Below are 72,089 nucleotides of genomic sequence, written 5' to 3'. Positions count from 1 at the left end.
TATATATCACTTAATGATGGAAAACTTTTCCATTTTCCCTCAGGCGGGGGTCTGTGGCACTATCCAGCCATTAAATAGGTCAGGGATGAATGTGCATAGTTTACTCTCAAGTCAGGAGAGGCGACGGAAAAATCCCTTTGTGTAGATAAAATGGCTCACCTGTGAGGGCGTAATCAATAATGGAAAATAACAGGGCTCAGGCTATCTGCTTTTTGTTTTGTTCCACTCAAAATTTTCTGTATTTCATTAAAAATAAATCAAATATATAACTGTGGCTTTGCAAAAATCAAGACAACTTTAGCATAACAGATGCACATCCTAACAATTGGAATTTCCGAGACCTCAGTGTGGCATTTGATGCTCAGCGTCCCTTTACTGACAAGCACACCCTAAACTTTCAGAAGTTTTCTCACGCTATAAAGAAAATGATCCTCACTGGACTGTATTTTATGAGAGCTAGCCTTCATTTAGGCAGCAATGCTTTAAAATGCCAATAAATATGATGACTAATATGACTATATACAAAATAAGTTTCGATAAAGATCATTAAAACCAAATTGCAGATACAGTTGTTCCTTAAAAAGTATTCATTTAGTACAGCCATTAAATGCCAGTGCCCTGACACAGCTTTAGAATCATTCATGATCTGCTGGTTAAAGTGTAAAGCAACCTGCTGACACAGCAGAATCCACAAAGGACTGCAACAAGAGAGGCTCAGAGTTGGCATTTGTCTTCTTGCATGTGTATTGGCCTGGGCAAATCACTTTCTCAAGTCAAGTCACTGATGACTGTGCAAAGAGGCCATCAAGCCCCAAGTTTTTATTTTATTGCACATTTTTGTTTATGACAAATAAATCATTTTACCATTTAAAAAGGGCTAATGTGGGGAGAAATGCTCAAACTGATCAAATATGCAAATAAACTTGCACATCATCCAGGGGAAATTCATTTATAAAATAATTATAGGATTAAAAGGCACAGCAATATGACGCACGTTGAAACTTCCTGCATAAGTAGTAAATATCTGGGTTGGGAACTGTGTGTCACGTTCTGCACGCTGTGCTCTTATTCTGTCCGTTCTTTGTGCTTTTATTTTGTTAACCCCCTGTAGTTTCCTTTTCCTGTGTCCCATGCAGCTTAATGGCAGCGCAGCTGGAGCTCATCCCGTCATAAACTCTGCTGTGGATATCACCTGACGAGCTCCAGACTGCTGGCTGCTAGATGGTCACTTTGTGTCATTCGGTAAGTCTCCCGCGATTTAATCTTCCTTGTTGTTGCTCCTGAGCTTTCTAGATTTTTGTGCGCTCTTCAATTTCTCTTAAGCCACTTTGTTAGTTCTCTTGTTTTCTCCTCCTTGCTCCTTCTCCCTTTCTTCTGTTCCCGTCTCCCTAAATGTTTAAGTTTGACCGCGTGCGAGTGTTTTAAGCTCACTTCTCATTTGACGTTTGTCTTAATCTTTTTTCCTTCGTGTGAGTTTGAGTGTTTCTCCTCCACGGAGCGCTTTTAGTTGATCTGGACCTCGTGAGTTATCATGCGAGCATTTTTGTGTTCTCCCTAGTTTTGAAGGTTGACTCTAATTCACCTGTCTTTTGTTGCAGATTTTTCCCCAGTCCCTCTGTGTATTTCCCGGTTCGTGTTTTGACTCCTTCAGTTCCTGTCTTCATTGTCTGTGTTTATTGTGAATTTTGTATTGAATTTATTAATTTGATATTGTTGTCCGTGTCTTCTGTCAGCCTGCAATCATCTGCACCTGGGTCACTTCTTCGGCAATTATGACACTGTGTGCTAAATGTTTTAACTCACCATAGTAGGAAATATATAGTCATGTATAATCATGTTTAAATTAATTCAAAATATATTGGAAGGATATTTGGAAAGTATTATTCAGTAATTACCAGTTTGGGATCAATAAAGTCAATCCCGCAGTTGTAATAACAATAATATATCATATATATATAACAAATGATGAAATATTGCTACATGTCCACTTTTAGAGACTCACCAAACAAATACAGGAAAGGGTCACATGTGACCAAGGGCCGCACTGTCTTCATGTCTGCTGTCTCTCAATGAGAGTGTGGCATGTGGTTCTGGAAAGTCCTCCTGTTTTAGAGAATATGTTGTCGGGAAACGTTTTCCAAGTGAGACGTCAAATGGACTGCAGCGGCCTGATCTCCGTGGTGAAAAGATTAATTCAGCATGTGAGCTGCAGGAGGACGGACGCCTGACATATTGAATTAATTACCCCATATTAGAGTGTTTACACGAGGCTCGGTGCTAATGAGCGTAAAGTCCACCCCCCACTCTCATCCCAGGCCTGTGCGTGTGTTGCTCAGGTGCTTTCATGGCAGGTAAACCTTGCTCCTGTTGGATTTCCATCAATGGCTCTGAGGTGTGTGAGGAACAAAGAGCTCCACTCACTGAGTGTTAACATGACTGCCGATTAATAACGCCAATTAGAATTCACTGCGAGGCAACAGGAAAAGCAGATCGAGTGATGATGACAGGAGCTGAAACCAACACATAAAGCAACTGGGCCACGGCCTTCGCCACCAGGTTTTTATCGTCCGGAGTCGGGACGTTAAGTGCTCCACTGGACTGACGATTTAATCCGACGTGTAGTTTTCACAGAAGTGCTTATCCATGTTGACTTTAGTTGGCTGGCACTTTGTCAGCGTGAAGCCACACAAACACACAGCAGAGTCTCGGGAGGTCTTTGGCTGGACAATGATGTATTTAAGCCCCTCCAGAGGTCAGATGGACTCTGTCCAGAACATCACCTGTAATCAATAGTGTTGGTAAACCAGCCACGAGTGAGCGGACGTGGAGTCTTCGAAACACACTGTGAGGCACATGGACCATTGCCCCGCTAAACCTGCAGAAGAATGGCCGAATGCTTAAACACAAGTGAGTCGAGGAAGACCTGTTTGTCTGGCTGCTGCTAAATATGGCTGCAGATATTGCATATCAGCACAGATTGAACTCCAACTGAATGGATGAATGCATTTTAGTGCAACTTACTGCTTTGCCAAAGCTGCATTTAATAACAGTTAACCTCAAAATCAGAATCAGAATCAGAATCAAATGTATTGCCATGGTCAGTGGGGATCCCACCAACTAGAAAAGTGCTTTGGAATAAAGTGCTGTCATAAAATAAAATAAAATAAAATAAAATAACAAACAGTCTGTCAGTTGAGGGGAAGAAGCTGTTCCTGTGACGGGAGGTTCTGGTCTGGATGGACAGTTGCCTCCTGCCAGACGGAAGAGGGACAAACAGTCCATGACCAGGGTGAGAAGGGTCATTTCAAGAGAAGAAAATGTCTCTTGTCTAATGGTCCGAGTCTACTAAAATAACATAAAAAATAAAATTAAACATGGAAATAATATTCATGAAATTGAAAAAGAAACAACCAAGAATAATGCAATATAACAACATATTCATATTTGTCATTTCAAGTTAGCAGGCATTTGTTTTCCTGATTTCCTGGTCTGGTATCTCCAAACCTCACACGGCCCGCTCTGCCTGCGCCGTGCTCATGGGTGATGATTTTGGAATTGATTTGCCACTCTTACAAACGAAGGGCACACAAAAGGCTGAGCAATCAGTCCAAGGCTGGCTGCTCTTGGCCCGGAGAGGGAGAAGAGACGCTCAGCATGGCTGATCTGAATCATGAAGAATAATGTTTAGCCTGGCAGATGATTAGGGATGTTCATTTTTTTCTTCTTTTTTTTGGACAGGGTGGAGGTGCAAAGTGGGCTGGTGATGTCACGTTGGCGATCCCAACAATCTGGCAGGGGCTGATCCTGGCGGAAAAAAAAAAAAAAAAAAAAAAGCTGCTCAATTTGCAGCCGCTCCTGCTCCATTTGCCTGTTAATGAGCACGGTTGTTGGAGGAACCCATGTGTGCCGTGTCACCCGGCTAGCAGGCAACACCTTCACCTGACCACAGAGGAAAATGGCAGCCGCTGCGACAGATGTTTCCGCCGGCCTGGGGAGGGAGCCCCGGGAGTGCGAAGCAGGCGGAGGGTCCTGGAATATTGCAGATGAGCAACATGGCCCCCCTGCACCAGTGCAGACAGTATTATTCATCACAGCCAGTGCAGGGCGGAATATCCTCCTGATGCATCCTGGTACATTCCAACAAGTCAAAAACCTCACGCTGCCATGATCAGAGATCACGTCTTTTGCTTCCAGAAAATCCTTCCTGGCGACAGCTGTGCTTAAGCTACAAAGTAGTTTTAGCCAGCTATGCAGCAGAAATTCATATTACTAAGAAGGAGGTATGACAAAGTATCATACAGCTGCTTGGCAGAACCTCTACCCTACTTCCTTATTCCTCTGACCCTACATTCACATTCCTTCCTTTTTTCTATTCTACGTTATATTCCACCGTCAAGCGCGAAAACACCTATATTTTAAGCATCAAATTGAATAACACAATGTTATTGTCACTTGCATTAGTGCATCCTCTCTGATGAACAAACTGACTCGGACCCACTAGGACCAGAATTGTGTTTTTTATTGAATTGAATAAAAAAGGTTTGCATTAAACTATAAGCTTTAAGGTGTTTCCATTATTTTGTCCAACCCCTGTAGATGCTGAAGCTTGTATGAGGGACAAACAAAGCTAAACAAACAAAACCTCAGTTTGATTTGCAGACACTTCTGAGTGTGATCATGGATGCAGGGTTGATACACAGATGTAAATATGCAGCTCAGACGCCCTCCTCCCTCCATCATCTCCATCTGGCAGACAATAGTTTAAAATTCTTAATCCATGAGCAACCATTGAACATTAGTGAATTGCAAATTACAGATGTTTTACCACAGTGTTTTTCTCTCTGTTTTGATCTGTGCATCCCACTGTCACTCAGCGTCGTGCTCGCACCCCTCGCTCCTCTGCATTCATTAGACGCCCCGCGCCATCGCGGCACCATATGACACTGTCATCATTTGGTAATTAAACCTTTGCTCGTTTAAATATGAAAGCTGGCAAGGGCATGATCAAAACAGTGTTGCACAAACCAGATTTTCTCCACTAAATGAGATTTCTGAGATTGATTTTGTGTGTGTGTGTGTGTGTGTGTGTGTTTCCCTCTCTGACATGGGAAAAAAAAACACTCTTTGGAAATGACTTGCATCTGTGCCAAAGACATTGAAATTCATGTTGAGCAGTTTATTTAAGCCTGCGGCCGGAAGTTTTCCACAGAGCTGATATAGAATGGCTAAGGGTCACCTTCAACAAGACATTCTCATTCATGTTAATATCACCTGGTCTGGCCATATTCACTGCTCATTTAAATAATGTTTGATTTGATTAAGATTTTTTCTACTCTGTACCTAAAAACCAAGCCGTTCTGAAACTTTCAATGGCCGGTCTTGCTTGTATAAGATGGCTTATTAACTTAAAGGACCATTTTTGCTGCCTTTACATACAAAATTGTGCCTGAACAATGTTACTGACACTGATCACATGCTTACGTCTTCTTTGTGTCGCTATTCGTGTTCACCAATATATCCACCAGGGGGAGCAGCCCACAGTCAAAAGTCATGTCAATGACAAACTTGGAAAAAAGCATTGCTGTTAAATATATCATGACTGGAGGACGGAGAATTTCCACTATTGTTATGGTACTGCTGCGTTTGGTCCGTATCCATATGCTTTGTTGAAACGTACAGAAATAAAGACGACATGAACGCAGAGCACGGACAGAAGGCTCCGTCCAAATACGAATGGAATGATGGGCATAAATGGGCCTTTATTTATGGTACTTGCACAGCACAACATGTGATATTGCTACTTTTGGTTTTTATCTTAAGTGACAACAAAATGATACTTGTGATGATTTTTGTGTGTGAAATTGTGAAATGTGAAATTATCTGTTGTGAAATGTTAGCTACATAGGCACAGTCCGGTATAGCGGGGTCTTTAAGAACAGAAATTAGATGTCCTACTGCACGGGCAAAAAATACTTACTCAACCCTCCAAAAAATTCAAAACTGCTATCAAGATTTAATGCCATAAAGTCTTCAGGCCTAGGTTGAGGGTCAGGGTCACAGTTTTTCCACATCAAATGCTTTTCAACATCAAATAACCTCAAATGTTTCATTAATTAGTAAAAATTAAAATATATATATATATATATATTACTTAATAAATTTATATTTCCATTTGTTGATCAGTGGATAAACAATAATAAAAATAGCAGTGGATAATCCATATTAAAAAAATGTATTAATAACAAATACAGCAAAATACATTTCTTTCTTATTCTGCTTTATTACTTATACAGAATACATACAGAATCATGTTGATTCCCTGTCATGTTAAATGTTGAAACATATTCTTGACAATTGTTAAAATATTACAGTGGAATGATTGTGTTTTGTCAGACATACTACAATGTTATAAGCTTGGTTCTGCAATGTCCCAGTCTGGGTTGCTGTGATTTAGTTGCCAAAGAGCTTTGGAATGCTGCAGGACACAGTATCTCGATGATAGGACTTGGAAATGTAGCAACATCCCATGCTGCTGGTGCACCATTAACCAACACTGGTTTTACAGATTGTGGATAAAATGCTGCATCTTTTTTGAGCTGCTGATTTGTGCTTTTTCTTTTAAACAATGACAATAAACCAGATGACAGCATGAACACAGGAGCCATAACATCCAGATGAGTTGGGGATTTTTAGATTCTAACCTCCGATGATAAGTACAGGACATAACATCAGTGCTGCGCTTCTCCATCCTCTAAACAATGTGATGGCTGTGATCAGACCAGACCATAAAACCTCTCTGGCACCCGAGGACAACATCTCCCAGACTCTCATCTACATTCACACAGACCTCCATCACTGAAGATTTAGCCAAATAGCTGCTGAGAGGAGGAAAGCCCGTCCCATTACAACCCAAACTACTGGCTTTTTATTACCACTAAACAATCTTCCTGGGAACCGTCCTCTAGCAAAAGCTCCGTGCCGGCGGAGGGGGGTGAGAAAGTGTGTGGGAGGAGGCCATTCAGTCACATTATGGCTTCTCATAGATCAAGGTCACAATTTTCATGATCATTACACCACTGAAGGTGACAGGAAGCATTTACAGAAGTGATCAGGAGCTGGTGTGGGAGCTGCTCATCCGTAGATTTCTGCAGGGAGGACTACACACACACACACACACACACACACACACACACACACAATCAGCAAATCACAGTGAAGCAGCTGACAGTCATCAAATCACATCACATCATCGCTATGATGGCGCTAACTAGCAAAGACAAAAGAAGAAACCAGCAAGAGCAGGAGAAGAATGGCTGTGTGTGTTTTTACTCACCAACAGGGAAAACAACACCATGAAATGGTCCTGTTCAGAGATGGCCACAGCAGCAGGGTTACATTTCATTTCAACTTATCAGGTTCTGAAGGCTTCAACTCTTGCAGTACATTATGGAACTTTTGATTGTTGTGAGCACCTTTTACCTTTTTACATGCAATATGTAATTTACCATTATGCCCTCAAAAAGTGACCACATCGTGACATCACTTTTACTTCACAGTGCTGACGTCAGATCACCAGTACATCAACAATTCCTTGAATTTAAGTTCACTTTCCCAGCAAGTACAGCAACCATGAAACAGTGCCAACTCATCTCTGATCTTCTGGCTCTACACGTTTCTAGAACCCGAGTACTAACAGTATATCCAATTGATATTTAAATAACTATATGCCTCCGAGGTGCTGAAGAATAAAGCGCTAGCTAGTCCACACTGTGTCTAATTGTGTGGTGCCGGTAACACTGTCTAACTAACTCTAAGTGAGACATGAAGGTATCATTCTGTATGACATTGTAGAACTTACAGTTACTTAACGATTACTGGAAAGTTAGTTGAAGTTCATTGAATTTTTCACTTCTGGGTGATTTAAAAACTATGAGAAACATGCCGAGCAGGATTTCTATCATGCTATATATCATAAAAATCATGATAAAAACATGAAAAACAGCTGGGAGTAGAATTGATTCCTAAAGATCTTTTGCCTAAATGTTTTTGAGTGGAAACCTGGCATTTGATATGGAATCCATAACAAAGTAAATGACATATACACCATTGTGTATTTGTGGTAATGAACATAAAAGCAGTGGAAGTCAAAACAGCCAGTGAGGTGTGCGCTGTTGGGAACAGCAACATTTGTGCAGCCCACCACCAGGAGGTGACTGCTACATTATGCATTCAGACTGCAGCCCACCGGACAGAAGCTCTGGTTCCCATATTGCTGACATGTGATTGGAAGCTGTTGGCTGTCTGGTTGGGACACAGGCAGCTGGCGGGACACCTCTGAGCGGCCTCAGGCTACAACACACGCACACACTGACAGGAGGGAAGCTGCAGACGTGGGATCAGCTCAGAGCCATGGTCCGGAGTCTTATGGTATCCATCGAGAGATGGACTCTTGCAGACGATAAACTGTGTGATCCAGCAGCTATCAAACCATATCACTCACTCAGAGAATGTTTCCAGAATAGAAGGCACATTTACCTAGCCATGTGGAAACTTGGATTCCCAGTACAACAAATGCAACTTTGTGAGAATGACAGGATGGAGCTCTATTTTTACCCCGGCACTCCGGGGCATATTTAACAATTACATGCAAATCTGCATAATGAATGAGGAGCCAGGATGTGTTTTAGGTCGTTTGTCGCTTTATTCCCCAATTCACTCTCTCAAGTCACTGGAGATGGTGAAGTCGTAAAAGATATTCATCTCTTTGTTATGAATCAGTTGAAGGCCATCTTATTTATTAGATTTGATTTGGGTTTATTTCGGCTTTTTAGGTTTTTGAGAATCTGTCTGGTGTTTTATTTATGGATATTCTGGAGTTGCTTTTTCTTATTCTGCTAATATTTCAATATTAGAACATTATTTATACATATTTTGATTTACTGACAGACATTCTTGGGCAGACTTACACTTGTAGATACTCATGTCAGTTTTTATATTGTATCATTTAAGTCTATGTTACTTAACTTACGAAAGGTTATTTTAAAAAGTTAACTGAAAAACATTGATGAAATTTAAATTAAAATGAATAAAGAATTTAAAAAATAGTAAGCATGAAAATGAAATCTGCTTCTCATTATAGTTTTTTAAGTTACATTATTTAACATGGCATATATAAATAATTATAATGAAAATGAGAGACATTGAAAATAATACATAAAATAAAAAAATATATTGTGTAAATGCAAGCAGAAGTTCAATGAGATTTTAAATGAAGTTCTTACTTATAGTTTTGTTTTATTTTGTTTTCAACAAACACCAGCATGCAACCATTTAGTTTATAGCACAATATAACAATAATAATAATAATAATAATAATAATAATAATAATAATAATAATAATAATAATAATAATAATAATAATAATTGTACATAATGATGTAATTGTCACCAAATTCGAATTTGTTTTGTTAAAAAAAACGGTAAATTAAGTATGCATTTTATAGTGGATTATTTGCATCATGTATTCCATATTATCTTAATGTAAAACACTGTGTGGACTATTTGTGTGATTCTAAATAGCTGTTGCTTTAAATAGGAGACATGACGTCATATTAAGACATATGAAGCAAAATGTCGCTTTGCATGAAACCTGCTGAACTAATAATGTAGTATAATCACTTTTTTCCCGCAACTTCATTCAGAATTCAATGCAAATGAGATGTTAATTTTTCTTAATGATTTGCTGAACCTGAGGCGGCCAAGGCCCAGGACTGACTGCTTTTGTGCTCCGGGTACGAAAAGTAATTTCACCAAGTGTTTTCCAATCAGAGGAATGTAACCTGATCTCCCCTCACCACTATTTAGATATTCATACCATGTGGGTGTGCATGTGTGTGTGTTCTATGAGTGAGTACGTATCGTTTCAGTCATGTCCCTGACTGCTGTAAACTTTCACAGTGACCTTTAGTTACCTTTCTTCAAGACTTTTTAATCTGTATTGCTATTCTCAACTTTCGCAGTGTTCATTTAAATGATTTTAACCTTCGGGTGTAAATGTATATAGCATGTTATTTTAATCACAGTATTCTTAACAATATATTGTTCATTGATAATTTTTATTTATTATTATTGTTATTATTACTTAATAATAGTAATAATAATAACACAATTGTTTCAGACTGCAGCACTATGTCCCGTAAGCAATTAAACATGTGTATATAGTGAAGCTTGAAAACGCTTCACACATTTCACAACACATTTCATTTAAATGTACAGTCACTGTTTAACACTGAAAGGGAAAGTGCAGGCTGAAACATCACTGTAATTCATTTTAGATGTAAACCAGCAGATCAATGGAAAACAGTCGTAATGACCCAATTAATTATGAGGAAAATTAAATCAAGTGTAAAATCAATGGTTTGCTGTGTCCAGGGTGGAATCAAATTGATGCTCCATCTGTTCCTGCAGTCGACCAGAAGTCCTGGACCCACAGCACAACACGCAGTTGATGTTATTTTGACATAGATTTTGTCTGAGGTGATCATTTTCCCCTGAATTGTGGCTTCATATATGAATGTAAATCTACTGGGGATTATCTCTGCTTTATTCTTTATTTTCAATGCAACATTATAATATCGTTGGCGGCACAGTTCATAGAGAAAGGTCTCCGGTCTTCGGTTGCCGGGCCGATGCTTCCAGCATCCAGCCCGTCACTGAGTGGAAGTGAGCTCTGCTGCCCGGGCCCTTGCTGCAGCCTCTGCTCCCCCTACACCCCCCCCGCCTACCCGTGCTCCTCTGCAGGAGCCATTAGGAAGCGGGCAAAAGATAAATTACTCTCTGTCAATACGTTTCACCTCTGCTAATGGCTCCGAAAACATTTTCCAAACTCCTGACATGCAGTCTTGAATACTTGTGTCAAAATACACCTCTGCAGTCACTCTTTTCAGAGAATGCAATCTTGATTTTGAATTGAATTCATTTATCCATATTGTATTATATTTCAAATATATGTATATTTTTTCCAATATTTGGGTTCATTTCAACAAATCGAGAATGTTCTGGGTTAATATATATACATATATATGAAAAGGACCGTGGGTTAAATATGGTTTGCTGTGCATATATATATATATATATATATCAAACTCAAGGATCGTGGGCTAAATATGGCCCATGATATACTCGCACATGGTCGGTGGCATCATTTCAAGATAGCCATTCTACTTCTTGGTTAAAAGCACTCTTAAACGGCAAATGCCATCATGCAACACTGCACTGCCGCTCGAGCAAAAACATTGCCATTTTCGGATAATTGTTTAGTGTTGCTCTGTGACTGGGTCTGACTCCTCTGAGCCAGATTGTCTCTATCACCTTGAGCTGTGTCGTTGAATCTTTCATGCTACTACAGGATCAAAAAGTAGCAGCATTACAGGCTCAGAGATAGTCATTAGGACAAGAGCATTAAAGGAATTTATATGTACCGTCATACCTTTTACCTAAAATGCTGCTCGTGCTGAATATTTTTGCTATGTTGCAAAAAGAAGGTCAAGGAGGATTTTGTACCAAGGTCAAGGGTCCTTCCCAAGTCAAGCGTCCGGCCCATCGCATCACATTCACCTCAGTTGGAGTTGAACTCTAACCAGTTGTAAACTTCCCTCGTACAATCAGCTTTAAGTCATTGTCTTTCGTGGGACAAAATGACTTTCATTTGCTAGTTTGTTTGTCCCAGCAAGCCAGGGGAGACTCTTTTGAATAATAAATACTGTGTTCGATGACTGTCATAGCAACTGTAATTTGTCGACTAAATATTCTTTGAGTTGAATTATCTTTTTGATGTGTTTTTCATGAATAATTATTATTTTTATTTTCTTTAGAATTACTGTGTTCCACTTCACTTGTGCTTTACCTGTGGTTTTCCATGCATTGGATGTTCTAATCTGTCAACATTGATTCCACAGTTTGAGCTTGGCTGTTGCTAATCCAACCTGTGGGGAAATGCCTTGTCTACAATGGTGGTCAAGACAAATCTTTCAGAAGACTCAGACTGACAGATTAGAAAATATATAACCTTTAGCTCCACTGTATTCAGTTGCTCAGAGGCCTGTGTTGGGACCTGTGCTGAGCTGAAGCCGCCTGGACTGGTCCATGCTCTGACAGATTGTTGCACATAAATAAAATTGAGTCTCTTTCCAAACAGGACAAGTGCAAACACAATGAATTCTTCCCCTTATATGTGTTCAAACAAAAACAATTCCCTTTGTCTTTCTTCCTGCTTAAGTTTTACAATTGGGAGATCAAATATGGGGGGTTCGGGGTGGGAGGGGTGGGGGGGCAGGAGGGCATGAGAAGTGGAGGGGGTGATTGTGTGTTGATAGTGGTGGTCTTAAAGGGGGGAAAGAGAATGTAGCTTTAAGGGAAATGTGCAATCGAGTGTGAAATTACAGCCTATAGTGCTACATATTGTAGCAGAAGCTCGATCCAAAATCAGTAACAAAAAGAGAAATCATCCCCTAACCTGACCAGGAGGCACAGCCCCCCATCCCCACCGCAGGACGTCCACATTCATGACAAGATTAAAATAAAACACAGGGAATATTAATAAAGCCCACCACTGAACACCACTTCCACCGCAGCTTTTAACAGCCGTATTAGCGACAAGTCGGACCTGCCTGAGGAAACATTATACGCAGGGCATCAATATTAACAAGTAACATGAGCCCAAGGACACCATGAAGACTTCTCTAGTAATAGACACAACGTGAAACATCGAATCTATATTGAATGTATGCATTATTATTATTATTATTATTATTATTATTATTATTATTATTATTATTATTATTATTATTATTATTATTATTATTATTATTATTATAGGGTAATAGCTGATAGCTAGCTTAAATTTAGAAATAAATAATACAAGCCGCATCAGTGTAATATTTTTGGTCATTATCAATAGGCATTTTAATATATTTCAGATTTATAATGAGATGCAAATGCACATACTACAGCCGTCATCCAAATAAGTTAGTGAGTCCTCTCATAACCAAATGGAGTTTAGTGGTCCTGGCATTTTCCCACCCTGCAAGAGAATTAAGCAGCTACTTATTTATTTATAAGTTTAATTGGATCGGAAATAAGTGGAATAGCCGGATGATTAGGATCAAGGCTGAATGAAGCTCATCACGCACTGACTGTTCTGACTGGTGTCGCAGTCTGATACCTGCAGGTGCACAAACTCTTCCCTGCTGTTTAATTCCTCTCTGCGTCTTACATGCATCTCCAGTTTTTACGGTAATTGTTCCAGAAGAAGGGCCTCACTCCCCAGTTTCATCGCAGCCACCCGAGTGGAGCGCAGAGTTTCACTTATTTGGGGATGTAGTTTGAGCCGACTGGAGTCTGGTTGTGAAACTATACAGCGCCATCTACAGAAGGACAGGTGTATTGTCCCGACTCGCCTGCTGCCCACAACTCGCTTGACTTCTGTTGGTTCACGTGTCGACATAAACGTCAACTAAATAATTACGTTTACCAATAAAGCGTTTAGACTATGGAGGCTGAAGCCATGGTGTTTGTTCTCTTGTCTTTTGATAGATCTGATCCCAGCAGTGCCAACTTACATGGCATGGGGGCGTGGTCGTCTGCCCACCGCCTGACTTACGCGATGGCAACCATTAATACCTGTATACCGAGAGTGTAGGGGCTTCATATGCTGAAGGAACTCGCTTTCAAACACATTGCCCGTCACAGTAAATCATACCCACGACCGCAATCATTTTACCATGCAAAACGGAAAAATTATCTTATAATGAGTCAATCTTGTAAGAAATGATATTACAATAATAATATGGAGATGATAAGGATACGTTTTAAGTTCATTTAAGCACTTTACAAATGCGTTCTTTTTCTGTTTGATGATGACAAAGATCTATCATTAATGATAATGAAGATTAGAAGTGAAGAATGTATGAACCAAGTCGCAATAACTTTGTTCAACAACAACAACGATAATAATAATACGTCATTTTTTTTATTATTGTTGCAGTAGTGAAAAAATAACTTAATCATTCAAATGTAAGTGAAATTCCAATTTGAGTCTAGACATATCTTAATAATAGTAATATATGTCTAGTAATAATAAAGGTAGTAATAGTAGTGAAAAGTAAATGTAGTGCAAGAATAACTTGTTTCAAACCATTCAGTCGTTTAAACTCCAATTTGCTGATTCTAAAAAATATTGAATCTGAGATCTGAGGTTTGTTATTATTGTTGTTAATAATAATAATAATAATAATAATAATAATAATAATAATAATAATAATAATAATAATAATAATAATAATAATAGTAATAATAGTAATAATAATAATAGATTGTATTCCTTCTCAGCATTGTGCAGGTTGATGTACGAGGTGGTTGTTATCAACTCTTCACTCAGTCGCTCTCCTCCTGACCTGAAGACCTCCTCGTTTGGACCTCCGGAATCACGACGTGTTGGCATCTACTGCCTTTGTCTGACAAGTCATCCATATAAGCAAAAAGGAAAAAGGGGGGTGGTGGGGTCTGCAGAGGGGAGGAAGGAGGGAGGAAGAAGAGGAGGGGAGGCTTGCAGCTTTTAGTAGCACAGACACACACACAGAGGCTTCACTCGCAGAGCCAAACATCCAGCCTGACGCATCCTCCAGCGTCCCACCGCGCGTTCCTTCACCGGTTGTGACGCGCGCATCTCGGCCGCCAGGACTGAGGAGATACCGGGCCCAGATCTGTGGAGCTCCCGCTGTGAGAATTACCTCTGCTGAGATCCACGACAACAGAAGGTCGCGTTTCTGACCACAGTCATGGTGCGCACCTGTCCGACCTGCGCTGCTGCTGCACCGGACTCTTACTGAAGACTGAAGAAAAGGGCAACTTTTGGAGGAAACGAAGTTGCTGTCCGAGCGGAGGTGGAGCGGAGTCCCTCCATCAGTACGAGAGTCCCACCTTTTTCCTTGCGTTTTTACTGCTGATAGAGAGGCGAAACGGCGACTTCAGTTGATTATTTGTCTTTGCTTTGCTATCCGATGGATATTCACTGCAAGGCGGACCCATTCAGTGCGATGCACCGTAAGTAGTCCAACCCCCGGACTCCAGTGATGCGCCCTTTCTTGTAAACACCAACCAAACGCGTACATTGCCATTTCTAATGTAGCTCAATTTTGCTCTAAAATAACGACGCAGACATTCTATTTACATACACCGAACCGAGAACATGGAGTTCTATTTTTTTACTCACTAAAATGCACGTTTGGATCTAAAATATTCGTGTGTTCTATATAAATGAAACTTCGTAAAACAAAGAGCATGCGAGAGCTCTCATTGCAATTTCCCGCGCTGTTTTATTGTAGCTATAACAAACAACAACACGGCTTAGATAGTCCAATGTAATCTTACCTGTTTGTTGTAATTTGCTGGACGCGTTTTTCAATAATTGATGAGCTCCTCGTTGACAAAAATAATTAGTAATATGAGTGATCAATGCTTGTTTAATTATTTAAAATATGCCGCGCTGCCAAAAATACTCGTAACATGAACCGTGGTTTTAATTTTGGTAAATACGATCGCTTAGTTAAAAACATAACAACTACTCATTAATTTAAGGATCGTAGTGGCTTCATTTAAAATTTAAATAACCCCAATACGATGCTATGCTCTGTATATTATTTTTTTCCCATTCGCGTTAAAGCTGAAGAGGGTTTACTAGTGAAATAGCAAATATTAGTACAAATATTTTTTTAAAACATTTTTTCCCTGTTTGTCTGATGCATTTATCGCATTACAGTAGTAAGGCGGGCATGAAAAAAATACGAAAAAATATTCATGGGAAAAAACATTGATTTTGACAAAAAGTAACTTTTAATTGCGTGAAATTGAAGTACATTAATAAAAAATAAAATCACTGATTTAGCTGAAAAAACACCACACATATCTGTCACATATTTGCTCATTCATCTCCTGACATTGATGATAAAGATTTGCTGTTTATATACATGACTTTTAAAACAAAGCGATGGGAGTTCCTAGATCAACAGAATCATGAGCAAAAAAAAAAAATACTGCTTAAAATAACACACTTTAATGCACAACTTTATGTAATGTTACGCTTGTGTGTGTGTTGTGCTGTTGTATCCCACGTAGGGCATGGAGGTGTGAACCAGCTTGGCGGGGTGTTCGTCAACGGCAGACCCCTTCCGGACGTGGTTCGGCAGCGGATAGTGGAGCTGGCTCATCAGGGGGTGCGACCCTGTGACATCTCGAGACAGCTCCGGGTCAGCCACGGCTGCGTCAGCAAGATCCTGGGCAGGTGAGTCCACCCTCTGACCCCAGGACCGGCACAAGGCTTCAAGGTGGACGGAAATAAATTTATTAAACAAAACAAATTGATACAAATAAAATGTAAAAAAATGAAAATCCTTTTCAATGTAAACTAAATTGCCGCGACAATTAGAGGGATTAAAATATGCCGCAGCGCAACTTTAAAACGCCTTACTGTTGGAGACGTGCAACATTTTGTTTAAATATATATATGTGTCATTAGATGCAAAAATACATTGATAAAATCTTTTCTTGACAGGCTTGATTGCGAAATATCCGTTTTATATTTAATGATGAGCAAAAATATACACATTTATCCCAGGAATATACCTAAAGAGAAGACTGGATTGTTATAATTCAATCAAAATTAAAGTATTTTTCATTTACTGACGCATATGCGGATAAAACCGGAGCCTTTTTATTTGTTTGCTATCCGGTCTCTTCAGTAAGGTGCACCCGTGCTATTTACGAATCTAAACACTGAGGTGCATTTTTATTTCACCGTTTTTAATGCAAATATAGGCATGTACGAATTAAAAGTTACAATTATTGGGTTTAAATTAGGCGCCTCAGTCGTCAGGTGAGTCTGGGACTCAAACTGTCGCCGCCGTTTTTACCGCGAATTGTCATCACATCATTGTAGATTGTCTTTTTGCCACAGGTACTATGAGACTGGCAGCATCAAGCCGGGCGTTATTGGCGGCTCCAAACCCAAAGTGGCGACCCCGAAAGTGGTGGAGAAAATAGCGGACTACAAGAGGCAGAACCCCACCATGTTCGCCTGGGAGATCCGAGACCGGCTGCTGGCGGAAGGCATCTGCGACAACGACACCGTCCCCAGCGTCTCCTCCATTAACCGGTAAACAGAAAAGCTCTGCACTTTATTTTGTGTCTTCTGATTGGAAATCATTGATCAGCGTGCGCGTGCGTGTGTGTATGCGCCGCGCAGCCGCAGTGCAGGCTTGTCTGAGCAACTTTGTGCAGCCACGGTGGTCTCTGAGGGGCAATTCAATCTTTCACTGCAAACTCCCTCAACAATCAGCAGTACATCCAGGACTGAGTGAATCTGTCGAGATGAAAACCGATCAATATTCGGTGACCAGATCCCGTGGCGCTATAAAGCAGGCCAATTTTCCTGAGCACAGCTAATGTGTGATGCTCACTCTCCATCACACACACACACACATCCGTGAGGGGTGTTTGGGTTCCTGTAGCATGAAGAAATAATGCACGTGGTATATAATATAATGCATGTAAATAATGCACAAGTTCAAGCTAGTTTGACCTTAGACTTTTACCTGGCATCATTACAAAACATGAATTCAATTACTATTATTAAGATAAAGGTGAGGCCAGCATTGCTTTAGAAATGAGCTGCTGATGACTGGATGGAGTTCAGTAAGATGGCATTTACGGGTCTTTTAAAAAAGCTTTATTTCATTCCATATTTGATGGTGTGGTTGACCAAATGTGGTGGGAGCTCTCACGCTAGTTTCCTCATTGCCCTTATGATTGATATGGTTGTGCTGAACAAACTCATACAACGTAATGTCAATATTTTTCTTTTCCTTCACCAAAGTTGGTTTGTTTGGCAAAGATTTTGACTGGCAGCTCTAGTCCTGGTTATAAAGCCATAGCATTTGTACTTCAAAACGCATCTGACACAACTCTTTCATCTCTTCTGTTTCTATTGCATCTCTTCCCTGAATGGCTCATATTTAATATAATACTATGTGTGTCGTTTCCCTTCATTTGTTTTCATCATGACAAGAAAAAAAAATCAGCGAAAATTTCACCCTGAAAATGACAGTGAAGCCACTGGGTTAAAGCAAATGCTAATTTGGTCATTAAAAAGTTTTGCATTTTTCAAGTTCAAATTAAGTAAAATCACGAAACTGAAACATGAAATCATGAACTGAAAATGCACAACTCCTTTTGACAAAATTTGCAAGATGATCATTTCTGTCTAGATTTAAACTTCAAAGTGTAAACCTTCCTCCACCTCCCCTTATTTTTCCATCCTTTTTCCATCATTATAATTATTTTAGGTCAAAAAACTGCACTCGGAACTGACAAACAAAACACCCAATTTTGAACTCCAAATTACATTTTCATCAAATGTGTCTAAAAAATGTGAAAAGACATTTGAAGACAAATCCTGACATTGTACATAGAGTACATAATGTGAAATGCGGATCCTCTCAGGTAAAGTGTAGCATTTTAGTAGGAATGGGTTATATTTAAGAAACATTGTGAGCAGATTATGCACATTTAAAAAAAAATGATACTACTGAAGTGGACTTACTCAGTTGAAATTGGCAAATGTCTGCCACAGACCAACCTGGGACACCCCCCACGCCATGCACAGATAGATACACACACACACACACGGCGCACCCCCCAGCAGAGATCCCTGGTGATGAACTTTGGTTAAGAGGCAGTGTTCCATAGAGCCAGCATCAGCATTACATTTTAATGAGCTGAAGGGAGAGCACGGACAGCTCCACACAAGACATCTTTTAAAAGGCTGAGGAAAATTCATTTCATGCTTCGTGGTCGCTTAAAAAGCCCTATTTAAGGAGGCTCAGACACATGTATGTGATAAATTCAGAAAATGTACATTAATATCATTAAAAAGACGCCTATAAAGTTTTTTTTTTTTTTTCAATTCCAATTAAGGCTTCCTATTTTGCTGGAGAGATGTGAGTGTGCGTGTGTCTGTGTGCAAAATTGAATTGAGAATTCAAAGAGCCGTAATTCTATCAACTCAATATGACGCTTCTCTCTGTTCTAAATGGTTTTCCCTTTTTAGTGCTGGAGAAATGTGAGATTTCAATTTTCCCCTGACATAAATGAGAAGCATTTGTTTTGCTTTCTTTCCAGCGTGAGAATATTTTCTGCAGGAGAAACTCCAAAATACAAAATCAATGAAAGTAGATGAAGTGCTTCATGCACAACGCCAGTTTGCGACCAGTTAAGAAGTTTTTCATGAACATTAAAATGAGTTTTGGAGTAAATGATGCCACGGCTGATCGGACAAAGATTTCATGGCTTTGAGTGGCAAAAAATGAATTATTGCCAGTCATTCATTTCTTTGCTGTGCACAACTTACAGACTGACAGATGTCTTTTTTTTTCCAATACAATTTACATTTTAATATGAACTATTTGATTGACTTATTAACGCTTCATTCATTTATTCCTTCAATTCCCTTTTTCTTTTATACAGTTTTTAAGTTGCTTTTCTGTTTTTTAGTTTTTCTCATTGATCATTTCTGGGGGAAAACCAGTTTTCAGTGTGTAATTTCCTGTAGAACTATTCATTTAATTTACAGTTATTCTTAGTTCTGTTTCTTACATTGTTTTGACAAAACATGCTTGAATTTTTGGTTCACTCACCTTTGAGTTTCAACTATTTTTAATTAGTTATTTCATATGTGTTTTAGACTGAAGATTAGAGTTCATAAAGAAAAACAAAGATGAAAAATGCTTAATTGTGATGTAAACAATGACGAAATTACTCTTGCATCAAACTCCCTTGTAATTATTGCGAAAGACTAATATGCATTATACTCTGTACTCTTGAATAACAAAAAATCCGAAAAGCTATTTTGATTTCATTGTGTATTCCACTAAGATCCTAACTTGTGGTCCACTTATAAACCAGAACTGTCTCTCATGTAGTTGCTAGACTGTTCTGTCTGAGGCTGAGACTGGTTGTAAGTAGATACGATGCATTATTTCATATTATTCAGACAATGCACTTAGGTGACACTGATAGATTATTATGAATGGACATTCCACTGGCTGTCACTCCATTTTACCAGGAGCTACTTGAAGAAAGTTACAGCAAGAGAAGAATCATTTCCGGTTGAGTGGTTGTGATCGAGGCCACTGGGTGTTCTTGTCTGACCCCAAGACTGTTGACAAAAGACAGAGCTCCATTTAAACACCCTTCCCTCCCACGCATTATTAAATTGTTCGGAGATCTAGCTGTAAAAAGGCCACCAACAAGTAGTGCTACAGTACGCTACTGGTCAAAGAAAAAAAAAACAAAACTCCTGGACGGAGCTCGATATTATTGATTCAGATCAAAAGCAATTTTAATATTTCTGCAGGGGATTTTCAGCCTGGTCATTAATTCATTCTGCTAAATTGCTTATTCGATATCAAGAACATGGACACAGAATAAAGTCTTTGAATCTATCTAACAACGTGCAAGTCAAGGGGTCAAATAACTGATACAGGGAGAAGCAGAAAAAATAAAAACTTCAATATGCATATTACAAAAATATATATATTGTTCCCGAGCTTCGCCTCCAGGGAAGCATTTGTTATTTTTCGTTTACGTCTTCGATTAATTCCTCAAAGGCATCCGCTGTGGAATCGATATTTGAATCGTTTGACATAATTTCTACATGTAAATAAAGGGAGGATCATTGTAGTGTTCATTTTGTGGGAAAAGAAATGAACTGTGAGCAGATTCATTGTTGAAATACGGGATATCACTCGCCACGTCATTAACTGTTGAAAGTCTGCAAAAAAAAAATTCTATTTGTCTATTTTGATAACAAATAAGACTATAAATTAATCAGGTGAATGAAAAAGTACAACACATCTCATGAGTCATGCGCAGTGACTGTTTATTGCCATAAAAATACCAATTTAAAAAATAATGTCAATAGTATACAGGTACGGAGAACATACTGTAGGGCCCAACACTGTCGGTTCTTCTTCTTGCCTCGCCTGACCAAACCTCAGTTGTGATGGATTAACTTTACCCTTCTGTTGTATTCCTGACACCATATTTTCTAAATGTTCTGCTGTATTCAGCCTCACAGAGAACAACTAAAATCAATTTCTAAAATAATCTTCCTCATCAAATACATATGAGCTGAGTGATATATATTATATTTTTTATTTGTTTGACCAACATTTGATTATAGGGCATTTAGAGCCAACAGCTATGGTAGGTATTGATGTTAAAAAAACAAAAGAAAAAAACCTGACACTGTATCCTACCCTAAATGTCCAGCGTGACATACATGATGAATAGTTTTAAAGTTAACAAATTATTGTGACAGCTCCTTTTTCTCCCCAAGTGCCATTCAGATTAAAGGAATCTAATGCTGGCGTAAGCTTGTGCAAGGCAATAAGGAACTATTGCTTTCCTGTCACATGTAATTTATAGCTTTCTATTTGCATCTGTTTGCCCATGTGACTAATCCCCAACTTTTTCTCCCCGAGCCACGATCAATACAACCTCATCCGCATTGGCACACGGGGGGGTGGGAAGAGGGGGGACCCTATTAAGGCTACAGAGATGTTTGATCCGGGGGAAGTGACGGGGCTGCACCGGAGTCTCCACAGTGAGGGGGGCTGATTAGTGTGGGCCAGGTAGAGCCAGTGAAGCCCATCATTGAGGTGAATTGATGTGATTTCATGCTTTGTTTGGAAGATCGCTCACACCAAAATCGTGATGAAGACTTTTTACCCACATCTCACCTGTGAGCTAGAACTGGCAACCACATCCGCCTCTAGCCAGATAGGGCCTCCTAAAGCGCACACGTTAATCTGACCAATCTCAACAAAGGGTGTGTTGGGCAAGTACCTTGCAGTATTGCTGTCACATCTGGACTGTTGTGCAACACACTTTCTCTTTGACCAGTGATAGGGTAATGTAAAGTCGGTATGTAAAGCTGCGCCTTGCTACAGAAGCGACTCCAACAGTGGTGGGTAATCATACTCTTGAAAGGGCCACATTATATACCGAGGATAGGGCGAGGGGCTGTCTAGTGAAAAGACAGCAGGACAGCAGAAGAAAACACATAATAAAAGTATGTCAAATTTTTTTTACTTTAGTACTAGAATTGAATAGTGTCATCATGGTTTGACATTATACACGTAAAATATTTGATTTGATTTCATATATTTGTTGTTTTATTCATTTTAGTTTACAATTGTCTACATAAATCACAATCATTGGAAGTTACTTTTGAGTGGTGAATCTTGTGGAAAGTATGGATAAAACAATAAGATATATGGGCACTTTTTTACAAGATCATTTTTTTTTCTTTTGAGATACAAAAAAATCTGTTGATATGGGCATCTCCTATTTAAAATGGAGACAAAAACCTAAAAAATTTACAATATTTTTTGTACTTTTGCTCCTTAGAGCACTTCAGTGTTGGGTGATATTTGTATATGTATTTATATTGTGTTTTTAGGGTCAACTACAGACATTTCTCTTTGTGCCCTAAAATACTGTCCTAATGAGTAACCCTTTTAAAATTTGTTGAAGCATGACTTTAGTCCCAGTCATTCTATAAACCTGAGCACTGGCCACAGTATACTGTACACTGTGATACTGGCAAGATATGACCCTCGATATACTGTACAGTCATTAAAAGCACTTTTGTCACAATTTGTTTTGGGCAACGCAACAAGGCTTGAGACGCAATGCTTAAACACCACCATGCAAATCTCGATCACGCCGCTAGACATAGCTCATGACTTGATACTTACTTTGAGACTTTGCCTACAGATCCGAAGCATACTTCCAAGCATTGGTCCAAATTTTTACACTCAACTACCATTATGTGATGTGATGTTATGTTAGTTGAATATACAGTATATTTCTACATGCAGTGCATGCTCTCATCTCTAAACGTGTCATACACTTTAATTCTTTCTATCCCATTTCCGAACATTAAGACAAAAAGTGAACCTCTCTCATTATAATCTTGATGAACGAAAGAAGTTTCAGGATTTGGAAGTTGGAATTTGAATAAGCTTCCTTTTTGTCCGTGTTCCTCTTGTGTTTCAAAACATCCAAGTGAAACCACCTCTCTTTTGTCGCACAGGATTATCCGTACAAAAGTCCAGCAACCGTTTCATCCATCTCCTGATGGCTCGTCGCTATCGGCACCAGGCCACACCATAGGTAACACTACCATCTGACCAAAGCTCACTTCCCAAGCTGCTTTTTCACAGCTTGGTCTCCTTTCTTTTCAGTACCAAGCACAGTGTCTCCGCCAGTAACCAGCGCCTCCAATGACCCTGCGGGTTCTTATTCCATCAATGGAATTCTCGGTATTCCCAGATCCAATGGGGAAAAGCGGAAAAGAGATGACGGTAAGATTGATTCTTTTTTTTCTCCCCTTTTTGTGTGGGGTGGGTATAAAATGGCTTAAAAAAGGATAAAAAGTAGGCAGCTGTCTTTGCTGAGCTTGCAGCCTAAAAACTGGCTGCTGTTCTGCTAGATGACCCTTATAAAACACCTGAACTCTGCTACACCGCTGTGTCAATCTGCCAAGGAGTCTTTTTGATTTGAAGACACGACCTCCACTGTTGTCTCCTGCAATTAATCTTTATGGAAGTGATTAAAGGGCTTTAGATAATTACATGTCAAGATGATGTAGCCGACCACCCGGGTCAGTCAAGAAAGCAGCAGTAGCGCTGTGGAGTGGTGCTGGCGGAACAAAAGTGCCTCCACTTGTGCGGCTGAAGTGGCCGGTTAGTGGATATCAGGGAGCCTGAGGCGATATAGATTATTGGTTCTGTAAGCAATAGGCTTCCTTAATGTCACTACATAAGTAGCTGATGAGAATAGCTAAACAGTGTGCTGCGAGGCGAGCGTGGGGATGATGTGGCTGCTGAAAAAAGGGCAGTTATCTCAAACTGGGTGGGGAATGAGTCCCTTATTTCTGCCGGAATGAGAGCTAATCAGAGCTCGACTGCAGTTTACATAGCATCCTCTTTGTTCTGTTTGTTGAGACGCACCAGCTTTTTTTTTTTTTTTTTTTAGCGGGATATTGAGTGGAATTGATGTTTTATGTGCAGGCGGGGAGGGAAGGGATGACTAATGACCTGTCAGAGGTAGATTTCCTGGCAAAGATATAAAAACCAGCATGACGTGGACATGGCAAATGACATAATCAAGTCTTTCCCTGTAAGAGATGCAATCGCGGCGGCATAATGCAAACGTCTGGCATTTTCAAGGGTTCATTTCCAGCCGTTGGAGGACCCTCTCATATTAGCCGGCGTGTAATGTCTAGTCACCGGATGATAGAATGCACACATTTTTATGCAGATTGCTGCTGAAGGGCAAAGGGATATTAAAGGGCAGGAGGAGGAGGAATAAGGTGTGTGTGTGTGTGTGTGTGTGGGAGGGAGAGACAGAGAAGAAGAGAGCCTCTGTTCTGTCGAGGTCTCTCAGGTGACGTGTTTGGAGGGATACTTAGTCTCAATGATGGCGCTCATGCGCTGCCATTCCTGTGATGGAGCTGCTTGGACACCAGTGAGAGATGAGGAAAATAGTGTGTGGCGCTTTTTGTCGATGTCACTATTGAAGATGGATAAAATAAGAAAAGTAGTTAAGGAGATAAAATATCTGAACATCCCCCCCAAAAAATCAAAACTCATACTTTAGTTAGCTTTTATGAATTTAAATTTACCAGTCTTCAAGCTGGTGGATTTAATAATATATTTGGAGTTATTTGTGGATTCACTTTGTTCTTGCGTATTTGTTTGCACACTAAGTGCTAATGAAACTGAGTGTGTAGGACAGCTGCGTGGAATTGGCCCCGTCCCTCCAGCAAGTTCATCCAGTTTCTGGGAAACTTTCAATGACTAATTCATTTCTGGTGGTCTTTTGTGGCCATAATTCACCAAATTTATGTGTCCAGAAAGGGTCGAAGAAGAACAAACTTCAATATTTAGCTGTTAAATGACATGGCTACTGTAATGCTGTGGGATTTCATGTGCTGAGCTCATGAAGGATCCACATTTAGAAAAACTTCACTGAACGATGTCTTACCTTCAAGCGTTATTTTGTACTCTTCACTTGAATACAAGGAGTGTGCAGGACTGGTATATATATCTGTAAACAACGGAATCATCTCAACACTGAACACGCGTGAGGATTGTCTATGATCATGTCCAGTTGTATATTGGCGTGTTTTCCCCATGACTTGGTTTGTTGATGAAAAAATATGTACATATACTGATTGAAAAGAGGTTTATCTGAAGCTATCTAAGCTCTTTGTTAGCCGTTTCTTGCCACAATGTTTGAGGAGCAGCATCATATTCCCAGAAGAATCTTGATTATGTCGTGCGGTTCATACAAACTGTCTGCTCTGCTCTCAGCAGGTACGAGTGTATATAGTCTGTTAATTCCAGGATTAAATTCCCTCACAGCGCCGTGGCGTCCCAGAGCTCTATTTAACTGGCTAAGCCTCGTGATGATTATGGCACAAGCAGCAGTCATTACCTAGGCTTGAAAACTCGAACAGAACCCAGCAGTGCTGGAGAGAGAGGAGGGTAAGGGGCTCGTGTGGGGCGGGAGGGGGACACGGCCAAATGGATTGGCTGTGTAGACCCTAGTATTTGTTTTAGACGGTAGCGGTGGCTCAGCTCCAGGCGAGGGGACAACTTTCCAAGTGGCCTTAAAAAAGGTCCCCATTACAGGAGGGATGTAGAGATAATGTAGTGTGACACCCGTTATGTACACTGGGTCTCAGTGAGAGGAGCTTCAGGGACACAGGTGTCATAAGAGCCATTAATCTGCTTTTGTCACGTGTTACTGCAAATTAAAAGTAGCATGTTACACTTGGCAGCCATTGTTGTGGAGCCAGCAGAGAGCCAGTGAAGATGATGACCACGGCTGTCCATGTGACATGTATTTTAATTCACTGTTCTGCGCAGAAAAGCTATTACCTTACACATTACCATCAAGCTGATATAGCAGCCAGTCTGACTTCTCAGGAGAGAAGCGACTTCAGGAAGCAAGAAGCTAATATCATTCACTCTTCATTGTTCTGCATTTTTCCTCTTCAATTGAAAGTGAACGTATGTTGAAGCAGAAAAGTAGATTATCTGTCGACACTCGGTCAGCGTGTTCACATGCACAGCAAAACAAATGGTGTTGCACTTTTTGGTTTTGTTTTCCCTGGAAGGAATATTGTTCCTATTTCCTTTGTTAAGAGATTTGTAAGTGACATGTGCCTAAACCTAAGGTGCCCAATAAGAAGAACTCAAAAATGAAAACCGAGTGAAGTTTACAATAAAAATTCACTCTGTTTCCTTTCACTTTCCTCTCTTGCTTTCCTCCTCACATGCGGTCTCACATGTATTGAATCTTTTAGTGATATGGAAGCTGTGTGACTGATATTGTTTTATTTGATCATTTATTGCATCATTTAGCAACAATACAGTAGTCAAGTATAGATAGGTGTCTAGATGATACTCACAGTGATTGTCTGCAGGTCTGCAGTTGAAATGGTAGTTATTCTGATACAACAATCATAAAGGAAGAGGCAGTGATCGTAGTGAAGGGAACAATCACAAAATATTCAGATATGAACAATCTCTAAACTTCTGTCAGTGTCACTGTTCTGGCTTTTTGCAATCCAAATTCAAGCAGTAGAAGGACTGAATAAATATAACAACAACATAACATTCTAATTGATTTATTTTGCAATTGCTCATTATTTGAAATTTAAGTGAAAGTAATGTAAAACTAAAAGAACATACTGTAGATTTTACTGCCCAGTGCAATCGATAAAACGAATAATATTGAGCCCACAATTAAACCCAGACAAAAAGTAGATGTGTGTTATATGTTATTTGATGGAAATGTAACATGATAATTCAGAGCAATGAAAAGAAAACATCTTTAGACTCAAAAGAGGTTTTAATCACAAAAGAAGATAAGGTAAGAAAGTTATATGAAAGAATCTCAAGCTGTGACTTGCATTAGCACTTGCCTTCCACATTAGGTCTCTAGATATAGACATGCACAGTAGAATTACATTGTTTGGCCTTGAGGCCTGACACTCTCATGGTGTAGTGTTCTCTTCTGAGTTAGTCTCCTCTTGACCCTCCTGACAGAATGGTAGAGACAGAGATGTTGCATCTTTTTTTTCTTGATCATAAGTGGCACAATGTTTATAATGAGATGATATTTCAAAAGTCAACAACAGCAGCCAACGGATGTGATTCCTTTTTGGAATTGTTTCTCAACCATGGGTTAAAGGCCGAGTGAACGGAACTCACAGTCTACACCAAAGTGAAACTGACATGCTGGTTCATATTTACCCCAACAGTGAGAGGTCCAACACGTTTTGTTTTCATCAATGCTGGCAAGGCATTAAACGTCAGCTCGTATCAACCATTTCTTTAATTGCGTCCCAATGTTCATGGAAAAACTCCTCCTCTGATAATGAAACTCCTTTTATTAAATGTAGAACTCTGTCACTTCTGCACCCTACACTTGTTGTCGTTTAATTTTCCACTTCTTTAATTAATCTACTTATCGTTTAATGGATTCAACATTTGTCAGCCGTCTGACGATGCAGAACAAACACGTCATATGAGAAAGACCGTGCTTTAATTTCTGTTTCCATAATCAAAACATTCAATTTGAGAAAACAAAATGCAGCTGAGTTCATCCAATTTGATGCAAATGAGTTTTAATTTGATTTCATTTGGCAGCAAAGTGAATCAGGCGGGAAATTATGGAGGCGCATTACTGCGGAAGGGAACAAGAGAATATATATGGTGACATGTTATTTAAACAAAGAGAGGATAAGCTCATTTATGTGAAGAGCTGGGGTCATGACCTCCAGGCGTTGGCTAACTTCCTCTGACCTCTGACATGCGCGTTTATTGTCCAAAAGTTCCAGCTTTTATTTTGAAAGACCCAGTAGATAAACCTCATTGAAACATTTCGGTTTCCTCCATGATAACCGTGATTGCTCGTTGGTCACTCTCTTTCAGTGGCCCCTCCAAGTCTCAAAAGTCGTGTTGGCGAAAGCGTCCCGCCAGGGGTCATGACCTCAGAGTGCCAAACCCGCTGAGAGGAGCCAGCTTTCTCTAGCCAGTTATCTGATGTGATGGAGGGGGCGCCCTCGTTACTGGAGAGTTCATAGAGACTCACGTCAAGAGGAATACACTCCACTCCTGCGATGATCGATAAATGACCGCAGAGCTGGAGTATAGCACCCACCGTGGTGGGCGGAGATTAGGATCACTGTTGTGTGGTGGGCGGAATAAAGAGGGTAGGGTTTAGGATGACAGATTGTGCCTTGAATTGCCGCTACTTGTTATTATATGAGATTAGTTTTACGCCACCACGACACCATGACAGATCTGATGTATGTGTTATTAAGGATTAGGAGAGTTACTTTAAAAATGTTAACTCCCCCCATCACAAGTAGTGTTTTTTTTTTTTTTACATCCGTCTTTCTCTAAATCCGAATCTTCAATTTTTATATTTATCATACCCCTGCCGTCCTTGACACATTTAAATTGTCTTGCACAAGTTGAGTGCTACACCGACCCCTCTGTCAGTCCCACCTTCTCATACTGCCTCCTCCTTCTTCGAGACAAATAGCGTGGCCTCAGAGGTGACCAACTTCAGAAGATGAGTGTGTAGGATGAGGCAGGATGGTTTGTCTTGTGTGTGGGAAGAGTATTCCACTGTGCTGAATGACAAATATGTGGGTGTATTGATCAGGTGTTGGGTCTCAGGCTTCCCGATGAAACGTAATGAATAGCTCTATTTAGTTTGGCACTGAGGAAACAATTAAGTTGGACGCAGTGACGTGCAGTAGCTGTGACAGAACAAAATCATGTTATGGTTTTCTGTGTTCTATTTTGGAGTTGAAATATTTTCCGTCACTGTGAAAGGTAAACAGTGGTTTTTACTTTGCCAACAGTTTTATGTAGATCTAGTACTTATCTTCCGAGACTTGAAATTAAATCTGTTTAGTCTGCGTAGGCTTTTGTTGACATGATGTTTGATATGCCTGGCTATTGTAATAGCAACACACGAGCATGCTTTGTGCTACACTAAGAGGCGAAATGATCACAATCCATAGAACCCACGTCTTTTTGATAATGTTATTAGAACTACTCCGTAGTTATCCTGTATAAAGCTCGATGTCTGCTGAAATAAAACCAATGATTTGCTACAAAAGAGTGCAATGGAAATATACATCTAAATATACATCTATGTTCATTCGTAATTTTGTTAGCATTGTGTTTGCTTCTCTTTTTTTAGGCTAGTAATATGGGCTAGAACAATTTTTGGTTGCACAAATTATTTGTCTATATGTGGTATTTAATGTGTCCACATGCAACACAACTGAGAAAGCGTAAGGAAAAATGAATACTGCATCTGCAGTCACCACAGTCAACACTGCTAGCTCTTTTGTGCAACACATTTAGCGACTGTGGGCAGAAAACAAGACACATTTGCAGATTTCTTGGGTGAATTCTTCTGGATGCCTGGAGTTCAAATTTCGGTCTCGGCATAAAAGAAGGTCAAGCAGCAGAAAAGATGGTCTACAGCCCCCTTGAATGGGACTATCACGCCGACATGATTGATCAATTGAATTCCACGGCGGAGAGAAACGCGGGATTAAGTAGAGTATTATACGCACAATGAGTTGAGGCATGATGTTCATTTCAAGTTCATTTCAGCTCTCTCCTGCCACCATATCAGGCAATCAATAGGGGACTTGCATATCATATATCACCGCAGCCTTGCACCGCGGGGAGAACATAATCTGCCGCAAATTTAGAATGACTGATTTGTAAGGGAGCAAGAGCTTTCTTGGGTCCAGAGAGAAGTTCTGTAGGCAGTGTTGGAGGAGAGCCTGTCAAGGCTTCAAATGCTGGTCAGAATTGAAAGATAAAGATGTGAGGGATATTTCTCCCAGCATTTAGAAGGCTCGGGTTTATTCCAGTGTTTGGAAAGCAGCGGTAGCTGAGCTGTTTTGTTCACAATCTGTTTCCAAACAAAGACCCTCACTATACATGTGCTATCGAATTGTACTACGGGTAAAAAACAGTCTGGACTAAAAAGACATTATTGTGCGCAAGCTGCGGTTTTCATTTGCATACCTGCTTGCCATAACATGTATATATTTGCAAGTGACGGTGATCCATCAATTACCGCAGGGCTTTTTCAGCGCCTAGAGTGGGGGGTGCAGGATGAAAGAAAAATAAGCCAGTGTGATGCAGCCAGTAGCTCCACATCCATTAAGTTGTGCACTCAGATCCCCCACAGAGGTGGTGGTAAAAAGTAAAAGCATGAGGAGAATATAAAGTCTGAAGTGAAGGCCAGCTACCCGCGGTCAGTGTCTCGATTGTTGCTCTCTCTTCTTGTAGATGGCTCAGATGGTTCTGGCCCAAACAGTGATTCTCAGGGTAGTGTGGAGAGTTTACGGAAACACCTGAGGGCTGATGCCTTCACTCAGCAGCAGCTGGAAGCATTGGACCGGGTCTTTGAGCGTCCCTCGTACCCTGACGTCTTCCCCACATCGGAGCACATCAAACCTGAACAGGTTAGTCATGCTTTTTCTTATGCACTGTTAATACTGCTTTGTATTTAGTCGAGTGATCCTGGTTCCAGTCTATAATTCTAATTGTAATAGGATTTAACATCATACTTTCATGATCAATGGTGATGATAAAATGATAATCTTTATTTATTGTTTGGAATGCTACTGACATCTCTGTAGTACGGGTTTGTGAACATCTCCATCTTGGCCTTCCTGGTTTTCTTTATTTTGCTGCACTTGCAATGACACCAACAACATGGCCGCCCACCTAAGAAATCACATTTGTGTCACTCTAATGTCTCAAACTCAAGACTCAAGACAAAAGGGTTTTGGCTTTTGGCTCAGCTCTTTTTATTCATTGCTTGTTCCGGCAGAATCAGATTTTCCACTTCTGAACATTTTTCTAGAGAACTTTAGTGAGGCTGATCATCTGAGGGCCTTTTATAATTTTATCCACTCCATTCGTAGTTTATTATGGCAAAACATCTTCGAACATATTGGAGCGAAGGATCTTGACAAAATTGCAAACAAATGATATATATATATATATATATATATATATATATATATATATATATAAAAACTGCGCATTTTCTTATTGAATGACAGTGAAAGTTTAGACATATATTTCTTCCATTGCCGACACGTCACAATCATTTACAAACCATGAACTGGATTTCAAGCCTGCATGTAGAATACTGGAGGGATCACCAGCTAAACTCCCACTCCATATTGATTTCCTGATGAAAATCACATTCTTTGTCCCCTGTAATTGAGAATAACAGCAAGGCAGCTTGGGATTCATCAATACCTACATTTTCTCTCTCAGCTCTTGTTTGACCACGTCAAGTTTGGTCTTGTAGAATGCAAGATTAGAATCTAATTTAAATATGTTTTCTAGGCTTCTATAAAATGAGAATATACAGTGTATTGGGGCTAGGGTTAGGGTCAAATGTTAGCTCAGTTGATGCCCTGTTTGCAGTTAATGCAGTTAACATCGTGCTAGTTAATAATCACTCCAAAATAACAGTTTGAATAAATAATAATAATAATTATATGGTAATTATTGTAGTAACAAGGGAACTTTAAAAGGTGGTTTGCTGCCATTCATATGTTTGATGTGACTTAGTCAAAGCGTGCTTCGTTTCATGAATGCTGTCATTACATGTGTGTCAAGACTATTTAAAGTAGCGCGAGTGAAAATACACAAAAAAAGTAGAGGCTCAGAACCCAGAGTATTGCTTATTAAAGCAGCGGGTTTATGACAATGGATACCCTTTATTTACTCTCATTATACTATTAAACAACAAGAGAGCGTTCATTTCTCAGATGGAAGTCCAAGTCATAAAGCAAAAGCAGTGGCCTAATTGAGTTCATTTTAATTTCTCTCCAATCGGGGCGAATTAGGCAGGTGATAAATCAGGGGGACAGGCCTCACCTCCAGAAGAGGGCCTCATTTGCAGCTAATTACAAAACTGATTCCTACTGGAAGATCAATACCAAAACCAATTGGAAATGACTTGCAATCACAAAGAGCGTCGGGGAGAGCATTAGAAGGCATGTGGCGGGGGGGCGAGGGGAAGAGAAAAAGGGTTGGACTTAAAAAAGAAGGCCTTGAACGGTCCAGAAAAATCAGCTCTAATTTAATGCGATATTAATCAGAGCACTTTTCCTCTCACGGGCGCCTCACGTTTGGAAAATGTGGCCCTATTAGCTAGTGTCTGGGCTCCGTAGCCAGGCATTAAAAAGCCATTCTGGAGATGCAAAACTCAATGGAGTCTCCCCTCCCACACTTCTGTCAGCCAGTTGGTCATCCTTTTCAGGCCCCTCTTTTCAGCTCCCCCCTCCTGCTCTTTATCTGCATGATAAAACGTCTGTTTGGCGTCTGAAGCCGTTGAGAATAGAGAAAAACATCCGACATTGTGCCAGTGAACAGTTGTAGCAGACAATTAGAGTTTATCTGTGATAGTGGCAGACAAGAGCGAGGTCACAGGCATCCTCCCCCCCCCACTCCAGTGGGATCGAGGCCCACTGAGCTGCTGGGCTCACGCTGGACTGTGGACAAACATTGCCAAAGACTCCGGAAGTCAAAAGTCATTAAATACACTTGATGACATCTGCTCACCAGATTGAGAGAGCAAGCAAGCAGAATCAGTAATACGGACATCACTTTTGGGAGCAAAATATAATGTCAAAGACAGCAATGCATTCGAAACTTCTGTTTTACGAAACATGCAAATGAAACATACAAAAGGAGGAAGTGTTTTAATAGGTTTGGCATTGTGTATTTGCATTATTCATGCGGTAATTGATATGATACTCGTAAAATATATGAATTAATTAAATAGTGTGGTTATTTATAATAAGTATGAGTGATAAGCATCAGTGAAAAAAATAAAAATATATGGTGTGCATGGAAATACAGTTATATATATATATATATATATATATATATATATATATATTTTTTTTTTTTTTTTTTTTAATTAATTAATTTCTTTTTTAATCCACATGTCAAAACACAATAAAGCATTCCAAGTAATGTGCACATAAGTACCAGTATTATATGGATATTTTGGGAGGTTAATTTTAATCATTAATGATTCAGTTCACATTTATTTTCGTTTGTGTAGATTTAAACAACATTAACTACTGCACTGCAAAACTTGTGTGATAACATCCAAAATTATTCACTAATAATTTTAAACACGTCACGCTGATTCAACGTAATAAAAGTGCGCTTGGTTTCTATTCATAAACAAGAGCCAGTGAAATTCCAAGGTGGTCTTCATGAAAAGCCAAAAACAAGTGGATTGTGATTTTTTTTTTTTAAGAGGACCACATGGTGCGACCGCAACAAAGCACAAGTACTTCTCCCTTGGCTGGTCAGGGGTTCGACGGCAGTCAAGCACAAAGGGCCAGCTGATGCCTTGGTTTTTCATTCATCTCCAAATCCCACTTCCTCACAGACAATACAAAAAATACATTCATGATATGCTTGAACTACCATCTCACACAGACAGGCACACACGCACACACACATAGACAATGCTCTCACACTGGCCTGTGAGGAAAACTTACTGGATGAGGGGGGATTGAGGTTTGCATCCAGTTTTTGTTTAGTTGTGTAATGATTCTACTGTCCTCTTCTCAGGCTAATGAGTACTCGCTCCCTGCCCTCAATTCCAGCCTGGACGAAGTCAAGCCCAGTTTATCCTCCAGCACCAACCCAGACCTGGGCCCCAGCGTGTCGCAAAGCTACCCTGTAGGTAAGATCAAGTGCCACACAGTTCGCCTTCTAGCTGCCACGCCACAGCTTCAGCTGAGGGTCTTTTGATTCTTTGTAACAAATGTAAAAGAGGACACGGATTGAAAATCTGCCAATAAAAAGCCAAACCCAAAAAGTGTGAAGACTTTTTTGATGCACTCTGAGCTGAAAAGGTGGTACTATGACACGATGAAGGGTTCGCAGCTGTCTGGTCTTTTATCTGAGGAGTGGAGGTTGGTGGGACCTGTAGGTCACAGCAAGCCTCGTCTAACACTCTTGTCTGACTGCATCCCCAAATCTTTAGTGATATTCTTAACGTCCTAGAATCGGCTTTGTTGCTAGATTTTTTTTTTTCGATATTATCATGTATTATTCATTTATGATGTGCATTCTCTCGACATGTTTCCCCTCATTAATATGAATGAGTAGCTTTGGTGACAAGACACTGTAGATGTACAACATAGATACTAAGTTACACATAAGCACACACACACATGTGATGCTATATATATAGGTTAGTCACAGAGGTGCATTGATTTACTTAAAGAAAAAAGCCACGATGAGTCAAGACAATTCAAGACTGTTTATACGGCTTTAGGTGGAAACAGATCGCTGGTGCTGGAGGAAAAAACTTGGAGCCTTATTTCACTTGAAGTTTTTATAATAATCTACACCTTTTATATTATTGATAATATACTCGATGAGGCCTTTCTCACCGGCTGGATCCCACACGTAGTTTCGAGAAACAAATGGCTCAGAACCTGAATAGTTGGTTCATGGCTTGAAACATGAAAGTTGGTTGGTGCTCGTGAGCTGTGACATCAATGGTGGGTGTGTCGTAATGGAGTCGCTCAGTCACATTTGCGAAATATATCGGCCTCTACTCGCACATTTCATGCCAGACCGATGTCTTTCACGTAACTGTCTTTCTTCTATGTCTCCTCCCTGTCAAGTTGTTACACACTTGATTAGTGGATGAAAACAATTGTTTCGGAATATCAATGCGACTTATCATTTTGCTGGTGTGTTGCTGAGATCCATCTGAGTCGCGTCCTCCTACTTTGGTTCCGCTTCAACTTGTATGAGCGCAGGCTGGTTCTACAGAAAGCACCAAGCTTCAGAGGATCCGGAGTGGTTCCAGATCGAAGCCTGAGCTGGTGTGAAGGGCCTCTATGAGTCTTCGATGTCTCGATGAATGCACATGTCTTTTGGTGAGATTTGTTTTCTCCTACTTTGCTGGCTGTCTGTGGAGAAGCTCAAGATTTCTGCTGTTGCTGAAGTACTTCATGAGCTTGTTGATCGGGACCAGAAAGGACTTATTGAGATTCTGTAAACAAGCACTCTAGCTACACTGCAAATTACAGTTTTTATTTATATAAACATAGCAGCACCAATGATTGATGTTTACTTTTGCTGTCTTTACACATCGGTTTTCTTGCTCTATGAGAGTCTAACATTCTCAGCTGTTCCACGGTGTCATTGCTCAAGCTTCTTACTAAACAACCTCCAGCTATCTGAATTCCGTTATCATTTCACAGTGAAGCTTTTAATGTTCAATTACTCAACCTCAGCTCGAATAGCACCGCTAACTATATTTGCAGGCTTGAATTTAAATGCATTTCATTTGAAGTGACTTTGAACCCAAGAATGGTAGTGTAACAGTTTGAGCTTCCTGTTTTAGATGTGTTGACACTCAACCAGCAGTACACTGACATGATGAAGGGTGAGCGGGAGCCTGGCGTTTTGCTGAGCCAGCAGGTCTGATGAGCGACATTAGGTGGAGTGAGTGAGTGCGGGACCTTTGGGTGTCAGTAGATCAGAACTATGACTGTGGATCAGATCAAGGTCTCACACTAGCCGGTCTCCCTGCCGCTGTGTTGCTTCTGTGATTTGTTCGCCACTAGGCTGTTGGTGTGTCTCAGAGCACGAGTAATGTGCCTCCGTAAATACGCTCTGGCATTTCTGCCGCCTAACTCTTAACGCCGTGATCATTTATTTCCCCCGCCTCACCCCCCGCTCCCTCCCGCTCTCATGCCTTCCTCCTTCTCTCCTTGTCACAGTTAATGACTGCCTGGCTAATTGAAATATTGTTTCGTTGCTGTTGATGTGTTATTACCCAGAAGAAGGTTAAGTTTACCGAAAGTTTACGACGACTGTCAGCTCGAGATTAATATGCAACTTTTTTTTGAAAATTAAAATTCATATAATTATCAAGCAGCCATGAAAGGGTGCTGCCTGTTCAGGGGGAGGATGAGGTGATGGGAAACTGCAGCAGCTTCCATCCCCCTGCTCATGATGGCCGAGCCGTCTTATGAAAAAAGAAAGGCCCTTTTCTCATTAATATGTGGGAGGTAGATTTCCCTGGAAGGCCCCCGAGAAGGTCCTTTGTCCACCGACTGTCCTTGAATGTTCTGCAGGTGGATACATTTGCACCTGATATATTGTAGATATTGAGATGTCTCTGTGTGGCGTCATACAGGAAAGTTTCATTTTTAATTCAGTTAATGAGAAGAGGTGACAGTTGGCTGAACGATGCATGGTTTGCTATTCCTTTGTGTTTGGAGTGTGTTTATAGAATGAGTGTGGTCCTCCAAATGTTCTTGCCGCAGGGGATTGAAAATTTCAAATGATTGTTTATCTGTGCCAACAATGTCAGTGGTGCGTAAGATGTGTAAAAGATACCAGTATTTAATGTACTATTATACTATTTATAATGTACCTAAATGTTAGATGTTAGTAGGTTGCTTTATCACACTTGTGCTAATTCCAGATGCCACATGTATGCTGGCATTTTTTTATTTTATTTTTTTGTGACTGGGACATTTGTAAAATGATATGCAACATATGAATTAATCCAAACTATTTTCAATAGTTTTAATCGGATTGTGTTTTTAATTGAGATATTAGTTTATTTATTTAGTTTGTTTGTTGTTGTTTTTTTGACTAACTGAGCATCCTGCCATATTAAAAAAAAAAAATCACCATATCGAATGTATATTTAAGTCTTCTACAAAACAACCTCTGTCGCTCAATAATATTGTTTCCCAAGATAAACAAATAACTGAATCGTATCCTTGAACGCTGAATAGTCACAGTTTTGGTGTGTGTTTTCCGATATGGGAATTTTGGTGGAATCACGCAAAACAGACTTGGAGGTAATTAGTTTTTGGTTAATCGTTTCCCTGCTACGTTTATCCGCTCCGTTGCCCGGGTGGATCACAGGTGATATCCAGGTGTGCGGCCTCTGCCGATCGCGGGGAATTTTAAGCTGTGCGGAAAGTCGTAAATTATGTGCAGCATTTAGGCCTGGATCCAATTTCAAATTAATTGTGCCTTTTACGGGGCAGGAGCGCTGGAGATTAGCTCATCCTTAAAATGTTTTTTGAACACCAATTAAAAAGGTCTGCAGTTATTGATCTTGATGATTCCTTTTTTTTTATGAGCAAAGAATTTGCATAGCCTATTAAAAATGAATGATTCATGAAGTGCTGGCTGCCAGAGATCAGGATCCTCAGTCAAGTGAAAGAGTTGCGAGATAGAAATCTTTTGTGTCCGTCGCTGATCCTATTAGGGCTGAAAAGTAGCAGGCTCAAATAAGAAAGGGATTTAAGGGCATTGTGCACATCATCGAAATTCAGTGGCAGGAAGCCACTTCCATTAAAAGTGTTTTTTTTCTATCTCCCTCTCCCCCACATTAATGCAGTATTACCTGCTAAATAGTCCCACTTACCCCATAAAAAACACCAAAGGGTTCCATGAATATGAGGAAGGGACAATTGCACATTGTGAAGTAATTTCTATTGTTGATATGGGAAGTCATTTCTGTGATGAATTCCCTCCGAGAGATGGATTTCAACTGAAGTGCTTCGTATTCTTTTTCATTCAAACTGTTTAAAATTCAAATAGTGTGAGCCTTGGGTGAATTTATGAAAAGCAGGAGGAGGAGCCCTCAACTTTTTATGCCATTTATTTTCTTCTTTGAAGATGAAGAAGAAATAGGAGAGATGGCCTCGATACGGATGATTGTCCCCTGTCTCTATATAGAGTTTCCCCACAATCAGTGGCAGACAACCTGTTTTCTTGATGATGCTTCAGACTTAAGAGCCATCAAGAGCGTGGCGCGGATTCCCTTGAGCATTCAGTGGGAGTTGAGCGCATCTCAACTCAGTGCGGAGGACTCTTTAAACAAATTCCCTGCTGGGCCTGTTAATGGAGGCCTCGGATGGCTTAAAGCCCTCATGTCAATAACACTTCTGCCCTTCAAGCTGCTACCTTTGTAACACTTCCTGTTATTCTTCTCTTTGCTCCTCGGAGTCACTAAAGGCTGTTTGAGCTCTGCGTGAGCCGCGGCGCAAAGAACGACCAAATCCCGCTCAGAAACAAAGGTTTGTCTCATCCTCACAAAAGCAACGCAACCTTTGAGCACACATTTGGTAATGGATGACTTTCAGCTCCTGTTTGGGGAATTGAAGCAATTTGGCTCAGCAAACATTCTTTACTTAGTTGTAATTAATTAGGGTGCTCAGATTTTTTGGCTTGTGATAAATCGTCTGCATATCGCTGAGAAAATGGAGGTCAAAGATTTTTTTTTTTTTGCTTGTTGTCGTAACATGAAGGTGTCCCAGTTGTGATGAATCCTAATAGGTTTGCAAGCCAAAGAGACAGAAATGACCTTGATAGTGTGCCAAATAAAGAAAGTGATTTTCATTCAGAGTTAAGATGGTCTGAATGTTAACTGTTTCCTGTCATCGGCTGGTGAGGAGGGAGGAGCTGAAATGACACATTTGTCACCTTCACAACAAATAACAGTTGAAATAGCAGTTAAGATGCGTGTGGAAGGAAATTGTGATTTATTTTTGGGTATACAGAAAAGTGTATGGAGAAAAAGATAAAATTGTTTATTTAAAAATGCTTCAAGGCTAGACACAAGTGAACATAAAGAAGCGTTGAATACAGCTTGGTTTAAAAATGAAATTATTTTTTAATATCCCTCTATCTTTTAGCGATATTTGAAGCTTCCTCTCCTGGTTGCAGTGTGAGTTTTCTGAGAATCCCAACCTTATTGGGAAATCTGAACAAATACCTACGTCTGGCTGTAAAACAGTTGTAAAACTCAGAAACACTTTTTAAACAGTATATTCATTTATCTCAGGAGTTCAATAGAGGTTTTTTTTCGTTTCCTTCATCTCAAGGTCTGATCATTTTGAAAGTAAACTACATTTCTTGACTCTTATAAGTCATATTAAGTTAAATATTTTAATTTTGGATCTTCTTCTTGGCCTTTTCAGCCACAAACAACTCACTCAGATCAAATCTGTCTTTGAGTTGGTGGAGAAAGGGAGGCAACTAAATAAGTAGTGGCTGTGCTGGCGTTGACTCAGGGAACAGTCAGAGGAAAGAGACAATATAAGGGAGTCGGTGGTTTAATGAGAATCTGGACACACATCTCTGTTGTAAAAACAACAAAGCCTAGGAAGCAGCTAATGAGGCTATCATCGCTGTACACAGAGTTCTCCCAACCGGCGCCTCTCGGAAAGACTTAAAAGGGACATAAAGCAGCAGTCACAGAGCTGCTGGCTCTCGTCACCACCAACTGCAACAACAACAGCCATGATTTTATTATCACTGTCTACATGTGATGCACCAACCGCAGTCAAGACAAGACGTCCTAGTGCTCGTATGTGGTGACAAATCTCTTGTGCTGCAGAAGAAAAAAAGATTCCCCTCAAAGTATTTGATGTCAATAGTCTTTCAGATTGTGAGATCACATGAACTGAACTGCTACGTACTGAAGTGAATAACTGTATAAATATATTTTATTTTTAGACATTAAAAAGTAATCGTAAATTACAATAAAACATGTCAGTTTTTATCAAATGGTAATTTCTGGTGTGTGTGCATGGTGTGCGTGGAAACACATGGGTTGGTTTCTCATCGGCGCAGAGGAAGCAGGTGGAGAAAAACAAAATCTCTTTGGAGGAAACTTCTCATTTCAGAACTAAGCTAATGAAGGTTTAAGACAATTTGTGCTGTGTGCTGCCTAAATAAAGGAGGGATTATGTCACACACATGCCTGCCTTGGGCCCGCCGGACCCCCACCTGCTCCGACCCCCCCCTCACAGCCTTTGACTTATGTGCACTGGCTTGTGACAAACGAATTCTTATTGTAAATGAAAAGTGCAGAATGACCTCAGTCTTCTGAGCCACACTGACTCATGGTCTCGTAGCAATCAGCGCCCGTGTCCACTGAAGAGAATTTGGCTCTTTCACAATGTGATCAAGAATGTGCATCATTCGGGGGCCAATTACAGAGCGTGTGCTCTAATGTTTTAAGCCACGTATGATTATCGTTTCACATTTGGTGACTTAAGCTACATTATCTGAGGTTAGTAGGTGATTATTGTGAACCCAATGAAGTTGACTCGAACGATCTGTTAAAAATAAATAACTGTTTGTCGACCATCATCTTTTCCCGCTGCTTTTCCTTTCCTTTGTTTGCTGTATAATCCCTGCCAGATGGAAATCCTTTGCTATCTCTGGCTTCTTATTATTATTAAAACAAGATGGCCATGACCTTGAGTTGGTTTGATTCTCTCATGTGGAGCTCCACCCTGAGTCTCTGACAATGACTGGAGGGGTGATTCTAGGAATTAACAGAGTAGCACCCTCACTTCGCTACGCATCCCTAAGACGACCATATGCACGTGTGCTGAGGAATCCAAACTGAGGGGATTGTGCCTCCACTGAATGTCATTGATCAAGACTATTTCTAAAATTCGATCATAAAATCAGATGAAAAACAATGAGTTTGATGTCAAGTCTCACTTGAAAGATCAAGTTTCATGCGCGTACGTCTTCAATAACGCTCTCCTTTGCTTGTAGGAAACTATTAGCCAAGCCCGTCATGTTTGTGGATTTCAGTAGCCAGAGGGCTCATTCGTTTCCCCTCAATTACACACCGAGCATGCAGTGTGTTGTGTAGGAATTACATTGTGTGGCGCTATTTGATGTTGCTGGTCTGTGATCAGTTTTGCTAATGAGCTGTTATGATGTACAGACTATTTATTTGACTTACTAGCTGGTGTGCAAGTACAACTTACAGTATGAAAACATGGCTAAGGGAAGCTAAATACAGTGAGTTTGTCATCTATTCTGACATGAAACTAACTTCTACAACTATAATGAAGCAGTATTTTTTTTTACACATTTTTTATTATTTTTTACACATTTTTATTCAGGTTGCAAAAATGACATTGAGTCCAGTTGCACTTGTGTGTTCTAGGCCTGTGCTATTTTAACTGAAAAGCCTGAGTTGGTTTTCCCAGACATGAGCTGAAATTCTGGGTTTTCGGTTTTATGAAGCGGGATCAGCGAACCTCTGTGTCAGTACTGGGGCAACATACACTTTACAACCAGACTTGCAGGTGAGCCGGTTATCTGCAGCAGAACACTGAGTTGTCCTAGTTGAAGCACAGATACTGTGCAGCAGTCTACGTCTGGAGGGGAACCTGGATGTCAAGCGGAATTGTAAATTCCAGAAAACGTTTAAAATACAATGATCCTCTGTGTCACATGCTGCATGCATGAAAAAGACTCAGTAGTCAAGCTGTCATTGGACGATCCCCTTTGCTTTTAAGTCAGTGTTCAATATTGCATTTTATTGCATTTTAGATACTGCTGATGAACAGCACTAAAACCACTACACACAGGTTTTCAGTGTTCGACTCGCATTCGTCACAGCTGCTTTCATAAATGATTACAATGATGAGGACGGACTGAACAACACGACACTTGCTGGTATTTCAAGTATGCCGTATTATGATTTTTTTACATTTATTTTAGTTGCATTCAAGTCTGTTTTGCATCTGTAGGGGGCTTTTTTTCTCTAATTAACACTGACATCTACTTGACTGGCCATTTGTCTTTCTTTAATGTGTTCACTTTCTGCATGAACATTCATGAATGATTCCATCTCCGCTGAGGAGAAGTTGGAGGAGCGACTCTTTGTTTCATGTGTATTCTGCCTTCCATTGAAGAGGGCTTTTGATGTCCTCCAACATGGGCTGTTTGCGGATCAACTTTGGCACTCGGTTAAACTAACACCAGTTGTGAAACTGATGTTAGTTTAACCGAAAAAGTTTTGCAGATAAGGGTTGGACAACCCGTACGTACGGTCTTCTCTCAGGCTTCTTGTGAGTTGGCGCTGTTGTTTGACAAATTTGCAAGCTGGTGAGGCATTACCGTATTTATACAGAGTTGAGAATGATGTCATTCATGTGTCATACTCGTCCATACTAGTCATCCAGTCTATTCAGTTACCAATGACAGTGCAAGTCCGTCGCCGACTGAGAAGATTTTCATGTTTAATATCACTGCTTTTTTATTTCACACAGCCACAAATTTGTGATTTAAATATAAACAAGTGCATTTTCTGAAGACTCTGTGACAGGATCCTTCTGAGCTCAATGGCACAAAAACTTCACTAACCTGTAGTTTCTATTGTTTTCTGACTCTTTTCACATTCTGAATGAACAGTATTGCTTTAAGCAAACCCACTTTTGGAAGTGCGGAGCGACAAACAACACTTACTTTGTGGTGTCAGGCTGTCCACTAGTACCTCATTAAAGTTCGGGAGCTGATCTCTTTCTCTTTGAGCCCCGGTGGCTCTCACCAAGACAATATAGCGGGGGCCTCTTCTACAATGGCCCCTGTGCAGATTGGGGCTACGTGGCGTAATCCAAACATCCCGATGGTCAGCGAGGACAACCCAACCGTCAGCCTCAATTACCGAGCTGAATATCTGCAGCCGGACCGGTGACGCTGTGCCGAGGGGCCAGTCTTAACAGAAGAAGAGACAGGAGGCTTGTTGATTCCCCAACACTAGAGTATGATGAATTTGCTTAACCTATATGGCTGTCGTCTATTCTGACATGTATAAAAAAGTCCCTTAAGAGCTGTTTCTTGGAAGTCAAGTAAATTCCTTATTTGTTGTTTTTTTTTTAAAAAGAGGCGTCTTATTATCTGACATGAAATGTCAAATGTGTTTTTTCAATTCACGCCCAGTTATTTTGGCCCATACTGACCCAGATGTTGCATTTTAATGCGCTCAGGCTCCTCTTCATCTGTTTCATTCGTACAGCAATTTTGAAATATATGGCTTCTGTAACATTCAGCTAGCAAGGGATGCAAAACCTCCCTCCTCCTGTAGGATCCTTTTCACCTGTTCAGTGCTGATTCATTGGTGAAACGTTGTTCTGGAACAGCTGAGCCTGCCTTGATGTCAAATGTAACACATTATCATGTACAGTATCTGTGACCCCACCATCGGACTTACGAGTGTATGAAGTGTACAATAACTTTTACATTTCACATTACCCTCAGATGATACAGTTTTTTATTAATTGTCTTACAGTTTCTCATTAAAGTTGCTTGTAAAAGTAAACTAACAGGGTTTGTCCTGTAAACCTGGTGAAACCTAATGGGGGACTATGTTCTCAGATTGTATTGTTTTGTGTTGTCAGGTCGGGACATGGCCAACACAACCCTCCCCGGGTACCCCCCTCATGTTCCCCCCACCGGCCAGGGCAGCTACCCGACCTCCACGTTGGCTGGAATGGTTCCTGGTAAGTCTCTTGCCCCATGCCTTTATCTTCATTAGCGGCCGATTAAAGGGTGGCATCACCTAGAAAACAAAACACTTGTCGCAGCCGCAGAAGCAGAGTGAAGAGACTTTAGCAGCAAATTAGGTGACCATTATTGACCCACTCAGGAAGAGGCCCGGTTCTATTACCTCGCTGTGTATGATTGGATGGGACAGGCTGAATAAGTGATCAGAGACATGCGGGATGACAGTCCTTCCTACTTTCCTCTCCGCCATTATTGGCTCATTATTTTGCAGCTATGCCAGTAAAACCAGAACATCTCTGCTTCTTCACCTGCAGTTCAGGTTCACAGGCTGCAGTTTGGGGTCCGAAAACAGGCATGAGAGTATTGTAAATATTCAAATCACTGACTTGTGTTCACCTGCCAGGACACTTTATTTTTTTTTCTGAATCCAACACACATTCACTTGCACATGCTCACACCAAATCACTGTTGATGTGATTAAAGCGCACGGTCGGAGCGAGCAGTGAAGTGTGTGTGCCGAATATCATTTAGCAATCACACAGACCATCACTGGCTGTTCCTCTTCCGTCCATTACAAAGAGTTACGATGACATGTTTTGTTATCGCCTCGGCAGTGGGGGTGATATTTACTGTTCCTGTCCCTACCATGGGGGTTTGGAGGCTGCGCTTCGCACAAACCTGCAAGTCTACAGGAACAGAAAACAGACGCTTAGGCTCTTGTGCTTTGCTTTCCAAACGTGGAGAGGCGAGGCACTTGAGTGATCGTGAGGCTGTGAGCCTAGAACGTTGGAGAATATTGAGATTCATTTTTCACTTAAAAAAAAAGTCAAATAAAACAAAGTGTGACCTCTTGACAAATGGTTATTATGATTTTACCTTTATACTTCTTTCAATCACTCATCTTCGACAGATTTTGGAAAGTGATGCCAAACTGTGTTTTTAAATACACTTTTTTAAAAATTTATTTTGACTATAATCTTTTACTTTCAGTTGTTTAAACATTTTATTTATAAACATCATGCAGAACTATTTGGATGACAGATATTCTAAATCATTCTAAATGTAAATCAAATAGAAATAGAAACATTTTTTGCATGTTATAGCCAAAAAAAATGTAAGAAATTTCCCGTGATTAAAGCCTATAACGTAAAGGTGACCTATCTGAGCTTTTCATTTTCCACACACCTGAAACAAAGCTGAATGCTCTTCACTCCTCGTGGTCTTATGTGTTAGCCTGTGCATCCCGCACTCACAGTTTACAAACATAGTTCATGCAAAGCTGCTTACATCCATCAAGAATCCTGCTTTTATTGCCTCACAATAGAAAGCGAGCATGTTGAACCAACATGCTACAAGTTTGAGCTCAAACTTCCCCAGATCAGACCAGAGGATTCAGAAATTTCTGTCATACACATGATCAGTCAGCGCTTTATGAGACAGGTTTGGAATTGAGGAGGAAGAATAGGCAGATATCCATAAATGGGACGGAGGGGGAAGCCGCCTCACTGTCACATCCTGTATTGTTCAGTGTTCCATAGCTTAAGTGAAATGAAAAAGAAATAAATTACTTGCCTGAGTGGTCGCACATCGATGACTATCATTTTCCCTCTCAAATTGCATCCTGTTTTGAATGATGAGAAATGACTGTGTGTAAGTGTGTGTGTGTGTGTGTGTGTGATGGTTTGACACATTGAAATGCTAATTGATTTGTTGTTTTGTCTCACAGGCAGTGAGTTTTCAGGGAACCCATACAGTCACCCACAGTACACCACCTACAACGAAGCCTGGCGGTTCGGAAACCCAGCGTTACTAAGTGAGTACGCACACCTCCATGTCAGTGTAGGGTCCGGTTCTGCTCAGGTTTCTGCGTCATTGTTCCTATATAGTACGTTGGTTATTTTCCACTTCATGTCCACGTCTCATAACTCTCATTTTCTTGTGCTTCTGTTTTCTATAGTCCTCTAATATTTATCTTAAGCATGTTTCATTTGTTAATTCATTCATTCTTCAAATGTGACGACTGAATTTTTTCATTAATATGTACTAGATGTGCGCAAAGAAAGGAAACAGCTGAAGTTTGTGCTTTTCTGAAACTTGGGCATGTCATTGAGGCTGAGATGTACGCGCCTGAGCCTCTGTACGTTTTGTTTTTAGAAATTAGGATGAGATGGCAAATGATCATTGTGGTGTTTATCTATGCTTTAATTGCATTTCAAACATAGAAAAGAACTGAATGGCTGAGTCTTGGCACTGAGAGTCGCGCTATGCCAGTGCCAACAACATCACTGTCTCTGCTGCCAAAAGGAAAAAAGGCATTGTTGAAAGTGTCAACTTTAATTTTCATTCCTCCATCTGTCTAAAAGGAATGACTTGTGCATCATCATCATCATGAATTAATTTAGGCGAAATATACTCGTAACAGCAATCGGTATTCTGTGAGATGCAATATGACGGCACTGCCCTTCTCTGCTGGACCTAGACTTTTTTTTTTTATTATTATTATTTTAAATAACAGAATATCAATCTGTTTCTGAAGTTGCAAATTTAAAATAGAAATGTATAATTATAATTATACAGAATATATTGTAAATCAATAAGGATATTACAAAGTATATATATATATATATATATATATATATATATATATATATATATATATATATATATATATATATATATACACACACACACAACTCACAGGTCACAGGAGGATTTCCTCTTTAACAAAGATTAAATGCCCCATTGTAAGAATGTCCTATATTGACTTATATTATAATAGTCACGTTATTACATTTTGTTCTGTCCCCTGAACAGGAAAAACTAAAAACCTTCATTTTCTTGTCATACAAAGATCTACATTTTTCCACATTTATTTATGGTTTGTCATCCAGTATTAATTGATTTATCATTGATTTGCGAATGTATTTTATCATCATTGGTCTTTGATATAGATCAAAAAGCTGGTGAGTTTACTTACTAGCCAGCGTGAAGTGTGAAAAACCTACAACTAGGCCTGTGTTATGGTGTGTATCATGCTACAGTCCATGACAACAGCCTCATCCATGGAGTGCCACTGCTCAAATGTTCTTGAAGGCCTTATTTGTTGTTACAAATGGTGCGTTCTTCTGTTAACTTTCAGGTTCCCCTTATTATTATAGTGCCGCATCGAGAGGCTCGGCCCCGCCCACTGCTGCCACTGCCTATGACCGTCACTAGTTACCATGGAAACCAAATCCACCTGCAGGACCACGGCCTCAGCCTCCACATTTCCCCGGTTTGAGACCCACACTTCACTGGACGCCCATCAAAGACAGTTTGGAAAATCACCTCCAAGCTTTTTTTTTTTTTTTTTTGGGGGACGCCGAATGCCAAAAAAGATTGACAAAATTACGACAGACCTGACTTTTTTGGATGGATAAGCAAAAAAAAGATGGTTTGACTGACCCTGTGTAGCCGCCTTACAGTCCCATCAAGGAACCATACTGTACATTCCGGAGCTTCAAATGCAACATCACACCCCGCCCAATATTTTCCCAGGTGAACAGGGATTTTATTTATCTTCCCAAACGTTGCGCATGAATCGATGGACGCCATGAGAAAATTAGGACACACTCTCTGTGATACACAATCAAGATGTAAAAATAAATAAGATGGAGAGTCATCAGGTGGATGTGCTGCATCCCCTGTCTGTTTTTTAAAAGAAAATGTCCACAAACTACTGAAAATGTTTTTTTATTTTGGAATAGACTTTGACTAGTGTTTGACTATTTCCTCATCCAACTGGTTTTATTTGTGTTTATTTTGCACTACGTTTGAGCAACACTGGAGCGTTGTGATGCAGGAATGATGATGCTTTTCTGTGGAGGGTTGAAGCGGCACTTGCCTGTCTCACTGCTGTGTATGGTAAAGTCCCACTGGAACACTGCACCACTGCCTTGACATGCACTACTTCTGGGTTTTTGTTTGTGTTGATTTGGAGTCTTTGGCACTGAACCATGGGAAGGCGAAGCAGTGTTTCACTCTGACGGGATGATTTTAGCTAAATGCCTTAAACATGTTCCCCCTGACCCCGCCCACCGTGCCCCCTCCTCATGTTTCAGGCGAGTCCTTCTTTTAAGAAACATGTTTCCATAGATTCTTCATTCGTCAAGTGAATGTATTTGCCAAAGACTTAATTTTTGTCAGTGTTTCTTTACAGATATGCATCACGAGAACAGTATTATTCTTATTATTTTGGGGGGTCTGAATCAATTTTATGTATAAATTCTATGCAGTGCAGAGACGGTCATCATATGCAGCTGTAAACCTAAAGGTAGGTGGAGTTATTTAATGTTATTATTTACATAATTTTTGTGTGTGAAGCGAAGACTCTTCTCTGTAAATAAGAAAAAAAAATGTCTTTCATGTTCATGAGAATCACCACGTCATTATGCTGGTCACACTTGTATTATAATAAAATGTCCAAAATCTTTTACGAAAAAAATGTGGTTTGTATTTTTATTTTTTTCCCTCTCCCAAAGGAAAATAGCTAAGAGAATTCTCAGTAACTTTAAACGTCATGGACATTCAAAGCAAAAATGTACAGCAATGATTATGCAATATATTCAAGACAACATTAAAATTTAATTTGATCACTCATTCTAGTTAATGAAAAAAAAAATAAGTCAATGGCAAAATATAAAGTTTTAACTCATATTACTTTTTGCATCATAACATTATTTCTCATATAGATTTTACATCAATATATATATAATATTATATATAGTACTTTTAAAAAAGAAAAAAATATACACATGTAATCCCTTTGACTTTGTTTCCAACTTTTTTTTTCAAAACAAGTCCGCAAATGTATTCACTCCATCAGGCTCTGTTGTGTTTCATTGTTTCAGTAGTGAATCTTTTCCTCCAAAAGTTTTCTGAACAACGTTTGCTGTAGTTAAGCGACCAAACACAGGAGATTTAATTCCGTGAGTAAAACGAGATAACAGGTGATAATGAGTGTGTTTGCAGACGTGTGTGTTTACATTGCAGGTGTAGCGATCGCGAGGTGCACAGCCGTTAGAACGCCTCTGAATGTTTTCTCCCTGACGTGGATCACTGCGCAGCACAAAGTGTTTAACCTCTTCTCGCTTTGTAAAGCTGATTTAATTTTTCTCGCACCGGGCCCGAATTCAATTTGTGCCCAGTTGCACTGAGAGATTTATGCATGAAATCCCTTCTTAGAGCTTATTTTCACTCCTTCTACGCTCCGTAATCCCTCCTTTGCTGCCGACTTGTACGACTTTGTTATATCATTATTGATTTACAACAAGTGGACACTGGGCTGATAAGTAGCCGTGTGATTTGCAGAGGTTTTGAGCTGGACTCACTGTAAACCACTGTGTTGATCTTATGTTTTCCATATCTGGTTTAGTTGGTGCATTTAAATGTAATAAACACTTCAATAATTCTACCTCTGTCTAAAACAACCAACAGGTGAGTTGTGTAGCTGTAGTCCACTTCATTGTGCTGTCTATGTTTGTCATTTTTGTTTTTAGGAGCATTTCCTCAGTACTCCCCGGGGTGCATCAATTCTCTATAAGAAAAACGTTTTTTTTTTTTTGTTTTTTGTTTTTTTTCAATCGCACTGAGCCGCCTTGCTGTCGAAATCACCACGTCCTGCTTACTCCAGCGAAACTAATAAACCGAACAACCTGTATGTTTCTGTCAATCAAGCTCAACAATCTGACAACTGTATTTCTGTGAAGGAGAACTAGGAGTAGTTAACAAATAAATGAAGATACCCCGAACCAGTCTCGAATCAGTCTTAGTGCCAATGTCATCTTAATATAAAGACCAGAGGTCAGAGGTTTAATACACTTCTGTGTAGTTCCTGTTGTTCACATGCTATGGCATGTGTAACATCAAAATACATTGATAAAATGCTCTGCCATATCAATCCGACCATGTGGTTGATGTAAATACATAAATTTGATATGAAAATTGGGCAAAGTTTCTGACATAAATGTGAAATAAGTTGCAAAAATGTCTACTTTATCAATGAATTGAAGAGGAAGCCACTGAAGTATGGAGAAAGGTCAAGAATGGAAGCTAAAATAAATCGTGGCATAAGAGGGAAGTCAATAATATATTTATTCAACACTATTTTCTTAAAAAAGAATTAATGGAACTACTAAACTTGCTTCGTATCAGTAAGAAGAGTTTAAAAAAGAAGACTACAGATGCAACGCAAAGTGGAAAGCTAAACAATAAGTTAAGTTGCTCTTTCATTTTCTGTCCATTTTTGTTGTTTGGTTTGCAGTGTGTTGTTTCTCTTCTTAAATAAGTTAAATAACTCAAGTAACTGAGGTGCATGTCACCATTTGCACCTGTCAAACCTTGGTCCCATTTAAGTGTGTATCTTGTGTGTCTGCTTATACTGACATATTGTTATTGTCCTCAACATGTCACATGGTTGTTTGTCCATGTGGCTTCAGCTCCCCTTATTTTGTCTTTACGTTCATAGTTTGATCCATCTCAATGCATGTCATTGTTCATTTTATATTTAGCTGCATGTAAGTTTTAGACTGTAACATGTCTTGGTGTTACCCTAGTTGAGCCTTTATGTCTTCTAAGCACTCTGGTTTCCTCCCAGAGCTTAATTAATGGCCCTTTATTGTCTGCAGATGTCCATGGTGTTACCCGCCTCCCGCCCCATGCGGCTGAGAAACCTTCCAACTGTCACGACTCCTTAAAGAGAATGAGTGGACGAATGAATGTGTAGTTCAAGTATCACTTTATTGTGCTTTTACTCTGTTATCGCCGTATGAAACAGCGTGTAGGAAAAAGTGCCCTGAATAGATAAAGGGTGACTGATCGATGGATTTGACAATACTGAAAACACGACAGTCCTAGGTGTGAGCCCGCTGGAGCAAGGCTCTCAAACCAGTGTTGACCTTTCGAGCCGCTCGCCGCTAATACATGCTGACTGAACACTCTCGCTGCCATTTGTACGCCTCGTCTATGAATATGCTGCGGAGACTGAATTATAATTTGGCTACTGGTGTGTCAAATGTACAATAAATCCTGGGGATATTATCATTTGCTGTGACACACCAAGACAAGGAGGGTGAAAATATGAAACTGCATTCCACGTCTCTATATCCGAGCGGCGCTCGGTGGAAAGAGGGAATGGATCTGCTGCTTTATGTGCTGTATCTAATTGGAAATGGCGATATATAATACCACTCTCCAGTGTCCATCAATTCTGGTGTTAGACCTGTTTGTATGGTCATGTCATTGGGGCAGCCTAGCTTGTTATGATGCCTGAACAGTAATTATGAGGTAATTCCTGATGCTCGCAGTTACGTGAAGGGAGGGACCTAATTAACAAGGATGGATTGATCCGACCCAATACGTGCCAGATCGAGCGGAAATAAGAAATAAAGTATCATTTGCATGTTTGATGCCACCTTGCATTGTGTATAGAACTCAATATGAAACAGAGGAAGCTGCTTTAAGCTGTTTCCTGGACTTAAACCAGTCGATCCATTTGAAACCACCCAGTGCTGACAGCTGAGGAAGGGAGTATAGAAGGAGGTCTGGGAGAACTTGGCCAAGTCCTCATAGATAAACACTTCATCGATATGGTCCATGACGCACCTAAAGCAGTGGTTTGTGACTTTTTAAAGTATTGTAATTTCCAGACAAATGTACATTTTTCTCCCGGTCTGAACGATGTGGCTAATATATGGATTTAAAGCGTGTTAATATGCTAAAATATTGAGAGTTGTCACACCAAAGCGATGAATTCAGAGGTGACTTGTGTTGGAACTTTGTACACGCAGGTGAAAACAGTGCATTTAGAGAGCTTTAATGTGAATTAAAGATGTTCAAGAAGTTCATGATTCAAGATCAGAACACTGCAGTGTTTGTTTCATGAGTCAGTCTCTGTGCTGGACCTTGTTTCCAAAACTAGTTTAGAAGTGATCCTGATGCAGTTTTAAGCCTGGTGCACCGATGACCTTCTACGGTGTGGCTTATGTATGAACAACATCTATTTTCCTTCTTATGTTTAGTCAGCACGGCTAATATTGTTGTGCACCCTATTTCTCGGAATTTACAGTACATTTTTCTTAACAATGCAGTGGAAATTGTTCACTAGAAACGTGTTGACTGTAACTTATGCTCTTATTATCAGTACTGTTCACCGAGTGTTGACAGCTGCTTATTGAAGGACGGCAAAGAGAGACAGTGGGAGTCCGCAGTTTCTGATGCTGGAAATCAGCGTAAAGATCGTGGATTCAAGATGTGATGCCTGTGATGACAGAGACATCGCTGCGGAGGATCAGAGATTGTTCATGCGCACAAATAACAGGTGTTAATTAAGTTCTTAACAACGTGAAACGGCGAACTAACTAACTTGAATCTCTCTGATCCGGTGCGAAGCAGGCAGGTCTCAGCCTCTTAGCCGCTCTTCTGATAAGGAGGTGGGCGGGTTCAGAAGCTCGGCTGGAGGCAGAGTGGGCACCGCTTGTCCGGCGCCATTTCAGACAGGGGACAACTTCATAAAGAGATCATTTCAAAACGTCTTCACGATGAAGGGCTCACTGCATCATGGAGAGGGGGACATACGTTTGGTATGCATGACACAGGAAGGTTGGACTTGGACATTTGCGGCTCTTTTAACAAGTTCATGAGATAGAAACTGAAAATTGTGATGCCGCACTGTGACAGCGTATTTCCAAATGGAGCACCTGACCCTTGCTCAGATTGCCGGGGAGTGAGGGGCTGATGCCAAAACGCCGCTGCTGGCAGGTTCGACCCAGAGCCAAACCTCATTTACCCTTCACCAGTAAATAATTACCCTAATGGCTATTGTGTGATACATGATGCAATTAAAGCATAAGGCAAAGCACCTTTCCTGGTGGACGTGTCAGGTCCCACGTAGCAGGCGCCGGTGGTCTCAGGGCTTGCTACCTGACTGGACATTAATGGGGAAACCCACCCCCTCCTCACCGCGCTGCATGTTTGTTTGCGACGTGGGAGCGGAGAAATATTCGCAGCAAAGTTGAGATGAGAATGTGAAGCTGTTGGCAGTAGAGGGAATAATAGGCAGAGGAAGAAAAGAGGGCAGAATCATCAACCCCCATCCTCTCCCCCGGTAACCCCAGCTCCGACTGCAGCCCCCTCCTCCTCCTCCTCCACCAGCACCAGCACTCCCAACACCCCAGTCACTGTCAGGCCAAACACATGATGAATTGCCCTGTCAACAGAATTCATTCAGGGACCAATTAATTCAGCAGAAATGAACTAGAGCCATCAGTCGCTGAAAAACTCGGAGCAAAGAGAGCAAAGTAGCTCTCTCTGGAAGAAAGGGAGTCGTGCGTGCGTGTGGGTGTGGGGGTGTGTGTGTGAGAGGGGAAAAGAGGGTGAATGAGAACGAGGGTGCCGAGGGAGTGCAGTAGAAGTTAGCCTGACAGGAATTGGTCATTTAATGCTTTAGCGCACTGGAGACAGCCCCTGTCATAGAGGACGCCATGACAGGACTCCCCTGGTACTTTATTTATTAATTATCCAGAGCAGCAAGGGGCATTTAACTGTCTCACTCCAGGCCTGTCAACTCGACTTCTTGTCATGTCGCTTGTGTAAACAGGTCCGCATTCTGGATACGAATCAGGGAAACTATTTATGTAAAATGCAAATATTGTTTTTTGTTGTTTTTTTTGTCTTGTCTCAGCTTGTGAAGCAACATGTCCTTGGCTGAGAGGTTCGGGGAAGAATGGACATTTTGCTGTGTCAGCAGTAACAAAGGTCCAACTCAGACACTTTTCTTCCATCCAGGAAAGGTTGAATGGTTCTGAAGTTTTTTTAATACAATATTAAGGTGTTTAATAATCTACCTGAATGGTGGATGAGAAAAATGATGTTTAACTCATCAACTCTGTAAAGTTCAGGGGTCAGTCCACCATCATTCTGGCTTAACATGAAGTTATTAACCACTTCTATTTCATGTACAATAATTTCTTGACTGCTTCACATCTGAACATTGACTGGACTCTATTTTTTTTTTCATTAAAGCTGGAATAGGGAATGCATGAGGAGGACTACTTCCTGAACCTGAAATGTCATGAGTTAGTTTGCAGAGAGTAACCTTTAACCCTTGTTTACAGGAAGTGGAAGTGCTCATTTGACAGTTCACAGTTTTGAGTGAATATAATTCCTTGTGTGAAATTTAAAAAATAGGTTCATACTTTAGGCCATGAAACAAATTTTTCATACTTGCCATTCACACTCATGTTGTCATTTTCATCTTCATTGTTAATCCCACCAAATATGTTTCCATTTGTTGGTTCAGTGAGCTACTTTACTAGTCATGTCATATCCTTCTGAATATGCTTTTGTTACAATTGAGATGGACTGGAATGAAACATTGAGAGTTGAGGACATGCAAACAGCGTCTCCTCTTGAGTCTAATCCGCTGTTAGTTTCTCCACTGGAAACTCTATGACTGGTGGCTGACCTCTCCAGTCAAAGGTTTGATCTGGCTCTTTTGTGTTTGTGTTGATCAGCTGGTGCATATTTGATGACTCCTTTGTTTCTGCCTCGTACTATTCATCCCAGTGTAACAGGAGGATTGAGCAGAGGCAGCTGCGGGGCTGCCAATGCCCTCAGGTGTTCCTTACCTGCATCACACAGCAACTTCAGCATCCCTGAGGCAGCAAGTGGATAGAAATTCAACTTCAGATCTGATGCTGCTTGTTTTATCAGAGTAGAAAAAAAATCACGTCATGCGAATACATGTAAGCCGGCGCCGTCTTTATCTGGAATGGCATCACGACAGCGAGTTTAAAACAAAGGAAATCCAGCGGAGGCATGGAATAAAAAGATGCGCTGCAGTATATAATTAATTAAATGAGACTAATTAGGAACATGAGAGCAGGTGCCAGGCTACGGGCTGACAGATCAGACAGCCAGACAACAGGAAGGTTTAAAAAAAAAAACTATGGGTAAGGGGTGTATCGTGACAAGAGGAGGGACAAAGCAACTTTCTGTGTTTTGTCACATGAAACCTCCAAGGAATATGTGTGTGACAGAAACTGTAGACCCAGACGCCACGGTGGGTCCTTGCTTTGTGTGAGACAGATTTTCAGCGTGAGATTCTCCTCCTCATTATATCTGCGCATGGATTGAAAAATGAATGCGACGCTCACACTAGCGCCGCGCTTGATAGACACTATGATAATAAACATGTAACACCACTGGATCACAGTGTTGTTAGTCACACTTTCCTGTCCAGGAAGATGATTACATGAATATGACTACATGTTTAGTCACTTCAGATTTGGCTACTGATAAGTCACGTTTATCTGATGTTTGAATAACAGGAATATTATATTGATGTTCAAATGAAGTGGATACATTTCAGTATACAGAAATGAGCATCGCTAGCTGAGGTCAGCAAAAAAGAGGCAGACTACAGAGATGTTGTGAGAAAACATGGAAAAACCAAACTCTTAAAACAAAGGGTCGCATTAAAGTCCATGGGGAGACGATACTGTCTCTGGGTGGTTGTGAGAAAAAGCCCTATCTGAACCCTCAGAGTGCACTTTAGATGGAGGACGGGGTGATGGCGACCAAGCAGGTTTTGAGGTGGTAAACATGTTGTCGGTGACAATAGCAAAGGATGGAGACTCATATTATTTACGATGAAACTTGGCCTGAAACTTCTCTGATCGAGGACCATGCACTTGTTCACTAGTGTCCTTTTCTCATGCCCCCTGTATTGAGTCTTCAGTATTTCGCAGGGTTTTTCTGAGGGATTTTTGTTTGCGGTTTTATTAACCTGCTGCAGGCAGCTACAGAGTGAAAGAGGAAATTGATACCATTGGACAGAAAGGAAGTGACATAGGATTGTGACTATGAATTTCAATTCTTGTGTGTTTTTCTCTTAAGTATTAGATGCTGTTGACTAGTAGTCATGCGCAAATGTGCTGCCGTGGCTGTCAGTCAATGCTGAATGAAAGTATAGCTATAAAACAATGGTTGTAATGGTTGTGGTATAAACACATATAATGGCATTTCCAGTGCTTCTTGGGACACTGAGTGTCTTTGTTGCAGCTCAAGTCAAACATTGATCAGATTGAGCTCACAGCTCTTCGTTCTGTTGAATTTATATCTTCAGGTTCAACAGGGACACCTGCCCTCGTCATTGGTCATTCTCATTAAAAAAAAAAAAAACACCAAATAAATGGATGTGTATTGTCATTGGTATCTGACACTATTAAATTCCATCAGATATAAAAGCATCAAAATTATGAAATAATTATGCCAATTTTTAACCGGTATAAATGTAAAAAAAAGAAAAAGAAACATTTTTGTATATCAAATTTTGGTTGGAAATGTTTGCTTTCTTGCCTGTGAGTGTACATCCATAAGCAAATAAGATTCTACATGTTGTGCTGTGAGTCATTTTTTGGTCGTTTGTGAGGGAAGTGAGGAGAAAATGAAAGAATGGTGAATACTGCCTGTTACCGAAAGCTTTCCTCCTGGCTTGCAGCATTATAAAAGGTCCAGCCGGTGCAGCCACAGAAAGGGCATCAGCCTATTTTATCACAATTTGCTCACTAACCGGTTACAAATGTGGCATGTGATGATAATAATGAGGCTTGATGTCACTTAGCCTTTGGGCCGTGTGTGTGGAATATAAAAGCAGGGCGTGAGGGTGGTGCAGGTCCTCCACTCCGGCAGCAAGAGGCCTCCTGCCTGCAAGGTGACAGACACCTCGGTTAGAGAGAGAGCCGCCTCTCTAACAGCATTATAAATTACTGTAGATCCTATTTGTGTCAGTGGAGGCAAGTGAGGGGAAAATTCTACATCAGCCTATTTATTCATTTACTTATTCCCCGGCTCTGAGCTGCTGGGGAGGAGATGTGCCGGGCTCGGCGGCGCCTGAGAACAAATGCTGTGTGTTTACGGGGACACATGGGAATTCAGTTTTAGATCCACTGCTGATATCCGACTCAATCAGGCCGGAAAAGAGGAAGTGTATCTACACAGAGTAGAGAGTATTGAAGTCACGCTGAGATGACAAATGAGTTTTGGACAATTTTCTGTCACATCCTCCGTCATATGATCACATTTGCAGCGTTATGTCCGCCTCTGCATAAGGAATTTATGTTGGCTCTCGTGAGCAGGAACAGGAATGCTCAAGTAAACCTTTGGGTATGTATTAGACGGACGCCTCGTGGAAGACCAGACGTACAAGACGCCCCACTGAGTTTCCTTCTCCAAGAAGAAAGCATTTCACTCACTGATGGATGAGGGAGTTGAGTAACCAGTCTGATCTCATGCTAGATGCCCCTTTTTCTTCTCTTTCCCAAGACTGCCAGCTTTAGGTTTTTCTCCAAGAAGAGTCCTGTCTGTCAACCTAAGTGTAGACTGTTTTCACCAAAGACATGCACTTAGTTTGAGTTTATATTGTCATCTGCTCTTTAAATTACTGCTTAAATCTGAAGAGGAGGCACATAAACATAACAACTACCTGCCCCATTGTAGCGTTGTTTCTTTCCGTGGCGCTTACTGTTTATTTTCTTTCATAAATTTGGAACGTAATCAGTCATGATGTTTTCTAACTCTTGAAAATGACTGTCACCCAGCATGGTGAATCTGTGTTATGCCTGGAATTCTGGTGAAACCCCCCCTCAGTAGCAGGGGAAGCGCAAGGAGATCTGGAGCATCGATGCCGTGACTCACCAGCTGTGTTTATAGATTCCCACTGCACCTGCTGGGGTTACTGAGCAAGTGCACCGGGGGATTAAGCACTGGGGCACCGGGGCACTGGGAGAACTGGAACAGGGAACAACAGATTCATGTCAAGGAAGCATGTCAACACTTCCCTTGAGGGATTTTTGTTAAAGCTATTGTGGTGGATTCAGACCTGTTTCTCACCTGCTTTTTGCTTTTTAGCAGTGGATTTTTGCAAAGCCTGTTCAAACTTATGGTGAAACTATTCCATCACATTCTTTGTTTTGAATATTTTGGCTCACAAACATAAGAAAATAAAACAAAAAACAAAAAAGGCCCTAACAAAGTATTGTACGGTACTATTATCTTTCCTGATTCGAATACAAAATAGCGGTTTATTTGTTAAATAATCATAATGATGATTCATCTTTTATTCATTTTGAGTCTCCAAAATAACTGAAAGACTTTTTTTTCAGATTTAAATCCATGCCCATTTATGTATTGCTCAACATGGTTTGTTTGCAAGGTGATGAGATGAAAACCTGTCCATTGTTTTATTCATTTGCTCAAACCCAAGCCAACATCCACAACACAGCAGAAGTCCTCACCCTACAGTGCTGCAATAGAGTCGGTGAAAGCCCGCTCCATTTAGAACCCTCTCACATTTATATTTTGCTGGAGTGTGCTACTCCTTGATTACAATGTTGACATTTTACTCTGAATTAACCTGATTAATGTCACGGAGCACAAAAGCCGCAGCTCAGCATCTCTCATGATCATCAGAGATGGATTAAGAAAGAAGGCTTTCAAATTGAATGTACCTCTCCCTGCTCGGCCCACTAATTGTGCCATTTACCACCACTTGAGTCACTGACCAGCGACATTTAGTCAAACTAATGATGATGCACAGTCCCACACATCCCTCCGTAATGAAGGCAAAAGCTCAATCTCATATTGTGCATTGGCGTTTTTAAAAACTGCACTTTTCCTTTTTGCTAGACATTGTCTACCCTCAAATTTGTTTGGTTTGGTCCACGGCACGTCTGAAAGCCACCTCTTCCCTTTTGAATCAACTCATTGAATAAAGTCTTACTTCAGAACTCAGATACAGTGCCTGCACTTTAGAACGTGTCCTGCCTCACTTGGAGCAAACTGAAGCAAAGAGACGTCTACCGGGTCACTGTTGACCCTTGGAACCTGACTGGTGATTTTGGACCAACGATCAGACACCAATATAGTTTTAAGTGCCAGATATTTAGTCAAACTATTACACTCATAAGTGTCAGCATAGAGATGACTGTGAAAATCATGTTTCCAGGCCCAAAACAAAAGAAGAAAGATTTGCAGATTAGACTGGTGATGGAGTGATGGGGCTTCATGAACCAGCGTCCCAATTTTCAGAGCCCACTAGATGGCACTCTTCTCTCTCAATTTCAATGAGAGCTCTGAAAATGAGGAGGCTATTTCATGAAGCCTCTTCAGGGCATTGCTAGACACAGAAAGTCACACAATCTGTGAAGCCAAGGAGGTATGCAATTTCAGATTTAAAAATGTTTACCAAATACCAAGTATGGATCATTTACAAATCATGAATCATTACAAATCATTTACAAGTCACATCCGACTTACGACCTGCTCGACTTGCGTCCACCCGTACTTACGACCATGGCCAGCAGATGCTTTTTTTTTTTATTCAATGTCTGGCACCACAGCACATAGCAGCCCAGCAAAGCATATGACAGTTACGGCAGCACAGTATCCCAGCATCTCACTCTCACACAGCCATCTACCACTACAGTAGCACCTATAACCCTCGGTTGGCTATTTTCCATGGCATTCGACTTACGTCCAATCTCACTTACGACCCGTTGGTCGGATCCGATCCCGGTCGTAAGTCCGATGTTACTTGTATAAGATTGGAGCGTTTCCAGACCATCACTGGGCATGTAATGCTTGAAAACCACCGCCAACAAAACAAAGAGACGCAGCACAAAACATTCTACATTTCACTTTCTTTTTGATCTATCAACCTGTAACAACATACACAAAACTGAAATCACATCAGAGCACTAGTTAGTGTGGCTCATTTTAATCTGCACCATGTCACATTTCCGGACAATGACAGAGAGGGCAACAATCGTGTGGCTCCTGCTGGATGGGCAGATAAGTCATTCACTCCCCTGCGCCTTGATGGGCCCAAGTATCGGTCGGCTCCCTCCCTCTGATTTAATGTTCCACCGGCCTTTGCATTTTAAGTTGTTAAACCGTCGTAGTCTATACCTGCCCAAAAACGTTAGTCCTGATTGGTGAGGAAATTCACCGCTCCCTCCCCATAATGAGAGTGGACAGAGGTTAGAACAGCTCAATAAAAGAGATAACCAGTCTTTGATCCAAACAGCCATGCAGAACATACCATCAGAAAATGTACTGTCAGGAATTTTGGATTTTAAATTACAGCTGATTAAGCGGAGGGGAGGTGGAGGAAGAGTTTGGTGGACTCGAACTGAGTGCAAAGAAACATGCAGTCACTTTGCCCGCACTTCAACTTGACTGGAGATGCTGACGGACAATTAATTCCAAACACACTTATCAAGTGCCACGTGTAAAAATAGTAGTTAAGGGAGTTTATTTCATGCAGCTGTCAGTCACATCCATCTCCAGCGCCGGAGAAAGGCACGAACAGCCTTTGCTGATCAAGATCAGTGAGCAGTCTCATGTCTGCAGATGTCGACGTTGCTTCTCTGAGAAAACATTGACGCGTCGGACTGATGCAGCGAAACATGCGTCTCACACAGACGTTTCACAACTGAATAATTCAATATTTTTCGCTATGTATGCAGAATGAGTAAATGTGTGTAGGCATTGATCCTTTGTGTTGCAGACCCAGAGCAAATGCAGAAAAAAAACAGACTCTCAAACATCAGAGCACCGAACTGTATGGTTAAATGTTACTGTAATTACTTCTGTTACTCCTTTGCCCAGTTTTTCTCATGCATGATCTGTTTGGTTGTCAATTTACCAACCAGGTGCCATATTGGAGTTTGTCCTTTGTCCAGCAAGAATATAGGATATAAAGAGACCAAGTCTTTTTGTGGTGCTGTAGAGTTTAGAAACCTTTGAGCACTGTTGTCGCAAATTTGGGACAAGCAAAATCGCAGCATTTCAATAAGCCAAGGTGTAAATATGAAGCCTGATGTAACCTGTAAGTTCAACCTTTGACAGCCTTTGTGTTTCCATCAGCGTTTTCCAGTAAGCTCAGGTTGAAAACCACCCCTTGGTCAAGGAGACGAGCGTGGTAGTAGTTACGTAGTAGGAGCATCCAGAGAGTGTAGTAGTAGTAGAATATTGATCTGATGAAAATGTTCAGTCGTCAGACCACAAACAGCTCATACAGAAGCTGATGCGCATGGTCAAACTTCTTGGAAATAGCAGCAGACACAGTTGAAGCTGTGAGGAAAATGCATGGTTGAGAAAGCAGTTGTGTTCACAGTCCCGCCATTAACAGCAGTGTCTTGTTATGCCACTTAGTGACATCATAATTTGTGAAATTCAAATTAGATTAGTAAATTTCACTTTTACAGTATACCTTTATATCAAACCATTTTAAAAGAGTGATATCAAAGTTTAATATTTCATTGAAAAAAAACTGCGGCTCCTCATAAAGGGTTATTTCTTTTATTTCTGGTCCTCCCTGGTCCAACTTTTCTTTTGAAGACAAAGCTGAGTTTACTTTTTCACCCTGTACTAAATATCTCAGTCTGCTGTCTAGATGGGGTCACATTGGACTGTGGATGGGATCTGTTTAAGGGACCGATTCATGTCAGGCCTGACGTCCCTCATGAAAAGAGGCAGAAATGTTTAGAAAAAATATCTCTTCTTATCTCTCCTATCTCTCTATCTTAACTTGATTACGAGAAGAATATTTTACATGGAGGAAAATACCAGGGAAAGGATTTTTTAAAGTTGGCTTATATGAAGGGCAGCTGGACACATGACTGTGAAATAGCGATGGACAGCAACTGAAGAATAGTCACATGTGTTGACTATACAAACATGAAATGGAATGTGTGAGCAACCAAAAATTTGGTCTGATATGTTTTTTCAAATTCATTCTCCACACATGACAAATGAAATACTGTGTGCTGTGGTTCACAAACAATATTTTTGCAGAAGATAACAAGTGCTGATCTTTCTATAATTGTTGGTCTCATGGCTCACAATACCACAAGCGTGTTCTTTCCAGTTAGGCTTCTTTTATAGCTCATGGAAATACACTACTTAGCTCAAATGGAGACAACACACCCACCAGGGAAGTCCTGCTGTTCCTTGATGTCTTCTTCACTGGAGATAATCATCAAGCATCATTCACTCTTAGCCTTCGCGACAAGTAAGGGCAAAATCATGATTCTTCAATTCACAACTGTTTCATTGAATACCCACTAAATATGAGCATTTAGAGTTAGAAACAACAGAGCAGTACATGTTTATAATAGATAGACAGTGGTAGTAGGTAGACAGTGATGACTCCAATCACATTTTATTTTACATTTGTTTCATCAGTCATGTTTTTGTTTGACTTAGTAAAATACCTCCCTCCGTTCGCCCCTCTGTGTCCCCCTGAGCTTGACCTGTCAATGGCTCACACCTGGAGCAGTTACTGTTATCAAGATCACCTGCTCTTAAGATCTGCTGCCCCAGTGTTGGGCGCCAAAGCGACTTAGTGCGCAAGGTCTTTCACTTGGCTACTGTTTTGTCTTCTTACTGTATGTTTTCTGGTGCCTCAGCTTTCTGTATAATTTATGTGTTAGTTCTGGCCAAGATGTTCTTTGTTTCCTCCTTTGTTTTCCTCTGTTCAGCTGTGTGTGAGTTGGTCCACCACATGCTTGTTTGCTTGCTATGATTGTTTATTTTCTGTGTCGTGGAAATGGTGTAACATCCTTGTTATCTTATGTTTGATTTTTATGCAATTGTGTGTGTGTGTGTGATATCGGGTATGTTTTGTCCTCCCAAGCATCTGTTGAGTGCTGTGTTTTTCTGTTCTCGTTGTAATTCCAGATCTTCCTGTTTTGTTCTCTATTTTCAGATATTGTTTCTTTTCTGCTTTGGTGATGCCATTGGCCTACCTTTTATCATGAATTTATTGTGTTAATTTTTTTTATGCTGTGTCTGGTTCTGGACAGGTTTTACTTGGATAAATGTGACTTTTAGGAGTTAATTTTGGGGTGAAAGTGCAGAATTCTTCCCCTGTGCAAACAAACAAGCAATTATTCATGACAAATAGATTTATGAACAAAAAAATTAAATAACAGGAGGTAAGGGAATTGATGAACCGAAATCTATCACACCACCATCATGTAGTCTCATCTATATTTTCTTGAAAATGTAATAAATGGTTTGTGTAGAAGGGCACGGACCAATCAATGCCAGCAGAAAACAAAACCTCCTTGGTGGAGCCAACAATGGTTGCACATCTGTGCGAGCTTCCCCTTGTTTCTCTCAAAATGTAAAGTGAAATCAAAGCAAAACTAAGAGAAAAAAATCATTCTGTTCTATCACAATAGCTGTGCGAATATAATATAATGAAGAAATGAAACGGAGCGGAGCGCCACTCTTTCTGATTAAAGGTTTGTTTTCATTGACGCTCTTAATATATGCTCAGCACCGTCCTCCCTCTGAACATTAGCGAGTCAATCGGGCAAATTGCCCCAAATTCTCTGTCAGGCATGTGGCACCGCAGACACTTTCCCAGCTAAAGACTCCCTGGTTGAGGTGGAAATGTACAATTGACCCTGCCTGCCTCCTCAAAATGGTGCAGCATTATAACCTGAGGGAATGTGTTGTCATCCAAATGAGATAAGTTTATTTTCTGCGATCAAGCATTTGTTCCATCAGGCAGGGAGGCTATAAAGCTCGCAGGATCAGTGGGGAGTCGAGCTCGGCACATGTGGTGCCAATGAGGAGCCCGACGAAAAGGCTTGGCCGCTGCCCAAATCTCTGCCTCTGCCTTCTGTGCCGGCCCAGCCTCAGCAAGCAGGAGGCCACAATATTGAGGAACAAATTTGCTCTAATCTGAGAGTGCCGGTCTTCAGCTCCGATGGGATGTGCCCTCCCAGCCTGTCCTGCAGATCTGCCCAGTTTACCCTTCACAGTGCCAACACACCGCAAGACGGATGAGATGTCAGTGGGGGGGGTCAGAGCTGTCGGGATCTGGGCCCTTCCGTGGACCACTCAAGTGTGCTCTCAGCAGGACCGACGCTCTGCCCTGGAGAAAGAAGTGGAGAAGAGCTGGCACCAGATCTAACAGCTCGCACCCGGCCAGAACAGTTGAGAGCAAAAGTTTCGCTGAAACAGAATAAGGAAATGAAATGCGATGCTCCAAATGTTTCTTCAACATCATTATTAAGGACTTTCAATTGTTCTGATACCAAGATAGAAATGTCTTCTCTGCCTCTTGATTTTAAGTCTCCTTCTCGCTGTACTAACATGGAAACCTGCAAACTCGAAAGGGTTATCACAACAAGTGCTTCAATAACTTCAACTGCTTGTATTCTTTTGCTAGAAACAGTGTCCCCTCAAGCAGATGGTGGGGGTGTCATCATTAGCGGTTCTCGGTTAGAACTATATTAGTCACTTTAATAAGGAGAGGGTCTGAAATCTGCCAAACAAATGAAGTCTTCTAATTTAAGGCCATGTTTCTAGGACTCATCATCTTGAAAACATGGGCAACAAACACATAACTCCCATTGAGAGTTCTGTGTTCACTGAAAATGCTCAGAAGTTAAGCGTGTATACATGCGCGGGTGTGTTTACCTTTTTACCTGTTGAATGGTATCTGTTAAGACCCGGCACTGCAGCTCAGACCCGCCCATTGTCAGACGCATTTAGATCCAGCATGGTACCACGGCTGCAGATGAAGACAGGTCATGTGATCTGTACGGGACCAAATCCATCAGCTCCCAGTCACTTCACAACAGCACGATCGATGGAGACAGGAAAAGGAGTGGGAGTGATGAAATGCAGAACAGATAATTATTTATGGCTCTGGTGCAGCTGCAGCACCAGCTCACGGGAAGTGAGACACGTGGTCATCAAAATATCTTACGCCAGCCACAAAGAGTTGAATGTCCTTCATCTCTAAAGAGGCGTTTATTTATTATCATTTTATTATCATTTCTTTGTCTTTTTCAATGTTAGCATTACACAAGTGCTTTCAGTCATTCGCCTACATTCCCTGATGATGGGGTTGCATGGCCTTGGTCAGACACTTGATACCCAGTCCATCTCTTATATAGATAGACACGCATTTTAGAGCCAATAATTTACCACTAAATGATAGTCCAAGCTTATGGAAAAGATTTAAACCAAACCCATTAGTGTCTCAAGCCAAAATGAAGCCCACGACTAGTGCGCCCCTAAGTCAAGTTTACTTATCGAACCCTAAGCCCCTTAAATGCTGGATGAATGAGAACAGTCAACAAAATTATTTTATTATCAAAGGGTGTGACACCAGCGTCTAAGAAGTTGAAAGCTGACTATCATTCAAAACTGCAATCGCACAGGTAGTGTTTCAAGTAAATACATTTCAATGGAGGTGAACAAAAGGTATCTCCGACGCTTCTTTATCCAAGACGGGTTCACCGGGGCCCTACTCCTCCTGAAACAGTTCCAGCTGCAAAGCTGATCTGAGCGCTCATAAGCACCCCAGCGCACCCGGAGCCATTTTCCATTTGCAATAAAAGCCGTTTGAAACGGGGCAGAACAACACCAAAGTTGACTTGTTAACACTGAGGGAAGGAGGAGGACTTGGACGGTCTCAAATGAGCAGTCTGGGCCATTTCTGGTGGGGAGGAGGGGGAGACGGGGGTGGAAGTGATTTCCATAGCAACAGTCAAGTCCCCAGCTGTCATGTTTGGGCTGAGATAGGTGCCGTGAGCATGGGGACCACTTAACCCCAGACTCACTTCAACTTAGGAGGATGCTGTTGAGTGTCTGTTCGGGGCCTCACTTAAAATGCAAACTGTGGCCCCCGGGGAGCAGCCGGGAACGCTGGTGAATTAACCTCACCATGCAGCAGTTATGCCAAGAATAAATAATTAACCATCAATGTTTATGGGATATGTCTATTTTGAAGGGTTTAAATAATGGCATTAAAAATGAATGCATGAAGAGATTTCTTTATAGATATATATTTATTGTATTAATTTTCTAAACTCATTATGCTTTGTCTATATATATATATATATATATATAGACAAAGCATAATGAGTTTAGAAAAAAAAAAAAAAAAAATATATATATATATATATATATATATATATATATATATATATATATATATATATATATATATATATATATATATATATATATAAAATGTGTGTGTGTGTGTGTGTGTCACAAATGCTTTCTTGGCTTTCAAAATAGCTATTTTACATCAGGAGAAAATGAAGTACCAGTTTAAACAATGATATTTTGCCCAAGTAATGAGAACTATCAAATAGATTGGTCTTTAATTTCCAAAACTCTGAGCTCTGGATGTCTCCAGGTATCACTGTGATATTTTTGTTTCTTAGTTTTGAAGATGAAATGTTTGTTAAACTCCTGTTCAATTAATTCATGCCTGGTGACAATGTTTCTATGCCCGACATCTAAGCGCATATATTTTATTGCAATACTTGATGTGTTTTCGGGGAAGAATGCAACTCTTATCAGACAATATGTATGAAAAATGTAAGTAAATTATGATCATATTATTTAAGTATAAAGTCAAGTGCAAGTAAACCAACAATATCATAGTTTTGACAATCAAATGCGGTGTCATTGAAAAACACAAAACAGTTTTTTTTTTGTTATTTGCATGACTGGACAAAGCTATTTTGCAGTCACCATTGTAAATGGCAAAACTATTTCATTTGCTGTCTGCTAATGAAGTACAGTTCTGATAAACAGCTTGAAACTTCTCACTGATCTCACTGGGTGTCCAGTCATATTAAGCTCAGGTTTGTTGAGCTCCATGAATTATTGGGAAAGGCAAAAAAGAGGATAGATCAAGGCCAGAGTCAACAATAATGAAGTTTGGGTCATTTTAAAAGCCAGTGTATGAACCCAACAGAGATTGGTGACGACAACTCCAGCAGAAAGTCCCTGCTGTTTTGCAAGAAGGAATCATTGTCCCTCTATCAGAAGTCCCTTCGGGGTGTGAATGGCTATCTAATCAAGCTTTCACTTTCACTGCAGCTGGTTTACAGCGAGCGGCGGCGCTGACCTCTGAGGGGCCCGCCTTCCCTTCCCCCCTCCTCCTCCCCTCCCCGTCCTCTGGGACCCTTCAACAAGCTTTAGAGGCCAAATGAGGTGTAAGTCTATTAAAAGGGAGTTTGTGTGTAGATCACAGTCCCTCTGGGGGTCCGAGCCTTTGCCTTGTCATTCAGGTGCCGCTAATTTCCTTCTGCTACACACACCCAGAGTCGCGGCCGGCCCACTGTCCGCGTCACTGCTAGAATTTCAAATTGTGCTTGGGCAGCAGGTGAACTGTCCAGAGGGAGGAGAGAAACAAAGGCATGTCGCTGTATGCTGCTACTTTTGTTATAGGAAACTCTAGCAGCAGACAAAAAACTGCGATCCAACCCATGTACATTAGTGTGGAAGTTGTCGCTGAATTGAAAATTTAACAGACAAAAGAGCCAAACCGAAAATTAAAAGCGTGGGAATTCATATTTGAAAATGTGAAGCCTCCAAATGAAGGCTTTGTTTCAAAAGCCATCACAGTTTTAGATCTTAGGTTTTTGAAAAAAAGAGTTATTTTAAAAAAAAGTACCAAAATCGTCAAAAACACCATTTAAAAACACACACTAGACACAAGATGGTTAATGGTTTGACCACACTCAAGGCACGTCACTTTGTTGTGATATTTTCAGGGCATCTTAACACTATCTACTAGTCTGCTGCAACTACAAAGTTATCTTGCTTTTTAGTTGAAAGCAACCACGACTTTGTGACAGGTGAAAAGTTGAAAAGAGCTGATATCCAGTATTTATGGTCAACACCTTGTTTCCTTGGAAGGTTTTACATGGACATGTACAGGTATGGCCAGCGAAGAAGTTGGACATACCTGGTGGCAAGAGAGACGTTACAGCATTGTAAGCTGTCAAGAGCCACCACTGTATAGTTCCTTGAAGCAGTACCTTTCTTTGCCTCAGGAAATGTAAGTGTTAATTAAAGTCTATTCGTGAAGCACACTTGAATGTAAACTGCCTTCTAGTCCGTTTGATTCAGTTTCATTCCACTATATAATAAAGTATAAAGCAGCATGAACACTTGGATTGAAGATGAATGTTTTGGGTTATGAGTTAAAATTATGAATTCCCAATCACTTTTACACAGGAGTTAATTCTCTCAAAGTCCCTTTTGAAAATTATACATCACAACAGTATGTTCTGGTGATATTTATGTTGATGGAAATGTATATGAGCCCAACATATCGTAACTCATTTAGCAGGAGTTGAAGTCTTGTTTTCCCCCAACCACGTCCACTCGTCTGTGACTGGTCAGCAGCCAGGTGTAGGTTCTTCCTACTAAACCTCGCCTCACCCGACAGCTGCCACCAGTGATGTGGAAGTGCTTCAGGAAAAACATGGCACTTTCCACACTCGTACCATACTCTACGGCAGCATAGATCAATTTACCAATTCCATTTCACTCTTGAACCTTCCTCGTCACTCTCATGGACAAAAGAAGGCTGCTGGTGATGTTTCAGGAGCACACAAAACAAACGTAGAATTGTGAGTGAGGAGGCTGCAGTTCTCTGGTATCTATGTCCAAAAATCGATAAAGAACGTTTTCTGCTGTTACTTCTGGATAAGTGTCTGAAACATTGCTCATTTCTGTGCGTCTCTTGAGCATCCACCTGTTAAGCTAGAGGTGCTCTGTCATACATACATACACATAACCTATGACACAATCTAGTGAAAATCAAAACAATAAACTACTAAAATCATGTGACGATCATTGATCTGATCCAACACCTCCAAATGCTCTTCTGCGCAGCTCAATCTAGTGAGAGGGTGGATGGGCTTATAGCTGGGCTGGAGGCAAACTTAACCTCTATCAGTCACATTGTGATGCAACAGTGTTCGCTACTCTTGCAGCCTCTCGTTCATGAGATTTCCATTTGGGGAGACATTTAACTAAATCATGTGGAGGAAGATTTATTTTCATTCACCAAGTCTAAGCCAAAATGGTGTTGTCCCTTTAGCTCTAACTGTTCATGGAAGATGGAGGATATGGCTGAGATCAAATCCCTAATAATTATGCAACTGACATGTCACCGATCCCGGCTGGTCCCGGATCCAATATTTGCCCGAGGAAGAGATTTTCGGAGTCTAGCATTGACAGTGTTTGTCAGAAGGGAGCGAGGTCAGCGCAGCAGCATTAACCTCTGGGAAACCATCTCTGCTCTCTGCATTAGTCACATCGCCCAGGAGGAGGGATGTCCTGTAATAGATTATTGACTATCTAGCAGCGGCCTCCATGTGGTCCGGGCGGGCCGCTGACCTCTTCATCATTGATAGAGGAGCCACCCTACAGCACAGGGCAGGGATCTCTTACAGGGTATTACACTGAGGCTACAAGAAAGGGACTGTTGCTGTTCAAAATTTAGTTTCGGTATCAGCAGATATTTCTGCCGAATGATCCCTCACTAAAAACATTGGTCTCCAAAGAACGGTTGGGAAAAAAAAGCATAAGAATGGTATTCATGTGTGTGTGCCTGAGCTTGTTTAGCTAAACCTGTGGGGACCAATTCTCAGAAACATACTTTCTTGTGGGCACCGTATGCAAATTGCCAGACCCCATGAGGTTAAGCCTCAGTTTGTGGATTAAAACTTGTAAATAATTTGGTCATTATAATTGAATTTAAGTTTGGTTTAGGCCCAGGTTAGGTTTAGCCATTTGTTTTGGATGGTTTGGTTTAGGGTGAGAGGCTGGGCAAAGCATGAAAGTCAAGTCAATGAAATGTCCCCACAAAACGAGACATGATGCGTGTGCGTGTGTATGCATGTGTGTGTGTGTACTAGTTTAGCTGTCCTTGTGGGGGCTAATCCTTGGCAACACACCTACTTGTGAGGACATGTTGCTTTGAGGGGACAGTTTTGCTGGTACCAACAAGTCCACACCTCAAGTGGAGGATGAAGACTTCAAAATAACCGGGTCATTATTGTTGGGTTTAAGTTTGGTTCAGAGTCTGGGTTGAGGTTGGCCATTTGTTTTGGATGGTTAGGTTTATCAATGAGATGCCCTCACAAGGATAGAGATTCAGTATGTGTGTGTTTGTGTGTTAGCTTAAAATGACAGAGCATACAGTAAGTCGTGGTCTTTAAAAAATGTTAATGTGTCAGTAAATACAAGCAATTTCATGATAAGATGTCTCGAAATGACAGAAATATCTGAAGGCTGTGGATCACAGTCCGAAGGGACCACCAAGTGTTTTGGTTGCAGGGCTGGAAACACGCAAGCTAAATTCATGTTGATAAAATGGAAGTCGTTGGCTCATCAAATTGAAAGTGGTGGGGAAACAACAATTGCCTCCATGAACTTGGAACACCTAATTAAAGGCAGGCAATTTCTCCCCGACAGTCACACTCAGGATCTTTAATTGAAATCAAAATGAATATCGCCGGAACACTGAGAGCGAGAGGGGGAGGTGGGCCGGCTCTTTTGTGCTCATTTGAAAATGCTGATGTTCAAAGAAAAGACAGAAAGAAAAGTCCTTTCAACAGTTGCAGATGGAATACACCAGAATTTCTAATATCGCCAGTGACATGTTTCCCTTCGGCTTCTTCTTTTAATTGTTTGATAATTCATCTCCGAGCTCTAATTTACCCCCCACCGTCCGCGCTGTATGTGCGAGACGTTCGGCTGAATTCCAAATGAGCTGGTAGCATATAAAGTCTCTCTTCCAGGGAAGGCACCTATTTATGGACATGTTTGTTTGTTTTCCATCAACATTAACCCTTTAGGCGACGGACGACCGTATGCCGTCTTCACCAAGAGTCCTAGGAACGTCCTTGGGCAGGAAGTCACACCGACAGACACCCTGGGCAAAATTACCACACAATTAATTTAGGTTTTTAATCATCTACATACTGAACGTGACCTGTCAAATGAGCTTCCATATTTGTCTCCTGAGTTTTAGCAGCATGGTGGATTAAAGTGACGAAACATTACTCACGAAAAATACACAGGGTGAAAAATAAAGTGAAACATCAGTATTGTTTGGATTGAACTATACAGTGTAAGTGGCAACAAAGCATGTTTGCAAAGGTGAAAGTGTCCTGACGGCTGATGGACCCAAGTGCAGGAAGTGTTGGTCAGCAGAAGGCTCAGGAGACAAGGTTAAATTAAAGATTTATTCTTTTTATTCACAAATAAATACAGACAAATAACTAGAAACTAAGGGTGCCGGGAACCAAAACGCGGACCGGGAACAACACACAGGGAACGGGGTGAATCTGGAAAACAAGCGAGGCGGATTAGAATCAACGACCTACTATATAAACGGGAGAACAGAAAACACACACCCGGAGTTAAGCTCAACGTGGTGGTGGCACTAAACTGGAAGCGCTCGGTGGCGGCGGCTAATCACACGAGGGGTAAACTGACGGATCTATAACTAAAAAGTGAGGCTTAGATAAACAGCTCACACACGGACTGAATTGAGAGTAGGGAAGTAAAGACAGGAGGAGCAAGGAAGAACAAAAGGCGGCGACAGAATAGGAATTCAGCGCGGAGCAAAAATCTGGAAAAGGTCAGGGAGTAAAGCGAACACACGGGAGTCTTGCAAGAGTTTTGCCTTGATGAAGTGAGAAGCAACAATCTCGCAAACAGGGCTGACGTTGACAGGTTTATATCCAGGAGGAGTCTGACGTGGAGATTAACAACAGCTGTGTTGCCAGTGAAGGTGGAGACAAAGCAGGAACAGGAAAGAAAGGCAACCGGAGGTAACAAAATAAAAGCACGAGCGAAAAATACAAAAAGGAACAGACAAAAAAGTGCAGACATGACAGAAAGAACTTTGCATACATGCTAAAGTAGAGGTAAATAAAGTAGCAAAGTTCAAACAAGCTAACAAGACATTGCTATGCTGATGTACAGGAACCTTTTGGCCTGAAAATTGTGTGGGTTCTGAAACTGCAATACTCACAGATATCAAACGTAAACAGACAAGAAGGTGTCATCGAAGAGGCGGAGAGAAGCACCAGTGTCAAAACTTGGAAAAGAGTAAGTCCCTTTGTTTACACACATTATATATGTTGTACTGTTGAACCATTTAATCATGTGATAATAAAAGGCACTCAGTCTTTGGTGTTCTTCTAAGTGATTTGACTTGTTAAATGATTTGTTTTGTCTGAAAAAAATCCAACTTCAACAAGCTCAGTTTCTATTTGGAAATTCTTGAGGCGTGAAAGCATCTAAGGAGAAGAGATCAACATATGTGATGGCCAATGGAGCCAAAACGTTTGGAACATCCCTCAAAGATGCATGTGGCAAAAACGTCATTGTTCCACTCACCTCTTCGTCTGCTTTAACCTTCTTAACATGATGGACCAAGTGACTACCAGTACTCGTCTAGAGGGACTGACAGAAGCCAATTCTTGCCCTAAAAGTCAGATCATCTCACTACTGCAGAAGATGAGGCATTTTGGGTGTCCCCATCACATTGACTGGTGGAGGTCTTCACTGTTAAAGTGGCGCTGCCTGCTGAGGTGGCCAGCAGCG

General features: G+C 40.7%; 1 protein-coding gene across 4 annotated transcripts; it reads left to right on the top strand.

The window, feature by feature from the left end:
* Positions 1 to 14,640: 14,640 nt before the first annotated feature.
* Positions 14,641 to 48,027, top strand: pax2b (paired box 2b). Of its 4 annotated transcripts, none has more exons than XM_053887584.1 (10): positions 14,641 to 15,102; positions 16,174 to 16,339; positions 17,012 to 17,209; positions 23,213 to 23,292; positions 23,364 to 23,483; positions 30,525 to 30,700; positions 33,852 to 33,966; positions 43,487 to 43,588; positions 45,319 to 45,405; positions 46,751 to 48,027. In XM_053887584.1, the coding sequence occupies exons 1-10, from the start codon at positions 15,060 to 15,062 to the stop codon at positions 46,870 to 46,872; spliced, it is 1,209 nt and encodes a 402-aa protein (XP_053743559.1). In that variant the 5' UTR covers positions 14,641 to 15,059; the 3' UTR covers positions 46,873 to 48,027. The 4 variants fall into 4 exon arrangements, with proteins under 4 accessions (XP_053743559.1, XP_053743569.1, XP_053743586.1 ...); XM_053887594.1 differs by having other exon boundaries at positions 46,732 to 48,027; XM_053887611.1 differs by lacking the exons at positions 14,641 to 15,102; positions 16,174 to 16,339 and adding an exon at positions 16,811 to 16,930.
* Positions 48,028 to 72,089: the final 24,062 nt, after the last annotated feature.

The sequence above is a fragment of the Synchiropus splendidus genome, chromosome 1 (assembly GCF_027744825.2).
Source record: "Synchiropus splendidus isolate RoL2022-P1 chromosome 1, RoL_Sspl_1.0, whole genome shotgun sequence".
Classification (NCBI taxonomy): Eukaryota; Metazoa; Chordata; class Actinopteri; order Syngnathiformes; family Callionymidae; genus Synchiropus; species Synchiropus splendidus.
This window is presented reverse-complemented; position numbering and strand designations above follow the sequence as displayed.

Coding starts and splice junctions, on each gene's coding strand:
- pax2b (XM_053887584.1), top strand. CDS start 15,060: ATGGATATTCACTGCAAGGCGGACCCATTCAGTGCGATGCACC. Junction 30,701..33,851: donor AGCACATCAAACCTGAACAG/GTTAGTCATGCT, acceptor TCCTCTTCTCAG/GCTAATGAGTACTCGCTCCC. Junction 33,967..43,486: donor GTCGCAAAGCTACCCTGTAG/GTAAGATCAAGT, acceptor TTGTGTTGTCAG/GTCGGGACATGGCCAACACA.